Genomic DNA, 65,365 nt, shown 5'->3' on the forward strand with positions numbered 1-65,365 from the left:
TATTTAAACCCTTTCTATGATCTATATGATATAAACAATAATAATTCCCTACTTGTGCAAACACCTTGGTGTACAACTCGGTCAGTAAGACCCTGTTTCTTTTGTTGATGACATTTCGGTAACCACCGATGGACGAGAACTTTGCCTATTGGTCCGCCTCGTTCAACGAGCAGGAAAATGGTTCTCTTCGTCCCTCGCCCCTGGTATCGACGTTGTTGCCAACATAATCGACAGGCTATCCTCTGACATGCCTTTCTTGCATGATCACGCAAGACGTCTCCGCCCTTCCTACTTTTAACCCACATGGTGGGCCCATAACCCATAGATCCATAGGATCGAAACCTGACTCTCCTGTACACCCTGTTGTCAAAGTTATCCCTGTGCTTGACTTTCTATGTAATTCACGGGCCACCCGCCTGTTGATCTATTCTGTATCGGACACAATACTTATTCCTGTTGCTCTAAACCCCATTCACACTCTGTTTCAGGCAATGAACGATTGCCTATCCGCTTGAAACTTCTTATTGCACCGTCTTACTTTGCTCTCGATGTGTTTCGTTTGTTCAGCTCGAGAGATACTCATATGTTCATACTTGGGAAACCCCCAGAAGATTTTCCCTTATAAAATCCTATCGTTGTAGAAGCTGCCCCTTACCTATTCATAAGTATGATGGAGGTCCCGAAGAAAGGATGACAATTGATCATGGTGACTAGAAGCAGTGAAATGAAGACATCAACGAAGTGGATCAACCTCTTAGAAAGGGCAGCCAACACCGAGAAGACTCGTTAGGTTTTTCGCTACCAACACCTTCGCCCCTTACTCCACCGCTTAAATCTCGGGACGAGATTTCTTGTAGTGGAGGAGAATTGTGACGCCCGGGTAATTAAGCTACAGTGAACCTCTGCTAATGATGCCACGTCACCTCGATTACTGTTCCTAATCACGTGTTAGTTCGAAACCGATTCAAATTCAAATTGAAAATTTGGTAAATAATAAAAGTTTTCAAACATTAAAATAAAATTGTTCGGTTTGTACTAGATATTACATAGATAATTATGGTGTAGAAGACACAGTTTTATAAGATGCATAAATATTTTAAATTGAATTAAAACAGAGGAGAAAATAAATAAAAGAAAACAAACAAAACAAAGGAAAAAAAACAGAAGACCAGAACCCCCCCCCCCCCCCCCCCGCTGGGCCATGAGGCCCAGCTAGCTAGCCAGCCAACCGGCCCACCCCGGCCGTGGCCTATATGGCCTACCTCTCCATTCCCCGAACCCTAGACCCCCAACCCCATTCCTCTCCTCCCTCGCTCCCCACGCGCCGCCACACACTAGCGCGCGCGCAGGGCAGCGCCCAAGCCCGTGCTCCTCCTACCTCCTGCCCCGTCGCCCGTTGCCGCCCCGGCGCGCCTCCGTCCTCCCCCGCGACGCCACCTCGCCGGAGCCGCCCCACCGTCTTCACCGGCGTCGCCACGCCCTGCCCCGCGTCGGACGCCACCTCGACCCCCCTCCTCGCCGGACCTCGCGTCCTCGGCCTGTTCCCCGCCGGCCGCCAGCAAGCCTCGGCGCCCCCTCTCCCCATCAACGCTGGTGAGGCCCTGGGCCTCTCCCCTTCTGTGCTTCCCGTCTTGCTCGCGGTCACCGCACGGTAGACGCCCCCACACGCGCGCCCGCGGTGAGCACGCTCTCACCGTGCCCCGCACGCCCTTTGCGCCGAGCCCCCCCCCCCCGGTGCCTGAGTCATCCTTGCCATGCGCTGCCTCCCTGCACCGATCACGACGGCCGTCGCGCCTCGCCCGTCCGCCCGTGCTCGCCTTCCCGTGCACACTCGCCGATGCCCCGTGCTGAGGCTCCGCGCGCGCCGTGCTCGCCCACCGCCGCCCGTGTCGTCCGGGCTTGCCGTGCCCGTGGCCGGCGCCTCCCCCTGTCGATCTGGGCGCTCGCCTAGTCGGGCGCCGACGCCCAGCGCCCGCACCCGCGGCAACCGCATGCCCGTTAGCCCCCAGGGCCCTATGACAAAGGGGGCCCGCCCCCAAAACGTTAAAAAAAGTATATAAAAATAAATAAAACAATAATTAAAATAAAAATAAATTTAATTAATTAATTAAATTAATTAAATTAATTAAGTTAATTAACCTTAATTAATTAATCTATTTAACCTGTTAGCTTAATTAAACAGTAATTAGTTTAACTAAATCCTAATTAACCTAACAGAGTATGACAGGTGGGTCCCATTGGACCCACGCGTCAGTTTGACCCAGTCAACCCCTGTTGACTGCTGATGTCAGCATGATGTCATGCTGACGTCATAAATCCATTTTCCGAATTAATTAAATAATTAAATAAATTCCAGAAATTAATAAAATCTTTAGAAAATCATATCTTTTAATCCGTAACTCGGATTAAAATATTTTCAACATGAAAGTTGCTCAGAACGACGAGGCGAATCCGGATACGCAGTCCGTTCGTTCGCCACACACCCCTAACCTATCGAACTCGCAACTTTCCCCCTCCGGCTCCTCTGCCCGAAAACGCGAAACACCGGGAATACTTTCCCGGATGTTTCCCCCCTTAACCGGTAGCACCTCATACCACGTTAGGGCACACCTAGCACCGCTCATTGTCACGTCACGCATCGTCGTGTTTATGTTTGCATTGTATTCATTGTTTCTTCCCCCTCTTATCTCCGGTAGACTACGAGACCGACGCTGATGCCACCGAGTACGACTACGTCACCGACGACCCCTCCTTGTCTGAGCAACCAGGCAAGCCCCCCCTTTGATCACCAGATATCGCCTACTCTTCTCTATACTGCTTGCATTAGAGTAGTGTAGCATGTTACTGCTTTCCGTTAATCCTATTCTGATGCATAGCCTGTCATTGCTGCTACAGTCATTGTTACCTTACCCGCAATCCTAAATGCTTAGTATAGGATGCTAGTGTTCCATCAGTGGCCCTACACTCTTGTCCGTCTGCCATGCTATACTACTGGGCTGTGATCACTTTGGGAGGTGATCACGGGCGTATACTATATACTTTACACAGTTACATTACCTGTGATACTGTTCGGAGATGGGGGCTGAAGGGGCAGGTGGCTCCATCCCGGTAGAGGTGGGCCTGGGTTCCCGACGGCCCCCGACTATTACTTTGTGGCGGAGCGGAAGGGCAGGTTGAGACCACCTAGGAGACAGGTGGGCCTGGCCCTGTTCGGCGTTCGCGGATACTTAACACGCTTAACGAGATCTTGGTATTTGATCTGAGTCGGCTACGAGCCTATACGCACTAACCATCTACGCGGGAGTAGTTATGGGTATCCCGGCGTCGTGGTATCAGCCGAAGCCTTCTTGACGTCAGCGACTGAGTGGCGCACGCCGGGTTGGACTGTGTTAACGCAACTTCCTTTGTAATGGAGGTTGCTAGGTCTGCTCACCGGCCGCGTACGCAACGTGCATGTGCAATGGGCGATGGGCCCAGACCCCTGCGCGCATAGGATTTAGACCGGCGTGCTGACCTCTCTGTTGTGCCTAGGTGGGGCTGCGACGTGTTGATCTTCCGAGGCCGGGCATGACCCAGGAAAGTGTGTCCGGCCAAATGGGATCGAGCGTGTTGGGTTATGTGGTGCACCCCTGCAGGGAAGTTAATCTATTCGAATAGCCGTGATCTTCGGTAACAGGACGACTTGGAGTTGTACCTTGACCTTATGACAACTAGAACCAGATACTTAATAAAACACACCCTTCCAAGTTCCACAGACAACCCGGTGATCGCTTTTCTACAGGGCGACGAGAGGAGGATCGCCGGGTAGGGTTATGCTATGCGATGCTACTTGGAGATGCTACTTGAAGATGCTACTTGGAGGACTTCAATCTACTCTCTCCTACATGCTGCAAGACGGAGGCTGCCAGAAGCATAGTCTTCGACAGGATTAGCTATCCCCCTCTTATTCTGGCATTCTGCAGTTCAGTCCACTGATATGGCCTCCTTACACATATACCCATGCATATGTAGTGTAGTTCCTTGCTTGCGAGTACTTTGGATGAGTACTCACGGTTGCTTTCTCCCCCCTTTTTCCCCTTTTCCTTTCTTTCTGGTTGTCGCAACCAGATGCTGGAGTTCAGGAGCCAGACGCCACTGTCGACGACGACCCCTACTACACCGGAGGTGCCCCTACTACGTGCAGCCCGCTGACGACGACCAGGAGTAGTTAGGAGGATCCCAGGCAGGAGGTCTGCGCCTCTTTCGGTCTGTAGGCCAGTTTGTGCTAGCCTTCTTAAGGCAAACTTGTTTAACTTATGTCTGTACTCAGATATTGTTGCTTCCGCTGACTCGTCTATGATCGAGCACTTGTATTCGAGCCCTCGAGGCCCCTGGCTTGTATTATGATGCTTGTATGACTTATTTTATTTGTAGAGTTGTGTTGTGATATCTTCCCATGAGTCCCTGATCTTGATCGTACACATTTGCGTGCATGATTAGTGTACGATTGAATCGGGGGCGTCACAATACCCTTGCGAAGATGAGCGCGGTTATGATGATGTCGAACCGTATCTATATAGCCGAAACACAATAGGACACGGGAGCCACACTCAAAATCTCAAAGACCAAAACGTGTCAAAATTGTCATAGGAGGTATTGGGTAGGATGGTGGTGTATGTGGGTTTGGAAGATGTGGCGGAAGGTGGGGATGTGGTGGTGGCCGAACTAAAAAAAATCAGTTTCGTCAGAGTTTCACGGACGTCCGGGTGGTCACGGTCGTCAAGTCGTGGACGTCCGGCAGGGTTCGGTCGTCAAGTGCCTGGGCGAAAATCGGGCATGGGATGAACTACGCGATTTCGGGGAGGAAGAAGATGGTGATGTCGAAATCGAGCGGTGATAGAGGCAAAGGTGTCCCGATGTTTCGATGAGATAGCAATCATTTTCTGTGGGAGTCGACTTTGACAATCCGACTACGAACGTGCGAAGACATCGCGCCTTAGCAATCGCTAAACCAACTTCCGAGGGGTTATTGACCACGTCGGAGCACGATCAACCTGACCACGAGGGTCTATTTCCTATGAGCAAACGAAGAACAAGCAAGAAACTGAGATTGCAATCTGGATATTGCGAATAAAAGAGGAAAGCTTTATTAATGAAGGTGGGGTTCTGTGACGCCTTTGTCTGGTCATTGAACACAAACAAGGTACGCGAAGTTGCAGCTATGGCGAACTTTAATCTAAACAAAACCCAAAGTCTAAACGATGCCCTAAGGGCTGTATATATGGAGGAAGAGGGGGGAATTTTGTGGCCCTTGGTGGAGGGGTCCGAAATCAACCCTATCTCTTGTTTCCCCACACATACGGACTCTTAAAATAACCTATACTTATGTATTTCGAAATTACATGGGCCTGGCCCAATAATAAGGTGACGCAGCACCTATAATAGCCTCGGGACGAAATTTATGAAGTGGCATCTTATATATTTCGTCCAAGGCTTCATGCACCCATTATGGTGGCTTCAAAGTCCTGAAATCATCACTTGTAACTCCATTCTTGTTCCCCTTGCGCATGCCATCATCTCCATGCTTGTTCTTGCTCCAATGTTCATCCTTCTCCAAGCTAGGCCCTTCATTTGTAAGCAAAACAAATGTATCCAATTTAGGCAGCATCATATTCTCATGAACATTAGAATCAGTACCAAGAAACGAAAGTACGTGGTAATTTAGTTGGCGTGCGCGAGCTCTAGTAATTGGTCCAGTATGTATAGCAGCAGGGGCTGTGGGTGTAACAATGGTATTGATGTCCTCATCAAGCGGATTTGTGGATAGAAAAGGGTGGGGAGGGTGGGGAAAGCTAGATCCACACGTGGCAACACAAATCCATGGACCAAATCCAACAAAATATCAACTCACCAACAAATCACAAAAAAAATTGGGGCTATTTTTGGTGGGGAATTTTTGGATTTAGGACGAAAACAACAAAATCAAGCTAGAAAAAGAGGGGTAGGGACTCCAAAAACGTGATCAACATGGCTCATGATACCAAGATGATGTAGGGCGGAACCCTATGGGGCCGATCTTTCACGTTTGGAGTTGATCCTACGGGGAAACACGAAGAATGCGCGGAAGAACACAAGGGAAATCACAGGGAGAAACGAGAGAAACACTCAACCGACAAGTAATTGATCACACAAGGGCTAGATCACTGAAAACATAAGGTAACACATGATTCAAAGTCAACATGGGAAGATACAAGAGTGACCGTTCTTCTCCATGAGGAGGTCTTGTTTGTCTTCTCCGGATGGAGACCTTGAATCCGAATGCATCTTCTCCGAAGAGGCATGGTCCCTCACATGGAGTAGATCCGGTACAGATGAGCAATGCTCTATCTCAAATGAGCTATCACAATGTTAACCCTAGCTAGGAGGTGGGAGAGACCTATTTATAGCCGTAGTGCAAATGGGGTCAAAGTGAAGGGGTACAAGGGCATCGACCCATGGCTGCGGTCACTCAGGTGTCGGACGTCCGGAAGACGTCGGTCGTCCGGAGCTTCGGGACGGTCCGGACGTCCGTAGATGTCGAACTTCCATAGTTTCGGCTCGGGTGCTGGTCGTCCGGTTGTCCGGTGGCTTCGGTCTTCCGCTAATTTCCTCTCGGGTGCCCAGCTGCCGGACGTCCGGAGGGCGTCGGTCGTCCATGGCTTGGGAGTCGTCGGACGTCCGGGCTGGGCCGGTTGTCCATGGCCTGTAGCTCTGTCCTGCCTTCCTTCTCTCGGTTGTAGCATCTCCCAGGGGTCGGACGTCCGGGCCCGACCGGTCGTCCGGTGCCTGTAGCTTCCGAAATGGCTCTTCCTCTTGATGTCCATGCTTGGTGTCCTTGCCACCTTCGCCATTGGGTGTAGCTGTCCCGTGGCTCTCCTCCAAGTACCTGATCACACACAAAGTATCCGTATGAGGTAGTAGCCAAGTCTTGTGAGTAGAGAGAGGGAGTTCGGAGAGGAGCGAGTTCACCTTATCTTCGATAGCCTTTGCTCTAGCTCTTGTCATGGGTCCAAGTGGTGTTGAGGGAGATGTAGGTACGTCCATGGGGATGAGCAAGGGATGCTCCGCATAAGTTTTCCTGCTTGGCAAGCACTGCAAAGTCTATCCTTGTCAAATATGTCATCTTTAACACCAAGGATATGATCACCTTTAATAAGCTTGTCAAAGATTTCGCATGCCCACATGACCTAACCGTCTATGCCACAACCAACCTTTAGAGGATTTAGCAATTAAGAAAGTTCTAGGTTGAGCCTTTTTAGTGAAATCAACAATGTATAGATCACCTCTATGTATGCCGGTAAAGACCATTTTATGATTATCTCTTCGAAACACTTGTCAATCTACTTCAGTAAATAGGACATTGAAACCGAAATCGGCTAGTCTAGATAATTGTAGCCAAGGGATTAAACGAGCATAACATTTTGTATGGAGCTGTCATGTGAGATGGCCACCTTACCAAGGCCAACCACCTTACCCTTTGAGTTATCGCCAAAAGTAACATACTTTCGAGGGCCATCGTTTTTAGCAAGCTCACAAAACATATCCATGTCTCCGGTAATGTGATCGGTACATCCACTATCAAGAATCCATTCCTTTCCTCCAGCCATGTAGCCGCGAAGGTTAGCCATAAGACCAAAATGTCTCATAGACTCTTCAAGATCAAAGTCACTATCATCATCCTCATCATAGTATCCATGTTCAACATCATCTTGCAAATGATAATTTCCTAGAGAGAGTGATTCATTAGATATATGATTTTGACAATGTTCATCTCTATGAATTCTAATGGCTTCAGAAATGATATTGCTAATGATTCCAACATCTCCTTTGGCACGCATAAGGTCACGAAGCTCAAATAAACAATCTCCAAACCTAGGATCATTGGGATTCATCTTATTCAAAGCAATAGACTAATGGAGAATCTTGTCTAAGTTTTTCAAGGAATAGTCTGAAATCGTTCCTCAAGAAATCTCCATATAGTATAAGCACAATCAAGAGTTGGCAAGTGGCTAATCAAATTTCTAGGCAAATCTCTAGTGATAAGATTGATAGTTCTAAGATTGCGAATCATGTCAAGAGACTCGTCCGGGGTAGGATGCAAGGTATCAACAAGGGGTTCACAAGAAGTAGTAATGTGCTTGTTCAAGTGATATTCATGAAAAATTCCAAACATCTCATTTTTCCACTCACTATAGAACTTTCCATCAAGCATAGGCACTCTACGTCTAATACTCCCAATCGTAGACTCATCCATCTTCATTAAACCAAAGCAATGAAGACCAATGCTCTGATACCAATTGAAAGGATCGAGAAGAGGTGTCTAGAGAGGGGGTGATTAGACCCTCAACAAGTAAGGATAGCAGTTTTTAAGTTTTTCAAGTTGAGGTTGCTCAAGGGTCTCTCTTGAGCATCGCGCCTAAGGAGCTCTTATCGGATCTCGAGCTCCTCACCTTGAAAGGATCGAGAAGAGGTGTCTAGAGGGGGGTGATTAGACCCTCAACAAGTAAAGATAGCGGTTTTTAAGTTTTTCAAGTTGAGGTTGGAAATTAGCACAATTTCAAACATTCACAATATAATTCAAGCAAGTATGCAAAGAGTATATGAGCAGCGGAAAGTAAAGCATGCAACTTGCAAGAAAGTAACGGGATGGGATTGAAGTGTGCAAACGCAATTGGAGACACGGAGATTTTTGGAGTGGTTCCAATAGGTGGTGCTATCGTACATCCACGTTGGTGGAGACTTCAACCCACGAAGGGTAACGGTTCGTGAGTCCATGGAGGGCTCCACCCAGGAAGGGTCCACGGAGAAGCAACTTTGTCTATCCCACCATGGCCATCACCCACCAAGGACTTGCCTCACTTGGGTAGATCTTCATGAAGTAGGCGATCTCCTTGCCCTTACAAACTCCTTGGTTCAACTCCACAATTTGACGGAGGCTCCCAAGTGACACCTAACCAATCTAGGAGACACCACTCTACAAAAGGTAATATATGGTGTGTTGATGATGAACTCCTTGCTCTTGTGCTTCAAATGATAGTCTCCCCAACACTCAACTCTCTCACACAGATTTGGCTATGGTGGAAAGATGATTTGAGTGGAAAGCAACTTGGGGAAGGCTACAGATCAAGATTCTTTTTGTTGGAATGGACTGTCTTGGTCTCGACACATGAGTAGGTGGTTCTCTCTCAGCAAATGAATGTTGGAAGTGTAGGCACGTTCTGATGTCTCTCTCCACGAATGAAGAGTGGGTGGAGGGATACAAATAGCCTCCACACAAAATCTAGCCATTACACACAGATTCCCAAGCTCGGTGAGACCGAATGGTGAAACTCAGTTAGACCGATTCAGGTCAAAATGTGAACGTAGAGTTTTTGGTGGGACCGACAAGGTCAATTCGGTGGGACCAAAGTGCAAGGGTTAGGGTAAAACCTCAACTCGGTTTGACCGATTACACAAACTCGGTGAGACCGATTTTGGCAATGTTGAGGATATCGCTTATCGTTATCATCTCGATCGGCTAGGGATTAGAGATTAATCAGTAATCGGCCGATTAATCGATTTTATTGGTCGACTATTAATTAGATATTCTTTGCAAATCCCTGTTGGAAATATGCCCTAGAGGCAATAATAAATTAGTTATTATTACTATATTTCCTTGTTCATGATAATCGTTTATTATCCATGCTATAATTGTATTGATAGGAAACTCAGATACATATGTGGATACATAGACAACACCATGTCCCTAGTAAGCCTCTAATTGACTAGCTCATTGATCAATAGATGGTTACGGTTTCCTGACCATGGACATTGGATGTCGTTGATAACGGGATCACATCATTAGGAGAATGATGTGATGGACAAGACCCAATCCTAAGCCTAGCACAAAGATCGTAGTTCGTATGCTAAAGCTTTTCTAATGTCAAGTATCATTTCCTTAGACCATGAGATTGTGCAACTCCCGGATACCGTAGGAATGCTTTGGGTGTACCAAACGTCACAACGTAACTGGGTGGCTATAAAGGTGCACTACAGGTATCTCCGAAAGTGTCTGTTGGGTTGGCACGAATCGAGACTGGGATTTGTCACTCCGGTAAACGGAGAGGTATCTCTGGGCCCACTCGGTAGGACATCATCATAATGTGCACAAAGTGACCAAGGGGTTGATCACGGGATGATGTGTTACGGAACGAGTAAAGAGACTTGCCGGTAACGAGATTGAACAAGGTATCGGTATACCGACGATCGAATCTTGGGCAAGTACTATACCGCTAGACAAAGGGAATTGTATACGGGATCGATTGAGTCCTTGACGTCGTGGTTCATCCGATGAGATCATCGTGGAACATGTGGGAGCCAACATGGGTATCCAGATCCCACTGTTGGTTATTGGCCGGAGAATGTCTCGGTCATGTCTGCATGGTTCCCGAATCCGTAGGGTCTACACACTTAAGGTTCGATGAAGCTAGGGTTATAAAGGAAGTTTGTATGTGGTTACCGAATGTTGTTCGGAGTCCTGGATGAGATCCCGGACGTCACGAGGAGTTCCGGAATGGTCCGGAGGTAAAGATTTATATATGGGAAGTCCTGTTTTGGTCACCAGAAAAGTTTCGGGTTTTATCGGTAACGTACCGGTACCACCGGGAGGGTCCCGGGGGTCCACCAAGTGGGGCCACCATCCCCGGAGGGCTGCATGGGCCAAGTGTGGGAGGGGACCAGCCCCAGGTGGGCTGGTGCACCCCCCACAAGGGCCCAAGGCACCTAGGGTTTGGGGGAGGGGGCTCACCCACCTAACTTGGGGGGCAAGTTTCCCCTCTCCCCCCCTTGGTCGCACCCTAGATGGGTTTGGGCTGGCCGCCGCCCCTATGGGTGGAACCCTAGGTTGGGGCGCAGCCCTCCCTCTCCCCCTATATATACTTGAGGGTTTTGGGGCTGCCAACACATGAGTTTCACCTCTCCCTGGTGCAGCCCTACCTCTCTCCCTCCTCCTCTCCCGCGGTGCTTGGCGAAGCCCTGCAGGATTGCCACGCTCCTCCATCACCACCAAGCCGTTGTGCTGCTGCTGGACGAAGTCTTCCTCAACCTCTCCCTCTCTCCTTGCTGGATCAAGGCATGGGAGACATCATCGGGTTGTACGTGTGTTGAACGCGGAGGTGCCGTCCGTTCGGCACTAGGATCTCCGGTGATTTGGATCACGACGAGTACGACTCCTTCAACCCCGTTCTCTTGAACGCTTCCGCTTAGCGATCTACAAGGGTATGTAGATGCACTCTCCTTCCCCTCATTGCTGGTTTCTCCATAGGTAGATCTTGGTGACACGTAGGAAAATTTTGAATTTCTGCTACGTTCCCCAACAGTGGCATCATGAGCTAGGTCTATTTCGTAGATTCTTTGCACGAGTAGAACACAAAGTAGTTGTGGGCGTTGATGTTGTTCAATATGCTTACCGTTACTAGTCCAATCTTGATTCGGCGGCATCGTGGGATGAAGCGGCCCGGACCGACCTTACACGTACTCTTACGTGAGACAGGTTCCACCGACTGACATGCACTTGTTGCATAAGGTGGCTAGCGGGTGCCAGTCTCTCCCACTTTAGTCGGATCGGATTCGATGAAAAGGGTCCTTATGAAGGGTAAATAGCAATTGACATATCACGTTGTGGTTTTTGCGTAGGTAAGAAACGTTCTTGCTAGAAACCCATAGCAGCCACGTAAAACATGCAAACAACAATTAGAGGACGTCTAACTTGTTTTTGCAGGGTATGCTATGTGATGTGATATGGCCAAGAAGAATGTGATGAATGATATGTGATGTATGAGATTGATCATGTTCTTGTAATAGGAATCACGACTTGCATGTCGATGAGTATGACAACCGGCAGGAGCCATAGGAGTTGTCTTTATTTATTGTATGACCTGCGTGTCATTGAACAACGCCATGTAATTACTTTACTTTATTGCTAACCGGTAGCCATAGTAGTAGAAGTAATAAGTTGGCGAGACAACTTCATGGAGACACGATGATGGAGATCATGATGATGGAGATCATGGTGTCATGCCGGTGACGATGATGATCATGGAGCCCCGAAGATGGAGATCAAAAGGAGCAATATGATATTGGCCATATCATGTCACTTTTTGATTGCATGTGATGTTTATCATGTTTATGCATCTTATTTGCTTAGAACGACGGTAGTAAATAAGATGATCCCTCATTAAAATTTCAAGAAAGTGTTCCCCCTAACTGTGCACCGTTGCGAAAGTTCGTCGTTTCGAAGCACCACGTGATGATCGGGTGTGATAGATTCTTACGTTCACATACAACGGGTGTAAGCCAGATTTACACACGCGAAACACTTAGGTTGACTTGACGAGCCTAGCATGTACAGACATGGCCTCGGAACACAAGAGACCGAAAGGTCGAGCATGAGTCGTATAGTAGATACGATCAACATGAAGATGTTCACCGATGATGACTAGTCCGTCTCACGTGATGATCGGACACGGCCTAGTTGACTCGGATCATGTAATCACTTAGATGACTAGAGGGATGTCTATCTGAGTGGGAGTTCATAAGATGAACTTAATTATCCTGAACATAGTCAAAAGATCTTTGCAAATTATGTCGTAAGCTCGCGCTTTAGTTCCACTGTTTAGATATGTTCCTAGAGAAAATATAGTTGAAAGTTGACAGTAGCGATTATGCGGACAGTAGAAAGCTTATGTCCTTAATGCACCGCTCAGTGTGCTGAACCCCAAACGTCGTTTGTGGATGTTGCGAACATCGGACATACACGTTTTGATAACTACGTGATAGTTCAGTTAAACGGTTTAGAGTTGAGGCACCAAAGACGTTTTCGAAACATCGCGGAACATATGAGATGTTTTCGAGGGCTGAAATTGGGATTTCAGGCTCGTGCCCACGTCAAGAGGTATAAGACCTCCGACAATTTTCTTAGCCTGCAAACTAAGGGAGAAAAGCTCAACCGTTGAGCTTGTGCTCAGATTGTCTGAGTGCAACAATCACTAGAATCGAGTGGGAGTTGATCTTCCAGATGAGATAGTGATGTTTCTCCAAAGTCATTGCCACCAAGCTGCTAGAGCTTCGTGATGAACTATAACATATCAAGGATAGATATGATGATCCTTGAGGTATTCACGATGTTTGACACCGCGAAAGTAGAAATCAAGAAGGAGCATCAATTGTTGATGGTTGGTGAAACCACTAGTTTCAAGAAGGGCAAGGGCAAGAAGGGATACTTCATGAAACGGCAAATCAGCTGCTGCTCCAGTGAAGAAACCCAAGGTTGAACCCAAACCCGAGACTAAGTGCTTCTGTGATAAGGGGAATAGTCACTAGAGCGGAATTACCCTAGATACTTGGTAGATGAGAAGGCTGGCAAGGTCGATAGAAGTATATTGGATATACATTATGTTAATGTGTACTTTACTAGTACTCCTAGTAGCACCAGGGTATTAGATACCGGTTCGGTTGCTAAGTGTTAGTAACTCGAAATAAAAGAGCTACGGAATAAACGGAGACTAGCTAAAGGTGAGCTGACGATATGTGTTGGAAGTATTTCCAAGTTTGATGTGATCAAACATCGCACGCTCCCTCTACCATCAAGATTAGTATTAAACCTGAATAATTGTCATTTGGTGTTTGCGTTGAGCATAGACATGATTGGATTATGTCTATCGCAATACGGTTATTCATTTAAGGAGAATAATGGTTACTCTGTTTATTTGAATAATACCTTCAATGGTCTTGCACCTGAAACGAATGGTTTATTGAATCTCGATCGTAGTGATACACATTTTCATGCCAAAAGATATAAGATAGTAATGATAGTACCACTTACTTGTGGCACTGCCATGTAAGTCATATTGGTATAAAACGCATGAAGAAGCTCCATGTTGATGGATCTTTGGACTCGCTCGTTTTTGAAAAGGTTGAGACATGCGAACCATGTCTATTGGTGTATACGCATGAAGAAACTCCATGCAGATGGATCGTTTGGACTCACTTGATTTTGAATCACTTGAGATATGCAAATCATACCACATGGGCAAGATGACTGAAAAGCCTCGGTTTCAGTAAGATGGAACAAGATAGCAACTTGTTGGAAGTAACACATTTTGATGTGTGCAGTCCAATGAGTGCTGAGGCATGCAGTGAATATCGTTATGTTCTTACTTCACAGATGATTCGAGTAGATGTTGAGTATATTTACTTGATGAAACAAAAGTCTGAATTATTGAATGGTTCAAGTAATTTCAGAGTGAAGTTGAAGATCATCGTGATAAGAGGATAAAATGTCTATGATATGATCATAGAGATGAGTATCTGAGTTACGAGCTTTGGCACGCAATTAAGACATTGTGGAAATTGTTTCACAATTAATACCGCCTGGAACACCATAGTGTGATGGTGTGTCCGAACATCATAGTTGCACCCTATTGGATATGGTGCGTACCATGATATCTCTTATCGAATTACCACTATCGTTCATGGGTTAGGCATTAGAGACAACCGCACTCACTTTAATGGGGCACCACGTAATTCCGTTGAGATGACACCGTTTGAACTGTGGTTTGGAGAAACCTAAGTTGTCGTTTCTTAAAAGTTTGGGGCTGCAACGCTTATGTGAAAAAGTTTCAGGTTTATAAGCTCGAACCCAAAGCGGATAAAATGCATCTTCATAGGACACCCAAAACAGTTGGGTATACCTCCTAATTCAGATCCGAAAGCAATAGGGATTGTTTCTTGAATCGGGTCCTTTCTCGAGGAAAAGTTTGTCTCGGAAAGTTGAGTGGGAGCATGGTGGAGACTTGATGAGGTTATTGAACCGTCACTTCAATTAGTGTGTAGCAAGGCACAGGAAGTTGTTCCTGTGGCGCCCACACCAATTGAAGTAGAAGCTTATGATAGTGATCATGAAGTTTCGGATCAAGTCACTACCGTACCTCGTAGGGTGACAAGGATGCGTACTACTTCAGAGTGGTACAGTAATCCTGTCTTGAAGGTCATGTTGCTAGACAACAATGAACCTACGAGCTATGGAGAAGCGATGGTGGGCCCATATTCCGACAAATGGTTAGAAGCCATGAAATCCGAGATAGGATCCATGTATCAGAACAAAGCATGGACTTTGGTGGACTTGCCCAATGATCGGCAAGCCATTGAGATAAATGGATCTTTAAGAAGAAGACGGACGTGGATGGTAATGTCACCATCTATGAAGCTCGACTTGTGGCGAAGAGTTTTTCACAAGTTCAAGGAGTTGACTACGATGAGATTTTCTCATCCGTAGCGATGCTTAAAGTCCGTCGGAATCATGTTAGCATTAGCTGCATTTATGAAATCTGGCAGATGGATGTCAAAACGAGTTTCCTTACCAGTTTTCGTAAGGAAAGGTTGTATGTGATACAATCAGAAAGGTTTTGTCGATCCTAAGGATGCTAAAAGGTATGCTAGCTCCAGCGATCCTTCCATGGACTGGAGTAAGCATCTCGGAGTTGGAATATGCACTTTGATAAGATGATCAAAGATTTTTGGTTTATACAAAGTTTATGAGAAACTTGTATTTCCAAAGAAGTGAGTGGGAGCACTATAGAATTTCTGATAAGTATATGTTGTAAACATATTGTTGATCAGAAATGATGTAGAATTTCTAGAAAGCATATAGGGTTATTTGAAAAGTGTTTTTCAATGGAAAACCTGGATTAGGCTACTTGAACAATAAGCATCAAGATCTATAAGATAGATCAAAATGCTTAATAGTACTTTCAAATGAGCACATACCTTGACATGATCTTGAAGGTGTTCAAGATGGATCAGTCAAAGAAGGAGTTCTTGCCTGAGTTGTAAGGTATGATGTTAAGACTTAAAGCTCGACCACGGCAGAAGAAAGAGGAAGGACGAAGGTCGTCCCCTATGCTTTTGTCATAGGCTCTATACTGTATGCCATGCTGAGTACCGCACCTGATGTGTGCCTTGCCACATGTCTGGCAAGAGGGTACAAAGGTGATCAAGGAGTGGATCACTAGATGGCGGTCAAAATTATCCTTAGAGGAATAAGGATATGTTTCTCGGTTATGGAGGTGATAAAGAGTTCGACGTAAAGAGTTACGTCGATGCAAGCTTTAACACCTATCCGAATGACTCTAAGTAGCAAACCGGATAAATATAGTGGAGCAACCATTTGGAATAGCTCCAAGTGGAGCGTGGAAGCAGCATTTACAATATGACCTAGAGATTTGCGAAGTACATACGGATCTGAATGTTGCAGACCCGTTGACTAAAACCTCTCTTACAAGCAAAACATGATCAAACCCCAAAACTCATTGAGTCTTAATCACATGATGATGTGAACTAGTTTAGTGACACTAGTAAACTCTTGGGTGTTGGTCACATGACGATGTGACCTGTGAGTGTTAATCACATGGCGATGTGAACTAGATTATTGACTCTAGTGCAAGTGGGAGACTGTTGGAAATATGCCCTAGAGGCAATAATAAATTAGTTATTATTACTATATTTCCTTGTTCATGATAATCGTTTATTATCCATGCTATAATTGTATTGATAGGAAACTCAGATACATGTGTGGATACATAGACAACACCATGTCCCTAGTAAGCCTCTAATTGACTAGCTCGTTGATCAATAGATGGTTACGGTTTCCTGACCATGGACATTGGATGTCGTTGATAACGGGATCACATCATTAGGAGAATGATGTGATGGACAAGACCCAATCCTAAGCCTAGCACAAAGATCGTAGTTCGTATGCTAAAGCTTTTCTAATGTCAAGTATCATTTCCTTAGACCATGAGATTGTGCAACTCCCGGATACCGTAGGAATGCTTTGGGTGTACCAAACGTCACAACGTAACTGGGTGGCTATAAAGGTGCACTACAGGTATCTCCGAAAGTGTCTGTTGGGTTGGCACGAATCGAGACTGGGATTTGTCACTCCGGTAAACGATGAGGTATCTCTGGGCCCACTCGGTAGGACATCATCATAATGTGCACAAAGTGACCAAGGGGTTGATCACGGGATGATGTGTTACAGAACGAGTAAAGAGAATTGCCGGTAACGAGATTGAACAAGGTATCGGTATACCGATGATCGAATCTTGGGCAAGTACTATACCGCTAGACAAAGGGAATTGTATACGGGATCGATTGAGTCCTTGACATCATGGTTCATCCGATGAGATCATCGTGGAACATGTGGGAGCCAACATGGGTATCCAGATCCCGCTGTTGGTTATTGGCCGGAGAACGTCTCGGTCATGTCTGCATGGTTCCCGAACCCGTAGGGTCTACACACTTAAGGTTCGATGACGCTAGGGTTATAAAGGAAGTTTGTATGTGGTTACCGAATGTTGTTCGGAGTCCCGGATGATATCTCGGACGTCACGAGGAGTTCCGGAATAGTCCGGCGGTAAAGATTTATATATGGGAAGTCCTGTTTTGGTCACTGGAAAAGTTTCGGGTTTTATCGGTAATGTACCGGGACCACCGGGAGGGTCCCGGGGGTCCACCAAGTGGGGCCACCATCCCCGGAGGGCTGCATGGGCCAAGTGTGGGAGGGGACCAGCCCCATGTGGGCTGGTGCGCCCCCCCCCACAAGGGCCCAAGGCGCCTAGGGTTTGGGGGAGGGGGCGCACCCACCTAACTTGGGGGGCAAGTTTCCCCTCTCCCCCCCTTGGCCGCACCCTAGATGGGTTTGGGCTGGCCGCCGCCCCTAGGGGTGGAACCCTAGGTGGGGGCGCAGCCCTCCCTCTCCCCCTATATATACTTGAGGGTTTTGGGGCTGCCAACACATGAGTTTCACCTCTCCCTGGCGCAGCCCTACCTCTCTCCCTCCTCCTCTCCCGTGGTGCTTGGCGAAGCCCTGCAGGATTGCCACGCTCCTCCATCACCACCACGCCGTTGTGCTGCTGCTGGAAGGAGTCTTCCTCAACCTCTCCCTCTCTCCTTGCTAGATCAAGGCATGGGAGACATCACCGAGCTGCACGTGTGTTGAACGCGGAGGTGCCGTCCGTTCGGCACTAGGATCTCCGGTGATTTGGATCACGACGAGTACGACTCCTTCAATCCCGTTCTCTTGAACGCTTCCGCTTAGCGATCTACAAGGGTATGTAGATGCACTCTCCTTCCCCTCATTGCTGGTTTCTCCATAGATAGATCTTGGTGACACGTAGGAAAATTTTGAATTTCTACTACGTTCCCCAACAATCCCAGGTTCCCAACACTAAAATACACTATATTCAACACCAAAACAATATTGGACAGATATGTTACCTTGATTGCTCGCCTTTGAATCCTCGTATAATGACAAAAGAAATAGGGCAACAAGACAAATTGTGTAACAAGGTCCACAAAACACAAATAAGCATAGTTTTTGCAAACATAGTGCTATGTATAGGTCCGATTTATCGGTAGATTCCCGATAAATCGCTTGTCAGAGCCATAAATTGGGCCAAAAGATAAAGAGTGAAGATAAGGCATAATCTTATCGATCAACCCCCGAGTAGCGATAAATCGGAAGATTAATCGCTGAATCGGAAGATTTTTTGAACAGTGGATTTTGGTAATAAGCAAACAGAGAATTGGTCAAACAAACTCGGTGGGACCGATTGCGTATTCCGGTGGGACCGAAATTTTTGCAACAAGCAACAGGTAGTTTGCAAGCCCATCTCAGTGAGACCGAGATCCCATCGGTGAGACCGAACTGATTATGGTTTGGCTATGGCTATGTCAAATGAACTCGGTGGCGCCGGATAGATCAAATCGGTGGATTCGAGTTTGACTTTTAGGTTTAGGACATATGTCGAAATGAGAAAGTGGCTGAGGGTTTTGGAGCATATCATTAAGCACTTTGAGCAAGCAAGTCATTAGGCAACACCTCGTCCCCTTTTAATAGTATTGGCTTTCCTATGGACTCAATGTTATCTTGGATCACTTAAATGAAAATGTAGAGTCTTGAGCTTATGCCAAATTTTGTACTTAGCATCTTGAAGGGGTTCCACATCCTCTTGTCCATACCACTCCAATGTTGAACTTGTATGAAATATACTAGGTGAAAATATTAGTCTGGCATTAATTACCAAAATCACCCAGGGAGCACTTGTGCTTTCAATCTCCCCCTTTTTGGTAATTGATGACAACATACATCAAAGCTTTAGATAAAGATATGAAGAAAATAGCAAGTAAAACTTTGGAAGGACATGCAACATGCATTGACTCCCCCTACATGTATACTATCATGTGATGATAGATCATAAGAGTATGGGAATGCATAAGCATGACAGAGCAAGCAATGAGTTACATGTTTCTTGGCTATATGCATCAGAGCAAATGGTGTAGATACTGGAAGTATACCTTCATGTTCATGAGTCTCTTTTGCAAACAAATATATACCACAGCAAGAGATCTTCATGCACAGGAGTGTGATGCATATCCTTACCTTGTGGTCTTGAGCTAGCTTTGGAAGAGATGAACCTAAGTAAACAAGGTTAGATAACACAAGAACATCTACTAGACAGAGCAAGAACAAGAGATCACAAGAATACCAAGATTGAGATGACATGTAGAGAGTGAGTACTAGGTACTCTAGTTGGTGATAGACATGTTCCCAAGAGTAAAGATATGCCATGAATTCGAAAGATTTTCTTCCCTTAGGTGTCTTTCTCCCCCTAAATCTGACAATGGATACTGGGAGAAGATAGGGTAATAGAAAATCAGAGCAAACAAGAAATAAAACAGAGCAAAATAATTATAACATATACTAACATGTCTTTCCCCTCTTGAAGACATGAGACAACTTTCCTCTCAAGAATAACAAGCATTAGGAGAAGCTTTAGGTGTGCATTCTCTCTTATGTGATAAGCTTTGATGTGCTCTCTCTCCCCCTTTGACATCAATTTCTGAGAAGGGATCTTCTGGAGCATGAGTCAAGTTGGTTTGGTCCTTGAGTCACATTACAAAGCAACATGTAACATAGGATGCTGGTAGAGGACAAGTATCATTGGGTGGAGCTGGGACAAATGTGCAGGATGCAAGTGTCATAGTATTTAGCTCAGCATTAATATCGGTAACACCGAGTTGTTATTTTCGATGGCACCGAGATGGTTCGTTTAGCCGAAGAAAACAAATCGGTGAGGCCGAGTTCAATCCAGAGAGAAAACACTTGTCACCTCAGCTCACCTAGACCAATAACATCTCACAAAGATTTGCAAGAAATTAACTAAAGGATTTGCAATGAATTGGATGGAGGAACTGCAGAGCAAAACAAAGAAAGGAAAAGAAAAGAAATCTAGATGAAGTTTTCTTTAAAGGGGAACTAGCATGCAAAAGACAAATGCAAGAACACAAAGAACATCATCTAGAATTGGTCGGAGACAAAGTCACCTATGTTAGAGTATATTGACATAGGAGTCAAGTGAAGACACTTGATCATAGGTCATACTCATCGTTTAAGCTCAAAATGGGGTTGCCATTTTTCATTTAAGCATTTGATGTACTCTGATCTTGTTGAGTTGCTTTGACCCATGTCTTGGGGTAAAGCTTCTCTAAGATGGAATGACATACCTTGGTGGTGGTGTTGATCTTAATCATGTAGTTGAATTTGTGTTGGGTGCTCAAAGTTGATGTAGTTCATCAAGAGTTGGGAGCACCACTTGTAGTTGGAGTTCATCTACCTACATGGGTTAGTCTTGCAAGGAAGAGCACTTGTGTATCCAAAATGACAATCATGAAATTTGATATAACAAAATTGTCAAAGGATATATTGAAAGGATTCGTGCTTCCTTGTCTTCAACCACCATATTGTAGAGACTTGGAGATGTAGAGATTGCTTAGAATGTGATTGAGTTGCAATCTCATAGAGTTAGGCTCATCCAAGTACCTACAAGGGTTAGATAGCATGCAAGAGTACAAGAATATCCAAGACATATGATCATCATCATAAGAGACATGTCAAGGATTAGTCATAGAAAGGCGCATGCCTTGCACGCATTCAAATGGAGTTTCTACTCCAAGTTTGAGGGATCAATGATGTTCAATTCACCTCTCAACCGGCAAAATTCTTTCTCATCAAGTGGTTTGGTGAATATATCCGCCAATTGATTATCGGTACGAACATGCTTAAGTTTGATATCTCCCTTATCAACATGATCTCGAATGAAATAATGACGAACTTCAATATGCTTAGTTCAAGAATGTTGCACGGGATTATGAGCAATCTTAATAGCACTCTCATTGTCACAAAGCAATTGAACATGTTTCACATATATCCCATAATCTTTAAGAGTTTGGCTCATCCAAAGTAATTGAGCACAACATGAACCAGCGACAATGTATTCTTCTTTGGCGGTGGATAAGGATACCGAGTTTTGTTTCTTGGAGGACCAAGACACAAGAGATCTACTAAGAAATTAAAAAGTACCCAAAGTGGAATTTCTATCAACCTTGTCATCGGCATAGTCTGAATTTGAGTAGCCAACAATATCAAAAGAAGACCTCTTAGGATACCAAATGCCAAAATTTGGTGTATGAATTAAGTATCTCACTATCCTTTTCACAGCCTTAAGATGACATTCTTTGGGGGGCGCTTGATATCATGCACATGCACACACTTAGCATGATATTGGGACGGGAGGCACATAGATATAACAATGAACCAATCATAGAGCGGTAAACCTTTTGGTCAACCGGTTTGCCATCCTTTGTCAAGTCAAGATGTCCAGTAGTAGGCTTGGGGTACTCATACCTTTGCATTCTTGCATGTTGAACTTCTTGAATAAGTCCTTGGTGTACTTTGTTATAGAGATAAAGGTTCCCTCCTTAGTTTGCTTGATTTCCAAACCAAGAAATAACTTGAGTTCACTCATCATAGAAAGCTCAAACTTCTCTGACATTAGCTTTCCAAACTTTTCACTAAAATGAGGGTTAGTTGAACCAAATATGATATAATCAACATAATTTTGGCACACAAATAATTCTCCATTAACCCTTTTAGTAAAGAGTGTAGAATCAATTTTACCAATCTCATAGTCTTTTTGAATAAGAAATTTAGTCAAGCATTTATACCAAGCTCTAAGAGCTTGTTTAAGACCATATAGAGCTTTGTGGAGTTTGTAAACATGGTCGGGTTTGTTAGGATTAACAAAGTCGGGAGGTTGTTTAACATAAACTTCCTCCTCAATTTCATCATTAAGAAAAGCACTTTTGTTGTCCATTTGATATAAGGTAATGTCATGATGATTGGCATAAGCAAGTAAGATGCGAATGGACTCAAGTCTAGCAATGGGGGCATATGTCTCACTGTAGTCCATACCTTCGACTTGAGTGTAGCCTTGAGCAATGAGATGAGCCTTGTTGCGTACAACTTGTCCATCTTCATCTTGCTTGTTCTGAAACACCCATTTGGTTCCAATGACATTGTGCTTCTCATCGGGCTTTTCAGCCAACGTCCACACTTGGTTCCTCTCAAAGTTGTGTAGCTCTTTGTGCATGGCATTTATCCAATCCGCATCTTCCAATGCTTCTTCAACCTTCATAGGTTCAATGCTCGAAATGAATGAGTAATGTTCACAAAAGTTAGCCAAATGAGTTTTAGAGCGAGTAATTCTCCCAGCTTGAATATCATCAAAGATTTTTTCGACGGGATGATCTCTTGAGACTCTTGCTCGAACTCGTGAGAGCTGTTGTTTGGGTCGGGGTGGAACATCCTCTTCATTGTCTTGTTCTTCCTCTTGTCTTTCTTCGTTGTTGTTGGCGTTATTGTTCTTCCGTGGGGTGGAGAAGGGGGTCATCAAGGTTCATCTTGTTGTACATCCTCGTTCTCATCGTCTTGATGTGTCCCACTCGTGGATGCCTCCAAGTCAACTTATGGTTTACCTTGTCATGAAGTTGAGGCTTCCACTTGGACGGACGAGGTACTCTCCTTCACCTCCGTTGGGCGAATCTTGCCAATAAACAAGTCTTGGATTGCTTTCGAAGGATCTTTGTCACCTACATCAATTGGCAATTGCTCTACTTGCGAGCCGTTAGATTCATCAAACTTCACATCTACCGTCTATTCAACCTTTCGGGTGAAATTGTTGTAGACACGGTAAGTGTGAGAGCTTGAGCCATAACCTAGTAGGAAACCTTCATGAGTTTTAGGAGCAAATTTCGAACGATGATGCTTATCAAGAATATAACACTTTGAGCCGAATACTCGAAAGTATCCAACTTGGGGTTTGTTACTGAAGAGAAGCTCGTATTCCGTCTTGTGAAGTAGCTTGTGAAGATATAGACGATTCGTTGCATGACAAGCTGTCTCAACCGCTTCAGCCCAAAAGTGTTTTGGCGTCTTGTACTCATCAAGCATTGTTCTCGCCATTTCTATGAGCTCCGGTTCTTCCTCTCAACATCTCTGTTTTGTTGAGGTGTGTACGTAGCCCAGAACTCATGTGAAATCCCTTCTTCATCAAGAAAGATGTCCACATTGACGTTCTTGAACTCTGTTCCATTGTCGCGGCGAACGTTCTTGATCTTCACTTCAAATTGGTTTTGGGCCTTCCTAGCGAAGTGTTTGAGGATATTTTGGACCTGCAATTTATCATCAAGAAAGAACACCCACGTAAATCTTGAAAAATCATCAACAATGACCAATCAAAACGAGTTACCACCGAGACTCTTGTAGGCATTGGGACCGAAAAGATCACTGTGAAGTAGCTCAAGCAGTCTCCTTGTGGTCAAGATGTTCTTCACGGGGTGATTTCCTCCAACCTGTTTTCCTGCTTGGCAAGCACTGCAAAGTCTATCCTTGTCAAATATGACATCTTTAACACCAAGGATATGATCACCTTTAATAAGCTTGTCAAGATTTCGCATGCCCACATGACCTAACCGTCTATGCCACAACCAGCCTTTAGAGGATTTAGTAATTAAGCAAGTTCTAGGTTGAGCCTTTTTAGTGAAATCAACAATGTATAGATCACCTCAACGTATGCCGGTAAAGACCACTTTATGATTATCTCTTCAAAACACTTGGCAATCTACTTCAGTAAATAGGACATTGAAACCGAAATCGGCTAGTATAGATACAGAAAGTAAATTGTAGCCAAGGGATTCAACGAGCATAAAAAATTTTATGAAGCTGTCATGTGAGATGGCCACCTTACCAAGGCCAACCACCTTGCCCTTTGAGTTATCACCAAAAGTTACATACTTTCGAGGGTCGTCGTTTTCAGTAAGCTCATGAACATATCCTTGTCTCTGGTCATGTGCTCGGTACATCCACTATCAAGAATCCATTCCTTTCCTCCAGCCATGTAGCCGTGAAGGTTAGCCATAAGACTAAACTGTCTCATAGACTCTTCAAGATCAAAGTCACTATCATCATCCTCATCATAGTATCCATGTTCAACATCGTCTTGCAAATGATCATTTCCTAGAGAGAGTGATTCATTAGATATATCATTTTGACAATGTTCATCTCTATGAATTCTAATGGCTTCAGAAATGATATTGCTAATGATTCCAACATCTCCTTTGGCACGCATAAGGTCACGAAGCTCAAACAAACAGTCTCCAAACTTAGGATCATTGGGATTCATCTTATTCAAAGCAATAGACTTATGAAGTATCTCGTCTAAGTTTTTCAAGGAATAGTCTGGAAATCGTTCCTCAAGAAATCCCATATAGTATAAGCACAATCAAGAGTTGGCAAGTGACTAATCAAATTTCTAGGCAAACCTCTAGTGATAAGATTGATAGTTCTAAGATTGTGAATCATGTCAAGAGACTCATCAGGGGTAGGATGCAAGGGATCAACAAGGGGTTCACAAGAAGTAGTAATGTGCTTGTTCAAATGATATTCATGAAAAATTCCAAACATCTCATTTTTCCACTCACTATAGAACTTTCCATCAAGCATAGGCACTCTACGTCTAATACTCCCAATCGTAGACTCATCCATCTTCCTCCAATGGTGATTAAACCAAAGCAATGAAGACCAATGCTCTAATACCAATTGAAAGGATCGAGAAGAGGTTTCTAGAGAGGGGGGGTGATTATACCCTCAACAAGTAAAGATAACAATTTTTAAGTTTTTCAAGCTGAGGTTGGAAATTAGCACAATAACATTCACAATACAATTCAAGCAAGCATGCAAAGAGTATATGAGCAGCGGAAAGTAAAGCATGCAACTTGCAAGAAAGTAACGGGGTGGGATTGGAGTGTGCAAACGCAATTGGAGACACGAAGATTTTTGGCGTGGTTCCAATAGGTGGTGCTATCGTACATCCACGTTGGTGGAGACTTCAACCCATGAAGGGTAATGGTTGCGCGAGTCCACGGAGGGCTTCACCAACGAAGGGTCCACAAAGAAGCAACCTTGTCTATCCCACCATGGCCATCACCCACGAAGGACCTGCCTCATTTGGATAGATCTTCATGAAGTAGGCGATCTCCTTGCCCTTACAAACTCCTTGGTTCAACTCCACAATTTTAGGGAGGCTCCCAAGTGACACCTAACCAATCTAGGAGACACCACTCTCCAAAAGGTAATAGATGGTGTGTTGATGATGAACTTCTTACTCTTGTGCTTCAAATGATAGTCCCCCCAACACTCAACTATCACAGATTTGGCTACGGTGTAAAGATGATTTGAGTGGAAAGCAACTTGGGGAAGGTTAGAGATCAAGATTCTTGTGGTTGGAATGGAATGTCTTGGTCTCAACACATGAGTAGGTGGTTCTATCTCAGAAAATGAATGCTGGAAGTGTAGGCACGTTATGATGGCTCTCTCCACGAATGAAGAGTGGGTGGAGGGGTATATATAGCCTCCACACAAAATCTAGCTGTTACACACAAATTCCCAAACTCAGTCAGACCGAATGGTGAAACTTGGTCAGACCGATTCATGTCAAAATGTGAATGTTAGAGTTTTTGGTGGGTCCGACAAGGTCAATTCGGTGGGACCGAAGTGCAAGGGTTAGGGTAAAACCTCAACTCGGTTTGGCCGATTACACAAACTCAGTGAGACCGATTTTGATAATAAGCAAACAGAGAATTGGTCAAACAAACTCGGTAGGACCGAAATTTTTGCAACAAGCAACAGGGAGTTTGCAAGCCCATCCCGGTGAGACCGAGATCCCATCGGTGAGACCGATCTGATTAGGGTTTGGCAGTGGCTATGTCAAATGAACTCAGTGGGGCCGGATAGATCAAATCGGTGGGGCCGAGTTTGACTTTTAGGTTTAGGACATATGTGGAAATGAGAAAGTGGCTAAGGGTTTTGGAGCATATCATTAAGCACTTTGAGCAAGAAAGTCATTAAGCAACACCTCATCCCCTTTTAATAGTATTGGCTTTCCTATGGACTTAATGTGATCTTGGATCACTTAAATGAAATTGTAGAATCTTGAGCTTTTACCAATTTTTGTCCTTAGCATCTTGAAGGAGTTCCACATCCTCTTGTCCATGCCACTCTAATGTTGAACTTATCGGAAATATACTAGGTGAAAATATTAGTCCAACAAGAGATATGTTGACATTAATTAACAAAATCACCCAGGGAGCAGTTGTGCTTTCACACCTCCTGGCCTTGCCCAAAGTATTGTGACCTGACATACCAATGTCGGCTGAGGCTTGCTTGGGGACTACGTCCCAGCGACGCGGAGCATTAAGTGATCGTGAAGAAAAGGCTGAGGCCCAAAGAGAAGCGCCACGATACCTTGAACATGGGATAGAAGCATTTAAAATAAAGGCGCGAGCGACATAGTTCTTACATGCCCCCACAGGGCCCATGACATTTTTGGTGCAGGAAATGAAAGAAAACAAAAGAAATCCCCTCAGGCGGCCGCCGCTCCCGTGGCCTGGGCACCAGCGTCGCCAGCGCCTAGTCGGAGTCCTCCTCCGTCTTGACGTGGTGGCGTGGGGGCTCGTCGGAGTCGTCATCTCCCCTGCTTCCCCTGAAGGAAGCGCTACAGCCGTCGCTGCTGTCGTCGCCGGAGGAGTGGCTGCTTCTGCTGCTGTTGCTCTCCATGCAACACTCCAGGCGGCCGTTGGCCTCCCTGAAGATCTTCACGAAGAGCGTTGGGGCCCCGTCGAACTTGAAGTGAAGGGTGTGTCCCTCCTTCAGGCCGCGGGTGCGGGCGAACGACTTCCACCCCTGTGTCAAGCACATGTAGCCGGATGGAGTGAACTCCGCCGCCACCCAGGAGGACTTCTTGCAGTAGCCATAGTCCTAAGGGTGCGTCAGCCACCAGCTCCTTCGCAAAGGAGTTCGGGAGCTGCAGCCAGGTGCGAGGCAGGTTGTCCATCCACACGACGAACTCGCAGGCTGAATCGGCAAAGTGGGCCCCAACCAAGGCGGCCTGGCGGCTTTGCCCCTCCTCCCTTGTCGGTCGCGCCGCCTCGACCTCCACGGCCGTGCACGCCGGTGTGGTTCGTCCTACGGCTGCCATAGCCGGTGCGGGCCACCAAAGGAGGATGCTCACGTCTCCGGACCGGGCGCGGCAGCGGACTTGCGAGGGCGGCCCCGCCCTCTCGCAGGCCGCGACGGCTTCGATCCCTCCTTCGCCTTGCCCTTCTCAGCGGCGAAAAACCTTCTCAAGGGTGCCATGGCTGTAGCATTAGTGGTGGTTGAAGATGGAGAGGCGAGGAGACAGTGATGGGCCAAAGGTTCCGATCCCTCACCCTTTTATAGCAATCGAAAGAGGCTAGTTCGCGCCCCTTCACCTTCAAAGCAATGATGGCCCCCCGCAGAGCGCGCCAGGCTTTATGTCAGCCTGGGCGGTTGCCGAAGCATCATGGGGAAGTGGGGGCGTCCCATGCCCCGTCGTGCACCACACGTCTAGCATGGCCCGCAGGCGGTTGGGGTCCGCGTCACTTCGCTCTCTCCTCTTAGCCTCCACCTCCAAGCAAATTCATGCGCACCGCGGGCCCGGGGGCTACTGTCGGGGCTCTGGGACTGGGGGTACCCAGGCCCGTCTGCCTGTGGCCCAACGCGTGGCATCGTCAAAAGGGCCCGGCGCGGCCCAGCGTCAAGACTTAACGAGCAAGCCCTCGCGAGGCGAGCATCAGCAAGCGTCGTCAGGCGCCCCGGGGGCTTCATGAGGGGCGGCCTCCCGAGGCCCCTCGCGGGGCGAACCTCTCTAGGCTCGCCACGCGCCTTGCCCCACATGTGGGTGATGCGAGCCACGACAATCGGAGCCAGAAAGGCGCCAGCAGGCTCAGACTAGGACGGTTTCCTCTTTGGTGCTAAAGGAACAAGGATAGCACATGGGTTCCCGAGGCAAACCGCAAAGGGTTACTTCTTCGGTGCAACAAGACTAGGATGCGGGCTCGCCAGGACGGAGGTCATCGCCGTAGGGATGGAACCCGTAGGGTTTGGGTATGTGTGGAGCCACCCCATACCCTTACCCATCACCCTTACCCATACCCATCAATGGGTATAATTTTTTCTCATACCCGTTACCCGACAGGGTACATGGGTACCCATGGGTAAAATTAGCCATGTTTGCAAATCATCAGTTTGAACTGCTCATAGTCATAAAAACAACATATAATTATAATCTATAAACACCAATAGATTATAACAATAACAACACACTTTTAAACAACAACAAATATCATAAACAACATCATACTCCCTCCGTCCCAAAATTCTTGTCTTAGATTCGTCTAGGTACAGATGTATCTAATACTAAAACATGACTTAATACATCCGTATTTAGACAAATCTAAGACAAGAATTTTGGGACGGAGCGAGCATTTAATAAACAACATCACCTTCTCGTAAACAACAACACATCAAAACATCATCACACAGTCGTATATTTTGAGTTCATGTAGATTTTATATGGGTACATGGGTATGTGGGTATGGGTTACATGATCTGATACGCGTACCCACTCTACCCGATGAGTTTAACATTTTCCTATTCATATACCCATGGATAATTTTTTGTCCCATACCCTTACCCAAATAGGGTTTTTATCCGCAGGGTACGTGGGTATGTGGTAGAGGCAAAGGTGTCCCATCTTTCGATGAGATGATGAATATTGCTTTGGTGGAAGTCGACTTTGATGATCCGACTACGAACTTGCGAGGACGTCGCGCCTTAGCAATCGCTAAACCAACTCCAAGAGGTTATTGACCACGCCGGAGCACGATCAACCTGACCACGAGGGTCTGTTTCCTGCGAGCAAACAAAGAACAAGCAAGAAACTGAGATTACAATCTGGATATTGCGAATATAAGATGAAAGCTTTATTGATCAAGGTGGGGTTCTAAGACGTCTTTGTCTGGTCGTTGAACACATACCAAGTACGCGAAGTTGCAGCTATGGCGAACTTTAATCTAAACAAAACTCCAAAGTCTAAACGACGCCCTAAGGGCTGTATATATGGAGGAAGAGGGGGGAAATTTCGTGGCCCTTGGGGAAGGGGTCCGAAACCAACCCTATCTCTTGTTTCCCCACATATACGGACTCTAAAAACAGCCTATACTCAAGTATGTCGAAAATACATGGGTCTGGCCCAATAATAAGGTGACGCATCACCTAGAATAGTCTCTGGACGAAAGTTATAAAGTAGCATCTTGTATATTTCGTCCAAGGATTCATGCACTCATTATGGTGGCTTCAACGTCCTGAAATCGTCATTTGTAACTCCGTTCTTGTTCCCCTTGCGCATGCCATCATCTCCATGCTTGTTCTTGCTCCAATGTTCATCCTTCTCCAAGCTAGGCCCTTCATTTGTAAGCAAAACAAATGTATCCAATTTAGGCAGCATCATATTCTCATGAACATTAGAATCATTACCAAGAAACGAAAATACCTGGTAATTTAATTGGCGTGCGCAATCTCTAGTAATTGGTCCAATATGTATAGCAGCAGGGGCTGTGGGTGTAACAATGGTATTGATGTCCTCATCAGTATGTGTACCCATTGCCATCCCTACATCGCCGAGCCCACCTACGCGTCACGACCAGAGGCTTTGCAGGCAAAGACCACCTTTAGTTAGGATAGGGTTTACTCTTGTCCCTCTTCGAATTTGGCCGCTATGACATCCCTTCCCGCTTAGAGTTTTCGGGGAAGAGGATCAAGGCTACTATAAGTATAGGTTAGTCTCCACCTTAGAGAGGGATCAGATCGAGTGGTCAAACCCTGAGCCTCACGAGGCAGTTCATCCTTGTACTAGTTCATACTCATCCTCTCCGCCAGGAAATCCACCACAAAGCAAGAGTAGCGTCTTACACCGCAAGGTGGCTCGAACCTAGGTAAATCGTCACGTTCCTTCCTTCTTCCCTCTTCCTTGAGCACGTCGGAGCAAGGCCGTGAGGCAGCGAGCAGGGTGTTGTAGCCTAGCGAAGTTCTTCGCGCACACCTCAGAGTTCGAACCTTTCGTTGGATCCCCGGAGCCCCGATTCCGACATTCATCCATTCGTCTTACGAAACCTCAACCAAGTAGGGGTCCAATGATGGCGCCACCCACCAAGGATAGGGTCATGGACCTGACATGTAGGGCCTGCCTAGGGCCCCACACAATCATTGGAAGGTCTCCGGACCATGGGCACATTCGGATGCGCACTCCATGGCATCCACTCGGATACAACCTATCCATTTGGATGTTTTCCCACCAGTCGGCCTCACCAACACCACTCGGAGCGACGTGGGAGCTGCAACGGTCGAAAGGCGTAACGTTGGGCTTCAAGTGTAGTTATAGCGGTAGTTTTCAGTAACGCCTATAGTTACTCCCCCTCTTATCTCCCCTTATGACGTAGCAGTAATGAGGGCAGGCACACTCTATGTAACCCCTCTCTGGCACCATGACAAGGGTTCGCAACCTATTGTAATAAGACGCCTTCAAAGAAAACAAAACTTTAGAGCTCGAGACGTAAGGTTATTATCTCTTTGAGAGGAGACTGAACTCGTAAATTCAAGTGTCACATCTGTATAGCAGGTTCTGCCCCCTGTTTGTACCCCTGCTATCACGATCAGATTCGTTGCCTCTACGGGTACTCGCCACGACTGCCCCCGGAGCACAGGCTGAGAGCAGCCAAGCCTTGTCCGCCCAGCTCCGCCCGCGCTTCCGGAAATCGGCAGGCAGACGATCTCCGGTCGGCCACCACGATGCTCACCTTTCCTTGGGCACCCAACAACCGCCCCCAGCACTCAACCAGGGTCGTCGTTCCACGTCAGCGCCTCGTCCTCATCTCATCCCAATTCCCAACCACACCAACCCCCCACGTGCTGCTGCTGCTGCACACCGGCCGCACCCGGTAACCCAAAACCACCTCTCACATCACCCACCCACCCACCATCACGCACCGCGGGTCCCTCGGGCGAGATGGTCCCACTCGACATGGACAAAAGGTCACGGGTTTATCGCGCGCGTCCCCGTCGGCGCCCAGGCTCCGCTCCGCTATAAGTACGCGCCCCTCCCGCTACTGCTGTTTTTTTTCCCATTTACCTCCGCGGAACCACCTCGCCTCGAGATTCGCGCGGCCGTGTCTGCCTCTGGGTCCTCGCTTCCGTTGTCTAGCGTCCTGAGCTAGATCTCTCAGCTCGCTCTTCGCCGGCGCTTTAGGCTTAGATCTGGCTGGGGCGAGTAGGCGGAGGCCGGCCGCGAATTCGTGACGAGGGAGGGGAACCATGGAGCTGGGGGCGGCCGGGATGCGGCGGTCGGCGTCGCACAACTCGCTGTCCGGGTCCGATGACTTCGACCTCACACACCTGCTCAACAAGCCGCGGATCAACGTCGAGCGCCAGCGCTCCTTCGATGACCGTTCGCTCAGCGACGTCTCCTACTCCGGTGGCCACGCCAGAGGAGGCGGAGGCTTTGACGGCATGTACTCCCCGGGCGGCGGTCTACGCTCTCTGGTCGGCACGCCGGCCTCCTCGGCGCTCCACTCTTTCGAGCCCCACCCCATAGTCGGCGACGCCTGGGAGGCCCTCCGCCGCTCCCTCGTCTTTTTCCGCGGCCAGCCGCTTGGTACCATCGCCGCTTTCGACCATGCATCCGAGGAAGTCCTAAACTATGATCAGGTAGTACAAGCAATGTACTTTTTTTTCTTTCTCAATGTTATAATGAATCGAAATTTCAAATCAGAATTAAATTTATGAAAGAGTAGCATGTTATCGACATATGCTTATCTGACTTAGGGGGGGTTTCTCTGCAGGTGTTTGTGAGAGATTTCGTGCCCAGCGCCATGGCATTTCTGATGAATGGCGAGCCGGAGATTGTCAAGAACTTCCTGCTCAAGACCGTGTTGCTGCAGGGTTGGGAGAAGAAGGTTGATCGGTTTAAGCTTGGCGAGGGGGCCATGCCTGCAAGCTTTAAAGTGCTTCATGACGATAAGAAGGGTGTTGATACCCTGCACGCGGATTTTGGTGAGAGCGCAATTGGGCGGGTTGCACCAGTGGATTCGGGCTTCTGGTGGATCATACTATTGCGGGCCTACACAAAGTCCACGGGGGATTTGACTCTGGCAGAGAGGCCGGAATGCCAGAAGGCGATGAGGCTCATTCTGAGCCTGTGCTTGTCTGAGGGATTTGATACCTTCCCGACATTGCTATGTGCTGATGGTTGCTGCATGATAGATCGTAGGATGGTAAGTTATGGACTGGCACTTCCAATATGTTCAAGTCTAATAAGAGTACATTTCACAGGACTGCAAATTTCCTATTCTATTAATCAATGAATTACCACATCTGTGACTACTGACATACATACCATTCTTTTGGGCTAACATTTCATAGAATTACCGATGTGTGGATATTTCTTTAAACTTTCAAAATTATTGAACAATTGATTGTACTTTGCTGAAACAAGGGTGATTAGTGAAAGTTCTATCAAATTTACGCAATCATTTAACAACTGAATATGAGATAGGAATTCAACAAGTTTCTTGTCATATAGACAAATACATGTCTTTTCATCAAGTCCCAGAGAAGCTCAAACAAGTCTCATGTCTGTTTCAGCAAATGTCAGTACTTTCATATTTTTTTATATAATTGAAGATCTATCAAACAAATTGTAGCATTGTGGTATCTTTAGCCCAAGGTAATGGTAGGTCTGTATAATTGTTGAATTGGCCATAGAAGTCCTATAAGTAAGAAAAAAATAGTGCTAGTTCTGTAAAATTTATTCATATAAATTTATACACCTAATATTATGGAACGGAGGGAGTATTGTCCTAATTAAAGATCAAATATCATGGTCGAAGTTATCTTGGTCTGAAATTAACGCTAAATCTTTTCGAGATGTATCTCCAAAACAATATACTCCCTCCTTCCCAAATTATAAGGCACGGTTTGACTTTTCTGGTCTTCGTTGCACAACTTTGACTATATTTTTTATGTATTATATGTCTATAAAATTATTATACATACATATGAAATAAAATTGCTTTGCAAGACAAATACAGCGATGTCATTTATACATGTTCAATCCATATACTTTGATATATATTAATGGTCAAAGTTGTGCATCAAAGACCGTAAAAAGTCAATCGCGCCTTATATTTTGGGAAGGAGGGAGTATTTCAGTTTGACATTTACTGCTGTAACGTTGTCATCTTTACTTTGTGAGGTTTTAATGGTTTGTTTGCTTTTGTTGTTCTCTGTTCAAGTACATAATATATGACGAACAATGTGCTCATAGCTTTGTTACGGTTTCACTTATTGTGTATCTTCATATAAATAAATGCGGTGCCCCCTTTTCATACTTATTGGACTTGCAAAATTGTTTCCTTTTGTTCTGGTGAGTTCACGGCGATTTGGACTTGTATGCCTTCGGTCATTTTTCTCCATCAATCAAATATCTAATTGTTTTAGTTTGACGGTGTGCTGATTTTCATACCACGACGGTGCTTCCAAATTTTCATGTCTGATATACTAGAGTGCAATATCCTTGGCCCAAAAGTAATCCGAATGCCCGTGTTTTGTTTGACGAGGTCCAGTTAGATACACAAATCATACTATATCCACGACGCTGCAACACTCGATATGCCCCCATCGATACGGGCTTCCCAAGTCCACTACCTCCTTCAGTTGGTCCACCTGAACCTGTTGTTACATCTGCATGTGAGCAACCTTGCACTATCATTGAATTCGGCAACGTTTCGCCTTTTGTGATATGTTTTTCTGAAGGAGGATATCCCCCAACCTCTGCATCATGTTGTGCACACAACTACCCTTCTGTGATGTGTAAATTCACAAGTATTCCTTTCATTCTGTAGAACTGCAGATTAGGAATATGACTAATATTAAAACATCCATTATTTAATTTGTTAGCTAATAACCATTTCTTGGATGATGCATGTTGCTCATTTTTGCGTATGCATGTGCCCTCTATGAGCTATGAATTCTATTTAATTAAGTGAAATGCCCTCTATGAGCTATGAATTCTCTTTAATTAAGGGAAATGCTATCATGTTCTCTGCTTGTGCTTCTTTTCCCCATTCTCACTCCAATCTTTTTTTTTGTAGGGTGTGTATGGCTACCCCATTGAAATTCAATCCCTTTTCTTCATGGCACTAAGGTGTGCTCTTCTAATGCTTAAACATGACGCTGAAGGGAAAGATTTTGTGGAGCGGATTGCAACTCGTCTTCATGCTTTAAGTTATCACATGCGGAGTTATTTTTGGCTAGATTTCCAGCAGCTAAATGATATTTATCGTTACAAGACGGAAGAATATTCTCATACAGCTGTCAACAAATTTAATGTTATTCCAGATTCTATTCCGGACTGGCTATTTGATTTCATGCCTTGCGAGGGTGGTTTTTTTGTTGGTAATGTTAGTCCTGCAAGGATGGACTTCCGTTGGTTTGCACTTGGAAACATGATTGCCATAGTGTCATCTCTTGCTACACCTGAGCAATCCATGGCCATAATGGATCTCATTGAGGAGCGCTGGGAAGAGTTAATTGGTGAGATGCCTCTGAAGATATGCTATCCTGCTATTGAGAACCATGAATGGCGTATCGTGACGGGATGTGATCCAAAAAATACGAGATGGAGTTACCACAATGGAGGATCTTGGCCAGGTTATTGCACTTTGTGTTACTTGGATCTCTGTATGTAATATATGTGAAAATTATCGTGCTTTTGTTATGTTCGTGTATGAATTAGGCTTAGTTTGTGGTTGCTGAATCATGTTGTGTTCTTAATTTTTAATCCATTGTAGGAAATTAGCCACTAAAATAGGCAAAAAAGACCAAACAAACACTAAACTAGGGGAAAGTGGATTGATCAAACGAGATTACCATAATCCACCATAATGCCTAGCACTGCCTTAGATTTTAAATTAAATTCAATGATAACCATCATAACTTTATATTTTAGCATGTAGAGGAAGGTAAACTTATGCTAAGCATGTCAACAAGATGAACTGTGATTTACACCTTCCATAAGTTTTTTAATGAGCCGCTTTTTCTGTTGATAAGAGAAATACCTGCATGATCTCTCCTTTTGTGCTCCATTTTTTGGTTTGTTTTAGTTTTCTCATATTTCTAGTATAAATCTGAAACATGACATTGAGTTAAGCTGCAACAACCATTGCATACGACTTCGTTTTTCATGCATCAAACGTTCTCCCTGCAGTACTTCTCTGGCTGCTCACGGCAGCAAGCATCAAAACTGGACGGCCGCAAATTGCAAGAAGAGCAATTGACCTAGCTGAGAGGAGGCTGTTGAAGGATGGCTGGCCTGAGTATTACGATGGTAAGCTTGGAAAATATGTTGGTAAGCAGGCAAGGAAATTTCAGACTTGGTCCATTGCCGGGTATTTGGTCGCCAAGATGCTGCTGGAGGATCCTTCGCATCTTGGTATGATAGCCTTGGAAGAGGACAAGGCAATGAAGCCAGTTTTGAGAAGGTCCGCCTCATGGACAAACTGATATATCGACAAGAGCTTTAGGGGGTCAACGTCTGGATTGAAAACACGAATTATTCGGGTAGCATTTCTCTGCTCATCCCTTGTTTTGACTTTCCCAACGGAAAGTTTTATTTTCTTCTGGATTCCTCGGCTGTACAATATCTCAGCTCATTTATTGAGTTGGAAAAGAAGCAATTGTGGAAATGAGTATTCTCTTTTCTTTTCTTTTCAATCCATCGTTGTAAGAAGATACTATTGATTCTTGCTTGGTCATTCCGTAGTAACGGGATCTTTGACTCAAAACTTTGTTGTTTGGGTTGACTATATAGACGAGTCTGCTGATCCAGCTTCCTATGATGAACATAAGTGTTTATCTAACGAATAAAGAGTGCTCCATTCTGCTAGTGCATATCAGTTCCGTTCTTCTTATGACTTCTCAAAGCGAGGCATAAATAGTGTGGTTCTTATGACTTCTCAAAGCGAGGCATAAATAGTGTGGTTCTTATGACTTCTCAAAGCGAGGCAGGGTGGCGTGTTACTTTCTACGTAGAATTTTTTTAAAGTAAAATGCATCATAAGTCCTACAACTATGCGATGTGTGTCAATCTAGTCCTAAAACTTCAAAAGTGCAGATTTGGGTTCCAAATGTTTTGAAGGCGTACAACCCTGGTCCCAAACTCGCTGCAGCTGCATTGACCGGTGGACGTGGCGTTTGGACCGTTGCCACCTGGACCTGATGGACCCATCCAGTAACCGTCACAGCATACATTTACAGCAAAGCCCTTGGGAACGTGTTTCATCTGATTTGTTTCATCTGATTCTCACACTCCGGCTCTCTTCCACGCACAAAGCTTTGGGGAGGCGGCAACATGGAGGCGACCGACGACGTGTGTGCTTGATGCCTGGCGACGAGAGGTGTAGAGCCTGATCTGGTGTGTGCTCATACGACGGCTCTGGTCTGATGGCGCCATTGCGGCGGCTGCCCAACGACCCTCCTCCTGAGTACTGTAAGAACCCTAATCCTAATCTCCTACCCCAAACTTTAGCTTAGAAATTTCAATCGAATAGTGTGATTTGGGCATTAAGGCATTCATATTGCGCCGTTTAGTCCAAATTTTGTTTATTAATTTGGTGATTGAGATGTAGCCCCCATGTCCAAATCTGTATGTGTTATATATTGTGCGGATTCAGCTGTCATGTGTGGATTAATTTGTTGATTGCACAGTTTAGTGGATTAATTCTGCCCAACTCCGCCTATGTTATCTCAACATAGCCGGTCCCAAGCCCGGGTAAAGGAGGAGGGTTTTGATAGGCTTGGCGAGCCAACGTAAAAACTCAGCCACTCTTATGGAGATGAAACCCAAAAGATTTTCGTTGGGGCGTAACCCTCTCAGCGACGCGCCACATCGGAACCCGGGTGTGGTGGAAAATGGGCAAGGGCCGGGTCGTCACCCCTCAAGTGGCGCGCCGTATCTTGATCCGGATATGGTGGCAAGTGAGCGAGGATCGGGTCGTCGCATCCTTAGTGGCGCGCTACATCGGCGCCCGGATGTAGTGGAAAATGAGCAAGGGTCTTCGAATTTGACTCGACGAGTGCGAAGGGTAAGGAAGCTAGCCGAGCCTAGGAGGATTCACTTAGGTAGCTGGAACGTAGGGTCTCTGACAGGGAAGCTTCGGGAGCTAGTTGATGCAGCGGTGAGGAGAGGTGTTGATATCCTTTGAGTCCAAGAAACCAAATGGAGAGGACAGAAGGCGAAGGAGGTGGAGGATACCGGCTTCAAGCTGTGGTACACGGGGACGGCTGCAAACAGAAATGGCGTAGGCATCTTGATGTAGGGTGGAACCCTATAGCGTCGATCTTTCACATTTGGAGTGGATCCTACGGGGAATCACGAAGGACACGCGGAAGCACAAAGGGGAATCACGGGGAGGAACGAGGAAAAACACTCAACCAACAAGGAATCGGTCACACAAGTGCTAGATCGAAGAACACAAAGAGATACACGAGATCCAAAGTCAACAAAGGTAAGGATACAAAGGTAACCAATCTTCTCCGTGAGGAGGCCTTGAATCCACAAGGGGATCTTCCCACGAGGGGGTCTTGAATCCGATAGGATCTGCTCCGAAGAGGCCGCGGTCTCTCACGAGGAGGAGATCTGATGGATGAGCGAAGCTCTATCTCTAACTTGAGCTAAATCAATGCTAACCCTAACTAGGAGGAGGGGGAGGAGTATATATAGTCTTAGCCACGAAGGGGTAAGTGGGGAAGGGATACATGGGCCTTTGGCCCAACTCTGCGCGCAGGCAGGCGCCGGATGTCCGGGCTGGGGGCCGGATGTCCGGGCTCTTGTGAGACGCCGGATGTCCGGGGCGGTTGGCCGGATGTCCGGGCTGAAGTGGCCAAGCTACTGGATAGGGGCGCCGAATTTTCGGGCAGAGCGCCGGATGTCCGGGGGTTGCCGAGGCGCCGAATGTCCGGCCGCTGATGCTTCGGCCGTTTGTTGGTGCAGTTCATGGGCGACTGCACAGGCGCCGGATGTCCGGCCTCTGGCCCGGATGTCCTGCCGCTGTAGCTTCAGCAGCTCCGTCTTCTTCCGTCGTCGCTTCCAGGCTTCCCTCGCGGATGGTGTAGTTGTTCCTTGGTGCTTGCACTCCTCCTCGACATCCGTGAAGCTCCGACAATACCTATGCATGCACACGGGAGAAGTGTCAAGTAGTATACCATCCTCGAAGGGGTCAAGTGAGCACGTGTAAAGGAGAAGATTCACCTTTATGTATAAGAAGTAGAGGTCACACGTGTCACTTGCCAAACAGACTCTTGACATGGTGATGACCGTAGGATGCTCCGCATCATCCCCTCCCCCTTGGAAAAGATCCGACCTCGGATCGAAAATCAAATCACCATGGAAAAGAGATGGCGGTGCCGTGTCGAAGTGGTCAGTCACCAAGCACTCATCATCTTGAAACTCGAAATGGGCACTCTCCAATATCGCACCGTCTAGTGATTCCTTCAAAAGAAGCAAGAACAACAAACACTTGGAAAAACAAATGTGGTTAGCGTTAGTGCAAAACCAAACATTCAAGAGGTGATTCACCAAACAAGTGTATGCATCATGCTCATCATAACAAAGGACAAGGGAGCATTTCATAGTATGGAGGCATATGATGCGAGAACAACCAAATGCAATAGGCTCAATCAAACAAGCATGCATCACAAGTATAGTGTCAAAGTCTTCAAGATCAATAAGCATAGTATGGTTGCACTCAATACAAGTGGAGGTGAGAGAGGCAACTAATTGAGACAAGAGACATTGATCAAGATATATCATGTGAGAGGCATGAGCATATATGTCATCAACCCAAGAAAGCAAGTAATAGTGGAACATGGGTGATGCAACATAGCAAGCAATCATAGCGATCAAGTCAAGCAAGCTAGTAGTGCGAAGATGCAACATACTAGAAGGAATCATGGCAAGCATGTCATGTGTGCAAATAGTGGGCATGAATAATTCACATGTCATAGCACAAGCATGAAAGCAAGATATGAGTAAAATGTCATCAATGTATTGGCGAGAGACCATATGTAAATAGCAATGGGGCATCATGACTCTCCCAACACTACAAGCATCAATAGCATGGGGCACATGATAAACATGGCAATAGCAACAAGGATCTCCACCAAGCATGCAAATACACATAGGAGTATCATAATGGTGAATCATGGGTAGATGCAAGCAAGGGTCACAATTGCATGGCAAAGGCATAGGAGCAAGCATAGCATGCAATGTGAACACGGTAAAATGAGCATAAGGTGACAAGTGATATATAGCCCATAGCCATGTGAGAGCCAAGTAGAAGAGATGCGCGTAGTCCTTGCACAAAGGGAACGGTGGTAAGGATAGTCCACGGGATCCCAAGTCATCGGTGCTCTCAAGAGCTTGTTTCATCAACTCTTGGGATTGAGAGGTTGTCACGACCGGTCTTTCCGGGTATCAATTTTCAGAAAGAGACCGTCGTGCTCATCAGCCCCAGGATTACTGTTAGCTGATGAGTTTCCAACTTGATACAGAAATTCCAAGCAAATACAAAATATGTGGTACCGGACCATTCTGGTCTGTAAGTACAACAAATGGTTTCTAGTGGTTGATGGCGGAAGCGGGTTGTGAAACACCAGTGTCCATGGAACTCCATTTCCCACGGGAACAGCTGACCAGGTTAACTCCTATCTTCGCGAGGCTGCTGATGGGGTCATGTACCTAGGGTAGGGTCACAGACCTGATCTAAGTACCCTGCCCAAGGACACCCTTAGAAGAGGTCACCTTCCAGTCGACCAACGAGGGACTCACTCGACTGACTTGAAGGACTCGACCACGAAGACTCACTCGACTACCAGGAGGTCAAAAGGCACTCTGCACAGCAACGGCCTGTAGTTAAGTAGACTTTATGGTAGTTAAGACACTTTATGTGGGACGTTACCAGTAACGCCCCACACTAAATACACCTTAAACCCTTCATTACGTGGGCTGGCTGGGGTCCTGGCGCACTCTATATAAGCCACCCCCTCCACAGGCAGAAGGGTTCGGCATCCTGTAACTCATATACACATAATCCACTCGACCGCCTTCGGGCTCCGAGAAGTAGGGCTTTTACTTCCTCCGAGAAGGGCCTGAACTCGTACATCTCTTGTGTTTACAACCTCTCCATAGCCAGGACCTTGCCTCTCCATACCTACCCCCCACTCTACTGTCAGACTTAGAACCACGACAGTTGGCGCCCACCGTGGGGCAGGTGTTTTAGCGATTTTGTGGAGAAGTTGCAGTTCTTCCGAGTACTTTCATCATGGTGACTGCTGGAGTTTTGGTTGAGGGTCGAGAGATCCGTCTCGCTGCTCTCACCTTCGTCGACGACGACTCCGCCTGGCTCCAGGAGGCTCCACTCGACGTCGATGCGCTCCCCGTCCGCGGTGCGACGCATTTTCGCGCATGTGTCCGTGGCATTCTGCTGCGGCAACCGTCGACCCCGTATCGGTCGACTTCCCCATCGGCCACCCTCCCGGTCTCCCGCCAGCGCAAGCGCTCGGGCCGGTCGAGGCTTCAGCGGTGGGTGAGGCACGCGGTGGCTCGCCAGACGGCCACCACCCAAGTTGCGGCAATCGAGCCCGACGAATCTCTCTACGGCCTGTTCGATCTGTCGACTGGCTCCGTAGAGACTGCATCCGAGTGCGATAGCAGTGATCCAGCGGCGGAAATCCTGATGGTCGACGGGCCCCGCAGTCCCCTTGGCTTCGCCCGTGATGGTGGAGCAGGCGACGGAGGCGACCCCGCACGAGACCACGAAGAGTACCAGCCCGAGCCACTCGACTCTCTGCAAAGAGAGGAACTTCGCCGAAGGAACGTGGATGCCCTGCGTACTCCCATCACAGGAGAAACCCCCGAGGCTCGCGCCTTGGAGGAGGCACGTTTGGCCAATTTGGCCGAACGCACTCGACTGGAGAATCTTCAGCGAGCACTCGACGAGCGCGCGCGGCAACGAGTTCCCGACACCAGTCGACGTCAACTCTTCCCGCCGACTCAGGTATATCGAACCCCAATCCAGAATTTAGCAGCTGCGACCCGTATAGCAGAGTCCATCCAGCCCTCTCAGTCGGAAGCTGGCAGAGGCTTGATGCAGATCAGGGATCTGCTCCGGGCGGCAGGAGATCAGAATTCTGCCGTGTCGCAGTCGCGCAACAGAATTCACAGTCGATCCGTCGCTGCGAATACGGTTCAGTCGGCTCACAGCCCCAGATCGCCTCCGCGGCGTGAAGGGCGTGAGAATCGGCGAGACCAATATGGAGACCGACTCGACCGAGATGATAGGCGTCGAGTGCCCAATTCCCCTCCGAGGGGTGGGTCTTACGCTCCTCGGCAGCAAGATGACATGCGTCAGCTCAGTGCGGGGCGAAGAGTTCCAGTCGACCCCCGAGAACCAGGCTTCGACGCGCGATCCATTATCGTGCAAGGTTTGGTCGATCGGAACAGAGCCCATCGAGGTGGACTCGACAGAGATGCGCCCACAAGCAGTCGAGTGCATGTTTCTGGTCCTGAATGTTTCAGCAGAGCTATCAGAGCCGCAGTTATCCCTTCCAATTTCAGGTTGGCAACAGAAGTCAGCAAGTTCACTAGTGAGTCTAAGCCTGAAACTTGGCTTGAGGACTACCGAGTGGTGGTTCAGATTGGTGGTGGGAACGACGAGGTGGCCATGAAGCATTTGCCCCTCATGCTGGAAGGATCTGCCAGGGCATGGTTGACTCAATTACCTCCCAGCAGCATTTACACTTGGGAAGATCTGTCCCGAGTGTTCATTAGAACGTTTGAAGGAACTTGCAAGCGACCGGCTGGATTGACGGAGCTGCAAGTCTGCGTGCAGAAGACCAATGAGACTCTCAGAGAGTATATTTAGAGATGGATCACTTTGCACCATACTGTGGAGAATGTGTCTGATCATCAGGCAGTCTGCGCCTTTAAGGATGGTGTCAAGAACAGAGAATTGAGTTTGAAATTTGGTCGAACCGGTGACATGACCTTGAGTGGGATGATGGAGATTGCTACCAAGTACGCTAACGGCGAAGAAGAAGACCGACTCTGAAGCGGCAAGCACAAGCCAAGTCAGTCGGAAAAGGGAAACACCAGTCGGAAACATAAGCGGAAGGCTGAACCGGCAGCTCCTGGAGAGGCTCTGGCCGTGACTCAAGGAAAGTTTAAAGGGAAACCAAAAGGATCCTGGAACCCTAAGAAGGTAAAGGATAAAGAAGGGAACAACGTGATGGATATGCCGTGTCACATCCACACGAAGAAAGACGAAGAGGGGAATATCATCTACCCGAAGCATACCACTCGCCAATGTCGACTCTTGATCCAGCAGTTTCAGGGAAAACAGTCTAAGGACAAGGAGAAGGAGTCGGACAAGGCCGCAGACAAGGAGGACAGTGAGGAAGGATATCCGCATATCAACTCCACTCTGATGATCTTTGCAGATGTGGAAAGCAAGAGTCGATTGAAAGTCATTAACCGAGAGGTGAACATGGTCGCCCCAGCAAAAGCAAATTATCTGAGATGGTCCCAAACACCCATCACATTCGACCAATCTGATCACCCGACTCATATTGCCACCCCTGGGAGGCAAGCTTTGGTGGTCGATCTAGTTGTCGAAGGCACTCGACTGACAAAAGTGCCGATGGACGGTGGTAGTGGGCTGAATTTGTTGTATGCAGACACGCTGAAAGGAATGGGCATTCTGATGTCCCGACTGAGCACCAGTAACATGAGCTTTCATGGAGTTATACCAGGGAAGAAAGCCGAGTCACTCGGCCAAATAGCTCTGGACGTGGTGTTTGGTGATTCGAAACATTTTCGCAAAGAGAAGTTGACGTTTGAGGTTGTGGATTTTCAGAGTGCATATCATGCCATTTTGGGGAGACCAGCTTATGCACGGTTCATGGCTCGACCATGTTACGTGTACCTCAAATTGAAGATGCCCGGCCCCAAAGGAGTGATCACTGTCACCGGTGATCGGAAAAAGGCAGAAGAGTGCTTTCAGAAGGGCTCAAAGATTGCCGATTCCCAGGTGACAGCGGTCGAGTTCGAAGAATACAAGCAAAACGCAGATCCGAGTGATTTGCTGCGATCCAAGAAACCCGCCACAGAATCTGCATTTCAGTCGTTTGGTGAGACAAAGCCTGTTCACATTCACCCGACCGACCCCGATGCAGCTCCGACCCACATCTCCACAACACTCGACCCGAAATAGGAAGAAGCGCTCATCCAGTTCCTCCGTGAGAACTGGGACATTTTTGCATGGAAGCCTGCTGACATGCCAGGTGTTCCCAGGGGACTGGCCGAGCATCGCCTAAGAGTCGACTCATCTGCAAAACCAGTCAAAGAGCATCTTCGGCGGTCCGCCGTCCAGAAGAGAAAAGCCATTGGTGAGGAAGTGGCTCGACTGTTGGCGGCAGGATTTATCCGAGAGATATACCACTCCGAGTGGCTCGCTAATGTCGTCATGGTTCCTAAGAAGGACAAATCACTCCGAATGTGCATTGATTTCAAGCACATCAACCGGGCCTGCCCGAAAGATCATTTCCTCTCCCTCGCATAGATCAAATTGTTGACTCGACCGCGGGATGCGAGAGACTGTCTTTTCTAGACGCCTACTCCGGGTACCACCAGATCCGTCTGTACGGACCCGACGAGGTAAAAACAGCTTTCATCACTCCATTCGAGTGCTTCTGCTATATCACCATGCCATTCAGCCTCAAGAATGCCGGAGCCACATTTATGCGAATGATTTAGAAGTGTCTACTCACTCAAATCAGTCGGAATGTGGAAGCGTATATGGATGATATCGTCGTCAAGTCACGAAAAGGTTCCGACCTGCTTACTAACCTCGCCGAAACATTTGCCAACCTCAAAAGGTATGATATCAAGCTCAATCCATCAAAGTGCACATTTGGAGTTCTTGGTGGCAAGTTACTCGGTTTTCTCGTTTCCGAGCGAGGAATCGACGCTAATCCAGAGAAGATTGGCACTATTCTCCGAATGAAACGCCCTGTGCGAGTGCACGATGTACATAAGCTTACTGGATGCTTGGCCGCATTAAGTCGATTCATCTCACGACTCGGTGAAAAGGCATTGCCTCTTTACCGACTGATGAAGAAGGCAGACAAGTTCGAGTGGACTCCAGAAGCTGATGCAACGTTTGCCGAGCTAAAAGCTCTGCTCTCCACCCAGCCGGTGCTTGCTGCTCCAATCAGCAAAGAGCCTCTGTTGCTCTATATCGCAGCCACAGGACAAGTCGTCAGTACCGTGCTTACGGTCTAGCGGGAAGAAGAAGGAAAAGCTCTCAAAGTTCAGCGCCCAGTGTATTATTTGTCTGAAGTCTTGACTCCATCCAAGTAGAGATATCCTCATTATCAGAAGCTCATGTATGGAATATACATGACCACAAAGAAGGTTGCTCATTATTTCTCTGATCATTCCATCACAGTCGTCAACGACGCTCCACTATCAGAGATTTTGCACAACAGAGATGCAACTGGTCGAGTGGCTAAATGGGCGATTGAACTTCTTCCCCTTGATATCAAGTTTGAAGCAAAGAAGGCCATTAAGTCCCAGGCAATAGCAGATTTCCTCGCCGAGTGGATTGAACAGCAACAGCCGACTGAAGTTCACTCGGAGCATTGGACCATGTTCTTTGATGGCTCTAAGATGTTGAATGGTTCCGGTGCTGGGGTTGTCCTGGTTTCCCCCAGAGGAGATAAGCTCAGATATGTGCTTCAGATTCACTTTGATTCCTCCAACAATGAGGCAGAATATGAGGCCCTCTTATACGGATTGCGCATGGCCATTTCACTCGGCGTCCGTCGCCTGATGGTCTATGGCGACTCGGATTTAGTGGTCAACCAAGTGATGAAGGAGTGGGACGTGAGAAGCCCAGCCATGACTGGATACTGCAGTGCAGTGAGGAAGCTGGAAAAGAAGTTCGAGGGGTTGGAGCTCCATCATATACCCCGACTGAAAAATCAAGCAGCTGATGATCTAGCAAAGATAGGTTCCAAGAGAGAAGCCATTCCGAGTGGTGTGTTCTTGGAGCATATACACACTCCGTCAGTCAAAGAAGATCCTTTCACCGAAGAAGCTCCACAGCCCAAGAGTGCCACAGATCCGACTGAGGTTGAAGTCCCAGCAGTGGTCGACTTGGTCATGGAGGTCTTGGTGGTCATTCCCGACTGGACAGTTCCATATATCGCGTATATCCTGAGAAAAGAGCTCCCGGAGGATGAGGAAGAGGCTCGACAGATCGTCCGTCGATCTAAGGCCTTTACCGTAATCAAAGGACAATTATACAGAGAAAGCGCGACTGGAGTTGGTCAGAAGTGCATAACACCAGAAGAAGGTCGAATCATCCTCAATGATATCCACTCGGGAACCTATGGTCATCATGCGTCCTCTCGGACCATCGTGGCCAAAGCATACCGAGCCGGATTTTACTGGCCAAAGGCGAATGAGATGGCAAAGGAAATAGTGGATAAGTGCGAGGGATGTCAGTTCTACTCGAATATGTCGCACAAGCCTGCATCGGCTCTGAAGACCATCCCACTCGTCTGGCCTTTCGCAGTATGGGGGTTGGACATGGTCGGTCCTTTGAGAACAGGGCGAAGTGGCTTCACGCATGTACTGGTGGCAGTCGACAAATTCACCAAGTGGATTGAGGCTAAACCAATCAAGAACCTTGACGCCGGTGCTGCTGTTAGCTTCATGAGGGAACTAATATTCAGATATGGAGTCCCGCACAGCATCATTACGGATAATGGGTCGAACTTTGATTCGGAGGAATTCAGAGATTTCTGTAACTCTCAAGGCACACGAGTCGACTACGCTTCAGTCGCTCATCCGCAGTCGAATGGACAAGCAGAGCGAGCCAATGGCCTGATTCTCAAGGGATTGAAACCCCGACTGATGCGTGATCTCAAGCATGCATCTAGAGCTTGGGTCGACGAACTTCCCTCAGTGCTTTGGGGACTACGGACCACACCTAATCGGTCAACCGGAAGAACTCCATTCTTCTTGGTCTACGGAGCTGAAGCAGTGTTGCCGAGTGATCTTCTCCACAATGCTCCTCGAGTTGAAATCTACAACGAAGCAGAAGCTGAACAAGCGCGGCAGGACGCAGTCGACCTTTTAGAGGAAGAAAGGGAGATGGCTCTGATCCGGTCGACCATCTACCAACAAGATTTGCATCGTTTCCACGCCAGAAATGTGAGGGGTCGAGCCTTCCAGGAAGGAGATTTAGTTCTCCGAGTGGTTCAGAAGAAACAACACAAGCTTGCTCCTTCTTGGGAAGGACCCTTCATCGTCACCAAAGTTCTCCACAACGGGGCGTACCGTCTTTACAACGTCGAGCATAATATCGACGAGCCTCGAGCTTGGAACGCGAAACTACTCCGCCCATTTTACACTTAAGCTTTATCACTCGGATGAGTTGCAATAAAGTACTTCTGTAGTTCATGGACCTCAAAATAATAGTGTCATAGTTCCTCCATAACTTTTGTCACTTTTTATTTTGTCCAATAAAATTTCCCCTCAGTGGGTGACTTAGCCGCGAATCCGTTTCGCCTAAGTTTGTAAAAATCCTCCGGGTGGTGAGCCAGGATCCCACTCGGAGGCTTAGTTGCGAATCCGCTTCGCCTAAGATTAAATAAAATCCTACCGAGTGGTGAGCCAGACTCCCACTCGGAGGCTTAGTTGCGAATCCGCTTCGCCTAAGATTAAATAAAATCCTACCGAGTGGTGAGCCAGACTCCCACTCGGAGGCTTAGCTGCAAATCCGTTTCGCCTAAGATTAAATAAAATCGTACCGAGTGGTAAGCCAGACTTCCACTCGGGGGCTTAGCTGCAGTCCAAGTACTCGCCTAAGTTATTAAAAATCCTACCGAGTGAAGAGCAAACCTCTCACTCGGGGGCTTAGCTGCAGTCCAAGTACTCGCCTAAGTTATCAGAAATCCTACCGAGTGAAGAGCAAACCTCTCACTCGGGGGCTTAGCTGCAGTCCAAGTACTCGCCTAAGTTATCAGAAATCCTACCGAGTGAAGAGCAAACCTCTCACTCGGGGGCTTAGCTGCAGTCCAAGTACTCGCCTAAGATATAAAAATCCTACCGAGTGAAGAGCAAACCTCTCACTCGGGGGCTTAGCTGCAGTCCAAGTACTCGCCTAAGTTATTAGAAATCCTACCGAGTGAAGAGCAAACCTCTCACTCGGGGGCTTAGCTGCAGTCCAAGTACTCGCCTAAGTTATCAGAAATCCTACCGAGTGAAGAGCAAACCTCTCACTCGGGGGCTTAGCTGCAGTCCAAGTACTCGCCTAAGATATAAAAATCCTACCGAGTGAAGAGCAAACCTCTCACTCGGGGGCTTAGCTGCAGCCCAGCGCTTGCCCAAGTTATCAAAATCCTACCGAGTGGTAAGCCAGACTTCCACTCGGAGGCTTAGCTGCAGCCCAATGCTCGCCTAAGTTATCAGAAATCCTACCGAGTGAAGAGCAAACCTCTCACTCGGGGGCTTAGCTGCAGTCCAAGTACTCGCCTAAGTTATCAGAAATCCTACCGAGTGAAGAGCAAACCTCTCACTCGGGGGCTTAGCTGCAGTCCAAGTACTCGCCTAAGATATAAAAATCCTACCGAGTGAAGAGCAAACCTCTCACTCGGGGGCTTAGCTGCAGCCCAGCGCTCGCCTAAGTTATCAAAATCCTACCGAGTGGTAAGCCAGACTTCCACTCGGAGGCTTAGCTGCAGCCCAATGCTCGCCTAAGTTATCAGAAATCCTACCGAGTGAAGAGCAAACCTCTCACTCGGGGGCTTAGCTGCAGTCCAAGTACTCGCCTAAGTTATCAAAAATCCTACCGAGTGAAGAGCAAACCTCTCACTCGGGGGCTTAGCTGCAGCCCAGTGCTCGCCTAAGTTATCAGAAATCCTACCGAGTGAAGAGCAAACCTCTCACTCGGGGGGCTTAGCTGCAGCCCAGTGCTCGCCTAAGTTATCAAAAATCCTACCGAGTGAAGAGCAAACCTCTCACTCGGGGGCTTAGCTGCAGCCCAGTGCTCGCCTAAGATATAGAAATCCTACCGAGTGAAAAGCAAACTTCTCACTCGGGAGGCTTAGCTGCAGCCCGACGCTCACCTAAGTGGACTAAGGAATAAGTCGATTGCAGTAAGTGCCCTGCTTTGAACCTGCAAAAGACATTTCGAGCCAAAAGCAATCATATTCAAACACCAAATTCAAGTTCAGATTGATACCTAAAGGAACCGAAAGTGCTCAGGCGCTAAGCCCGTTAAGGTTTATCGGTTACAACTCCACTCGGCATACCGAGGCAAATTTAAAGCGTCGAGCTTAGAAGAAGTTTTCTACCCCTCCTGTGGAGGGCTGGAAGGTGCAACAAACTCATCAAGATCAATTCCATCTGCGATCCGAGTGGCAGCCGCAAGGAAAGTTTCCATAAAGGACCTGAAGTCGTGTTTCTTGGTGTTGGCCACCCGGAGGGCCGCCAGCTTGTCTTCTCGCGCATCTTTGCAGTGGACTCGGGCCAGAACAGAGCAACATCTGCACCGCACCGAGCCGAGGACTTTTTCCACTCCTGCACTCGACCAGGGATCATGTTCAAGCGAGCCATCAGCGACTCGAGGTCGTTCTGAAGTGTCTCCCCGGGCCAGAGCGTCGAGTCGATGCGAGATGTGGCGACCTTCAGCCTTGCAAGATAGTCCACGACAGCTGCAACATGGGACTCCAGTCGGAAAACATTCATGGCAACTTCGTCGTCCATCGGAGAATTGACGGGGTCAAGGTTTGGTTCCAGCCGGCTAGTTTCTTCTTCAAAGTTTTGACAAAATTCTGCAAGGACGATCACCGAGTCAAGGCGATGGTCGAATGGAAAAACCACGGTTGGAAATGATCGCCGAGCATAGAAATTTACCTTCAAGCATAAGAAACAACTTCTTGGCAAGACCATTCAGGAAGGCCTCCAGATCTTTTTTCTTCCCAAGAGCAGCTTTCAGATTGGCATTTTCTTGCTCAAGCTTGGCGACTGAAGCTAACTTCTCGTCAACAAGCTTGATCTTCTCAGCTAGTTCAAGGTCCTTCTTCCGTTGGGCCTCCCTCACCTTACCTGCAAGTTACAGCAAGATCAGATTTTGAAACAAATGGAGGGAAAAAGCAGTCGTCAAGGTCTCACCAAACATACCTTCGGTCTCCTCCTTTGCCTTCGTCAGTTTCTCCTGAACCAGCTTCAAATTCAGCTCGAGCTGAACGTGCTTGTTTTCCAGCTCAGAGTAGCGAGCCACAAGATCACAGGAGTTCTGCGAAGAACCAATCGACTAAAATGTCAAATATAATTCACTTCCGAGTGAAAAAGGAAAAATCACGCGTTTCTAAGACTACAGCCGAATACAAGCATTCGACCGTAGTCTCGGGGACTACACCCAGTGGGTGCACTCAGCGTGCCCCCACTAATCCTACTGAAGATAGAGTCGACCAGTCGACCTCAAAAAAAAGAGAGATATATTCTTTAAGACTGTAATCGACTGCAAGCAGTCGACCACAGTCTCGGGGCCTACACCTAGTGGGTGCACTCAGCGTGCCCCCACCGGTTTGCGAAATTCATTCGACATAGTCGAATGACGGAAAGACTGAAATTATAAAGCCTAAGGCCGACTGCCAGCAGTCGACCTTAGCCTTGGGGACTACACCCAGTGGGTGCACTCAGCGTGCCCCCACTAATCCTATTGAAGACAGAGTCGACCAGTCGACCAGTTTGCGAAATCCAGTCGCCATAGTCGAATGACGGAAAGACTGAAATTATAAAGCCTAAGGCCGACTGCCAGCAGTCGACCTTAGCCTTGGGGACTACACCCAGCGGGTGCACTCAGCGTGCCCCCGCTAACACGGAGTTTAATCGACACACCCACTGGGTGACTACTATAAATTCTGGAAAGGAAAAGTTTTTGGTAGCATATCCTAACAGAACAAATGGTGGTCGACTGAGCTGAACATTGCGTTGGAGGGCGGAACTGGCGTCGTAAGCTGCCTGGCTCGCATCCCGGATGGTCTTCAACTGCTCCATCACGATCCCTGCCTGGCGTATTGCCTCCTTCGCTGCGCCAGCTTGGTCCTCTGGGACGTGGTGCATCGTGAAGAGGGAGGGCTGCGGAGCACTCGTCAGTGGATCTGCGAAGGACACGGTGTGTCGAGTGGTGTTCTCCTCCTCCGCGACCAGAGCCTCAGGCACCGCCACATCCTGGGTCACCCTGCTGGCAGACGCTTTCCTACTCCTTCTGTACTTCAGCGGTTCCTCATCTTCATCATCATCAGGGAGAGTGATTACAACATTGGATGGAGCTACAGAAAAGAATCAGGATTAGATCATGAGTCAGTCGACTAAAGACAGTGTTAAGAGTATAGTACCAGGTTTTGAGGTTGCTGCGTCCTCCATCTCATGGTCATCAGCCCGGGCTAAGGTCTCAGAAGTAGCAGCACTGCAACTCCAAAGAATCAGTCGACTAACTCCAGTGCCAACCAGAGACAAAGTTCACACAAAACAAGAAGACTTAAGCAACATGATTACCCTGATATGGTGGGGATGGACACCTTCATCTTCGGCAGGTGCTTGGTCGGCTTCGACGGGGCCGCCCTGGGCTGCTTCGACGCCTTTTCAGTCAGCGCCGGAGAGGTGGTCCGAGGGCGCTTGGTCGACTGTGTAGCAGTCGCAACCCCCTCGCCGCGTTCGGTTGCAGGATCATGGACAAGTTTCGACCGCCTTTCCGAGCGCGGTGGTACGACCTCCTCCTCCTCCTCCTCTTCCTCGTCCTCATCGTCATCATCATCATCGTCATCGTCATCATCATCTGCCTCGGCGGCGTCCGAGTCCCACTCCTCCTCCTGGCTCTCGCCCCCGCTCGCTTCTCCCTCCTCAGTCGGAGCCTGCGCTCCGTTGGGCATCGAGTACAGTTCAGTGAGGGCCTGAGGGACAACAAGACAAAGATCAGTCGACCGATCGGCAGAGAAAGCAGAAATAAATATGATGAGAATACAATGGGAAGTGGAGCAGACATACCTTGTTTGGGTCACTGTGGCAGTCGAGTGGAGGAATCCTTCTGGCCCCGCGAGGGTTGTCCTTGTTCCCAGTAACAGCGGCCATCCACCTTTCCAGAGTGGCATCGTCGACTGTTTCTGGATTGACCCGAGTCACATCCTCAGTCCCACAGTAGAACCACATGCAATGGCTCCGGAGCTGAAGAGGCTGGATTCGGCGCCTAAGGAAAACTTCCAGGAGATCCATGCCCGTCACTCCCTCCCGAACCAACTGAACTACGCGCTCCATCAGCATCTTCACGTCAGCTTTCTTCTCCAGAATCAACTTAAGAGAGGAGGGCTTGTTCACTCGGTCCATGGTAAATTGAGGGAGTCCACTCGACTGCCCCGGCGTCGACTCGTCCTGGCAGTAGAACCAGGTCGACTGCCAGCCTCTGACTGACTCGGGAAATGTCATGGCTGGGAAGGTGCTCTTGTTCCTCACCTGGATCCCCAGACCTCCACACATTTGGACCACTCGGGTTCTTTCGTCGCCTGGACTCGCCTTCTTCACAGTTTGAGAGCGACATGTGAATATGTGCTTGAACAAGCCCCAATGCGGTCGACAGCCCAGAAAACTCTCACACATGGACACAAACGCGGCAAGATAGGCGATAGAATTCGGGATGAAGTGGTGGAGTTGCGCTCCAAAAAAGTTCAAGAAACCACGGAAGAAAATGCTCGGCGGCAAAGAGAATCCGCGGTCAACATGGGTAGCCAGAAGCACGCACTCACCCTCTTCCGGCTAGGGCTGCCACTCTTTCCCCGGAAGCCTCGCAGCTCCATGAGGGATCAGGCCCTCGTTGGCCATGTCGAGGAGATCCTTCTCCGTGATGGTCGACTGGATCCAATCTCCCTGGACCCAGCCTTTCGGCAGGCGAGATCTAGACGAAGACCCACCGCGGCTGGTGGATCTCCCCTTCGCCTTCTCCGTCGCCGACGCCTTCTTCGCGCGCTCCAGCGCCGCCGTCTTCTCCTTGACCATGGCTACCGGCGGGGCGCGTGAGGAGAAGTGGTGCGGAGGCGAGAGCGAGCACGTTGGGCGGAGACGAAGGGGGCAGAGAGAGAATGCTGAGGCACTGTTCAAAAAACCCTCGCCGGGCGCATTTATAAGATCCCTTCCGAGTGGATGACAGGTGGGCCCGGTCGATCTAATCATATCCTGGAACTGTTACGCGGGCGGGATACATGGCGAAGAAAGCGGCGCGGGGATCAAGGCGTCTATGTCCCGTCCCATCCGAACGCCGCGGTCCGCTCCGCTTCGCGCGTTTCCCCAAATCTCGCATCCCGCGGAATCCGCGAACGGCAGATCGGTCTGTCAGGCGCGGGATTTCCTGCGATCCGTCGCTCGGAAATCGACGAAGCCCGAAAGATCACTCGACGAAAGAAAAGTGATGAGGACATGACTACCTTGGATATGACCAAAAATATTGCATATATGCATATTTGTCAGGTGATTTCTAGTGTAAACTATTCAATAATCTATTTATGTTATCCAGAACAAAAATACTTCACACACTTTTGTGTTTTGTCTAATTGCAGGTGTATGGGACATTTGTACAATCCACATATAAAGATAAGGAAGAAAGAGATGTTTATTTGCTGTCCAAAAAGTTCTCTCACGTCACTTTTGGCCCAAGAGAAGATAGAGTCCAAGTCTCTCACGTTCTGGATTCAGATTCGGACTGCACAGACACACCTGACTCAAAACGCACACAAGTTTTCATACGGACTCCGAATTGGGTGATTCTTTTTTTGTTGGAAACTAGATTTCGTGAACTTTCCAACCCAATTGGAATCACCTTCAAATTCGTCCGGAGCGTTGAGTTGTGGACGAAACAATCTGATGCTGCAGCAGAATCCGAGTCAAACTACAAGTCCAAAGGTGTTACATCACCTCCACTTGGGCCCATTGGCCTTGTACGACCTAGATTTAGTTTTAGGATGCCTTGGGACGTCCTCCCACCTCCTTGGCCGCCACCCCTTGCTCTTATATAAGTAGATCCATCTAGTAGCTTTTCCTTCGGATTTGTTTAGTTAAAAGTTAGCCAACGCAACTTCGTGTACTTCGTTTGTGTCCAACGACCAGACCAAGACCGCTTACGGATCCCCACCATTATCAATACCTCATATATATTTGCGATATTCAGATTGCTTTATCATATTCTTGCTCGTTCTTCGATTGCTTGCAGGAATAGACCTTCGTGGTCAGGCTGACCGTGCTTCCGGCATCGTCAGTAACCTCAGAAGATTGGTTTAGCGATTGCTAAGGCGCAACGTCGTGCACGTTTGTAGTCGGATCGTCAAAGTCGTCTCCACCAAATCGATAGTTATCATCTCATCGAAAGATCGGGACACCCCCGCCTCTATCAAGTGGTATCAGATTTCCAGGTTGCTCGGTGAGATTTCCAGTTTTTCTTAGATTAGATTTATTTTCTTACCTATTGTCCAAGAAAAAGCCACAAAAAAAGTTAGATCTGTTCATCCTTTATCCAAGCCAGTCTGAGCCTTTGCAATTTTCTATTCATTGCTCGCATAGTTGAATTATCGGTTGCATCGTCGTGTCAGTTGCTGGTCTTAGTGTCTAGTTCCTTTAGAGTTTCGAGTTCTGTTCACATTAGTCACGCCGCCGCTGCATCATTATCCGTTCCGCTGTCCACCATCCCATCTATTAATTTCCACCGTTCATTGTCATAATCATAGTTGAGATCGTTCCCATCTTCGCTTGATCCAATCTACATCTTATCTAATTTGTTTTGGAAAGAGGGAGAGAGAAAAAAAAAAGATAGAGAAAAAAACGAGAGAAAAAAAAGTAAAAAAAAAGTCAGAAAATAAAGAAAGGAAAAGAAAAAAAAGTGTGAGAAAAAAAAGAGAGGAGAAAAAAAACAAAATTCGGATCTATTTAGACTCAATCTCGTAGTTGAATTCGGATTGGAATCTGTTTTCTGCACTGTTCAGTAAAACAGGCATAACTTCCTCATATGAAGTCTGTTTTGGCTCCGCGAGTACTCAAATGAAAGCTAGCGACGAGCCGCATCTAAATAGTTACAGAAGCTAGTTCAGTATTTGGCACCTCAACAGCAGCTTCTAAATAGGTCTACTGCTATTGTGATCTTCACTTATATCTTGCTGTCCAGAGCTACTTCATATCCTTTATTGATGCTAGTTGTGCTACGACGTGACCTCATTAGTGTTCTAGGCTCGCGTCTCTAGTTTGGTCTAGCCTAGGACCAGCACAGTACCGTCGTTGAGCGTTTATTCAACATTGCATCTTTGAATTGATTATTGCTAATCTTTTGCTACCATATATAGCCAACCCAGCTCCACATATTTCTACACCGTGTATACGTACGCTCCCCTGGCAATCGCTTTACTCAATATTCGGAGTTACTTGACACCGCTGGTTGCCGATCACCGCCTGCTGCATGGTAAGAACTTGTAAGACATTGATATTTGCTTTACTGTGAGCGTTTTACCACCACATCCTAGTAGTTACAGGAACATTATTTTTGGGTTTTGTTTCTTGTTCTACTAATCATGACAGGATCCAGAGTCAGTTCATGGGCTTTGTCGATCGCGGGAGACGTGCCACCACCTTTGCAAATACCACAACCGTCACGAGAGGTGCACAAACATCCAAATGCACATGATCAGGTTAATGTATCTATACCACCATTTAATGGCCGTTTTAAACCTGCTTTATATATTGAATGGGAGTTCGACATAAAAAATATATTTGCTTCCCATAATTTTGATGAACATAAAAAGGTTAAGGTTGCGGTTGGTTCTTTCACTGGTTATGCTTTGGTTTGGTGGAGTGAATATTGTCGGTTACACCCTGATTATATACCTACTATTTGGAATGATTTGAAACTTGTCATGCGACATACTTTCGTCCCTGCTTATTATACTCGTGACATGATTAAGAAGTTGCAACACTTAAAACAAGGTAGTGAAACTGTAACAAAATATTATGATGATTTACAAACTACCTTGTTGCATTCCTCTTTAGAAGAAAGTGAAGATGATTTTATGGATAGATTTTGGGGAGGATTAAACCGTGATATTCAAGAGATACTAATTCATGAAGAGTGTTATCCTATGGACCATTTGTTTCATCTTGCTTGCAAAGCTGAACAGGAAATAAAACGACGTGTTGGCCACGAGGAGAACAAGCGCACGGTGCACATTCCAAGAGTTGATATGATTGTTCCTTCAACTACTAGGCATACTATGACAACCACATCCGTTGTTGTCAGGACTACATCACCTCCACCATGTGACACATCGCCCCCGAGAGTGGCTACATCATCTGAGTTGATCATAAGAGGTAATGACAAAGGTACTGATCTTCCATCTCTACATGAGAATGATGAATGCCTTGTCAATTTGAATACACCATCTGATGAGCTACCCACTACTTTGATCACACCACCTATTTTAGAGGACTACGTTGATAATTTGACTTTGCCATGTGATCAAACAACTGAAATACCAACAATTTTGAGTGCACCCATTGAATTAACTATTGATGCAAAAGAACCAATGTATAATCATTTTGATATGACCTCTAATCTTGGTGATGATTCTGTGTTGAATGACTTATTGCATGTTTGCTTATTTAAGCATGTTGTAGCATGTAAATTTGATGCAAGTAAGGTTTATTCACCAATGTTGGGATGGTTTAATGATGAACATTGTCAATCTTTTGAAATAAATAAGAGCTTCACTTATATGTGCAAACTGAGTTGCAATATTTTCATGCCTTCTACTTCTTGTGCTATTTTTTTGGCTTTAGATTTTATGAACTATGCAAGTTACTCATCTATTCATGTGTCATATATGCAAAAATCAAGGGAAGTAAAAATGGATGACATATACATATACAACATGTACACCTTGTCTCTTTTGTTAGCCACATTTCAGATTAAGCAACGCCGAGGACGGCTTTATTTTCAAGAAGGGGAGGATGATGAGGACATGACTACCTTGGATATGACCAAAAATATTGCATATATGCATATTTGTCAGGTGATTTCTAGTGTAAACTATTCAATAATCTATTTATGTTATCCAGAACAAAAATACTTCACACACTTTTGTGTTTTGTCTAATTGCAGGTGTATGGGACATTTGTACAATCCACATATAAAGATAAGGAAGAAAGAGATGTTTATTTGCTGTCCAAAAAGTTCTCTCACGTCACTTTTGGCCCAAGAGAAGATAGAGTCCAAGTCTCTCACGTTCTGGATTCAGATTCGGACTGCACAGACACACCTGACTCAAAATGCACACAAGTTTTTCATACGGACTCCGAATTGGGTGATTCTTTTTTGTTGGAAACTAGATTTCGTGCACTTTCCAACCCAATTGGAATCACCTTCAAATTCGTCCGGAGCGTTGAGTTGTGGACGAAACAATCTGATGCTGCAGCAGAATCCGAGTCAAACTACAAGTCCAAAGGTGTTACATCACCTCCACTTGGGCCCATTGGCCTTGTACGACCTAGATTTAGTTTTAGGATGCCTTGGGACGTCCTCCCACCTCCTTGGCCGCCACCCCTTGCTCTTATATAAGTAGATCCATCTAGTAGCTTTTCCTTGGGATTTGTTTAGTTAAAAGTTAGCCAACGCAACTTCGTGTACTTCGTTTGTGTCCAACGACCAGACCAAGACCGCTTACGGATCCCCACCATTATCAATACCTCATATATATTTGCAATATTCAGATTGCTTTATCATATTCTTGCTCGTTCTTCGATTGCTTGCAGGAATAGACCTTCGTGGTCAGGCTGACCGTGCTTCCGGCATCGTCAGTAACCTCGGAAGATTGGTTTAGCGATTGCTAAGGTGCAACGTCGTGCACGTTTGTAGTCGGATCGTCAAAGTCGTCTCCACCAAATCGATAGTTATCATCTCATCGAAAGATCGGGACACCCTCGCCTCTATCAAAAAGAATGGATCGAGTCGACTGAAGACAAGTTGCTCACTATCAACGAAGAGATTCTCTGGTTCAGAACAATGCACGACCAGTGTGCAAAGGTTAATCGGAAATAACATCAATTCCTCCGTCACTCAAAGCCTCAATCCATTCGGGGGCTAATGATGGGGTCATGTACCTAGGGTAGGGTCACAGACCTGATCTAAGTACCCTGCCCAAGGACACCCTTAGAGGAGGTCACCTTCCAGTCGACCAATGAGGGACTCACTCGACTGACTTGAAGGACTCGACCACGAAGACTCACTCGACTACCAGGAGGTCAAAAGGCACTCTGCACAGCAACGCCCTGTAGTTAAGTAGACTTTATGGTAGTTAAGACACTTTATGTGGGACGTTACCAGTAACGCCCCACACTAAATACACCTTAAACCCTTCATTACGTGGGCTGGCTGGGGTCCTGGCGCACTCTATATAAGCCACCCCCCTCCACAGGCAGAAGGGTTCGGCATCCTGTAACTCATATACACATAATCCACTCGACCGCCTCCGGGCTCCGAGACGTAGGGCTTTTACTTCCTCCGAGAAGGGCCTGAACTCGTACATCTCTTGTGTTTACAACCTCTCCATAGCTAGGACCTTGCCTCTCCATACCTACCCCCACTCTACTGTCAGACTTAGAACCACGACAGCTGCTATCACCGTTGCATAGGTTCTGGGCTGTCGTCACGGTCGCTCCTCTCCGCGCAAGAAATCTGGCCAAGACAATAGCCAAGGACAAGCCAGTGAGTACTTTGAATGTACTCGCAAACATTAAGAACACAGGAATAATATAATGATGTGCTGAAAATATTTTATACTCATGATGTTAGTCACAAAATATAAATATAACTCGGATGCGTGTAAGCATGTTAATTATGAATATGAAATAACTTAGCAATATTAAAATTATGAAACAAACAACAATGAAATGCCACAGTCGGGCGTCTGAGCGACACCACCTAAGGGGCTTTAAAAGAAATGCCACAGTCGGGCGTCTGAGCGACACCACATACAGGGCTTTAAAAGAAATGCCACAGTCGGGCGTCTGAGCGACACCACATAAAGGGCTTTAAAAGAAATGCCACAGTCGGGCGTCTGAGCGACACCACATACAGGGCTTTAAAAGAAATGCCACAGTCGGGCGTCTGAGCGACACCACATAAAGGGCTTTAAAAGAAATGCCACAGTCGGGCGTCTGAGCGACACCACATAAAGGGCTTTAAAAGAAATGCCACAGTCGGGCGTCTGAGCGACACCACATACAGGGCTTGCCACAGTTGGGCGTCTGAGCGACACCACATAAAGGGCTTTAAAAGAAACAATCATAGTGAATATCCCGGAGGTAGAACCATCCCAGGTGTATTCGATAATACCAAAAATATCATGGGTTAGTCCACAACAAAATGATAATCATCATTATCAAATGTCACAAGTTGTAATATCAGTCCTCATTTAACAGTTTCACCTCCGAAGACCGACACTAAGACCGACACTTGACCCATCCCAGACTGTAATCCTTAACCATGGACACGGCTATTCGAATAGATTTAATCTCTGCAGAGGGTGTACTCTTTACCCATGAGTAACGGATTCCATTAGTCCATCGGGACTAATTCCGTCTACGGTCTTTTAAATGAAAACGCACCTGACTTGCACACAGCAGCTCAACTCACACGTGTCTGGAATCACCCACGACACCTGTCAAGCAAACTCTAAGTGGGGAGGCTACAACCTCGATTAGCATGGGATCACAAGATTTATACCGCGCGCAAAACTGGGGAAGCTACCCCCTCGGCTACAACCGAAAACACCCATGCCCCCTGACCGGATGACTGGCTTTAATCCATGGCCGTGGTACCCTCATCCCGGCCCCTCTGTACGGTGTGTGCTAGAAAGGGGTTGACAAATTACTGAACCGTACTCTACTTGTTGTAGAGACGAGTGGTAGTATGGAACAAGTATGGGGGTTACTGGAAGAAGACTCGATCTACGGTCGACTCAGGAGGTTTAAGTATTCTCTACATGATTAGCATAACGAATATATTTCAACCCACATAGTCACCGCTCATATTACCTTGCCATGCCATACCAGACATAACCGTCCCGACGGAGACCGGCGACAAACTCATGCCTACCCAAGGCAGAGGTTTTCCCAGGTTCCTGCCGGTATGCATGCAAGGCACATGAGGATGATCATCATCACAAGTGTGTTCATTTCCAACAGCATGGAAATCAATAACATGCATCCATGCATATGATCATATCACATGAAATAACAAGTTTCTCCAAAGTGAGGTGATGCTATGAACGTGTCATCGAACACATAAAGAATATTATGCCGGGGTTTAGAATGCTTGCCTTCAGGTCATGGGAAGGCAGGGTGCATTTCAAACTCTTGAAATACTTCTCCTCTCTTCAAAAATCCTATTTTTAAAAATATAAATGAATTAACACACAAAATAAAAACAGCACAAAAAGTTGTTTGAAAAATTTCCAAATAAATCTTAAAATAAACTAGACAGAATTTGAGAGATGTAGGAAAAAGAATCAATTCATTTGGAGTTATATTTAAAAAGTTATAGCCAGTCAAACATTTGGTCAAAATCTGTTTTAAAAAAAAACAGAAAAGAAAAGAAAAATGCTTCGAACCGGTACACGTCGAAGACGTACACTTAACCCACGTGGACTGGCGTGGGGTCACTGACAGTGGGCCCTCCTGGCCCACTGGTCAGGTTTGACTAGTCCGCCTTCCTTCTTCTCCCTCTGTCCCGAGCGGAGGCGGAACTCCGGCGACCGTCGCCGGCGAACGGCGGGTCCTTGAGGGAAGCTGAGGGCGGGGATGGATCCGCGGGTCAAGGGTGATCCTACTGGTAGTCGCTGGGTCGGTGGGGACGGCGTGGGCTGCCGGCGGCGAGCTTCGCGGCGGAGGAAAGCTTCGGGGTGAAGTGGTTTCAGGGCCGCGGTGGTTCCCGACCGAAATGGAGTAGGGGGATGTGATCACGGGAGGAAGTGAAAGTTCCTGGTGGAGAGAATGGAGAGGGGGATGCCTTCGTTGCGCCGGAATGGCCTGGTTAGTGGCGGCGGCTGGAGTCGCCGGAGAGGTTGAAGATGGCCTGCTCCCCTCCAATTGGCGGCTAGGGGGGCACTAGCGAGACGGTGCGAAGCTGCCCCCGAGCGGGCTTGAGCTTGGGTCTCCTTATATAGTGTGGCTAGGGTGGTCCGAGGCGGCCGGTGATAAGAACAACGGCGAACCGACGTTTTGTAGCAGCAGGGGGGTCGTGGCGACGACGGGAGCTAGGGAACACGGTTGCGGATGAGCACGTACTGCTCACAAGGGCAGGTGGCGAGCCGGGGTGGCTTGGGCGGCGCTGGCCTGAGTCAGGGCTGTCGGGCGGCCGTGGCGGCTAGCCCTTGGCTTGCCGGGGACGCGGCAAGGCTCTGCTCGGCGCGTTGCGGTGAGTGGGGAGCATGCTGCGCGCAAGGGGACACGGCGTGCCGGCTGCGGTCGGTCACTGGCTGGGGTGAGTGACGCGGCGGCTCGGGCGCCGCTCGTGCAATACGCGCGCTCTGGGCGCGTCCAGAGCACGCCCGGGATTTGCTCGACGAAATGCCAGTGTGGCCCAGAGGTCATGGTTGAGGCTGGAAAGAACCAGGGCTAGTCTAGGTTTAGTAAGGGTAACAAGGGACATGGTGGTTTGGTCAGGAGACCAAGTTCACAATGCCAACGACAATACATGTCAAAACTAATCATGCACTCCAGGTGTTTGACAAAATGCCACAGGCACTTAGGCTATTCTTGGAGGAGCCAAATCTTCCAGATCAGTGTCTCCTTGGATGCACAAGAGGGTGGTGAGGTTAGTTTGCAAAAAGGAGAAACTTGCTAGTGCAAGTTTTGAAAAACTTCAAATCTGGACAGGATGTGAATGGTATTATTTCATGAACCAAAAATATGCCAATGGTTGCATGCTCCTGGACTTAGGGGTTTAGCATGGAGGACTACAAGTAGGAGAAAGAATCAAGGGCCAAAGAGCAAGCAATAATATGGTTGCTGTACAAACCATCATGATGAACCAGAATGGAGATGAGGTTGATACACTCAAAATTTTCAAAGAACATCATTGGGTCTATGCATATAATGGAATCATATGCTGCTACTAACATCCCATAATTTTGGTGGAAGCTAGAAACAAATATTTAAAAGGGTTGCAGTGCAAAAATGCCTACTAGACCAGAGAAGAAAAACATGTGTAGCCCTCAAAATATGCAATGAATGAACTATATTTTTGCATAAAAGTGATTTAGAGGCATCACATGACAACTCCAAATTTTGGTGGAATTTTTAGTTAAATTTATCAAATGGTTGTAGTACAAAAAGAGCTCCAAACTTAAAACAAGTCATTTTAATGATTTAAGCTCAGGGTGAAATAATTTAATAAATAAACCTACTGATTAGGAAAAGTTTTAATGAGATGGCATAGAAGTTCAATATGCTTGGAAGGATCCACTTGGGAAAAAAAATAAATCCTTAATATTAAAAGAAAGGTTTTGAAATCAACAGAATTATTCTTGCATGCAAAAATTTTAAACTCTTGGCAAAATTTTAATAACTAAAACCTGGTTAAATTTTTGGGGTGTTACAGTTACTACCCCCCTTAAGAAAAATCTCGTCCTCGAGATTTGCTAAGAGCCGTTGTGAAAAATTAAATACTCCTTACGTGCTCGAGTGGTTGTGAGTCTGCTGCCGTGGTGCTGCGCGAATAAAAATAATCAATGTAGTGAGGGATAACCGATGTAGTAACTCAGGGAAAAGAAATCTCAGTCTAGGATTTTTGCGATTACACAAGTTAGTCACGAAGAAAACTAGTCATACCAGTAGAAACTGAATACACGACTCGTCGCACAAATTCGAGGTACCATGCACAAGTTACAACGTAGTAGTAAATGCTACAATAACCAACACAACAGTGACGTCTAAAATGAAAATGGTAACTGGACGGGGTCCTGATAAAATGTCTCTGGCAATGGAATACACTCCTCCTCTATCGGAGGAAGTGGATTGACCAGTCGATGTATGCATCTCTCCGGGTCGGGTCTCAATGGTCTGCCGATGGCAATCTGAGGGTTCAGATCAGTGAGATTCTGGAGATAATCCATCACTCGCTGGTTCAAATGCTCTTGAGCGATGATGTACTGGATAAGGTCGGCCAGTACTGGGTCTCTCTCAATTCGTCCATCGGGAAAAGATGTTACTCCTCCGGGTGCTGCACGGCTCGGAAAGTAATAATATCCTTGTTCGCGGGCATAGGGTACTGCGGATCGAAGGCGAGCAATCGCTTCTTTCGCAGCAGCTTCTATGGCCAGGTGTGGGGTTGGCATAGATTCACCCACGAAGGAAACTTCCGTTGGATCTTGATTGGAGTCTACGGGAGGAATGTGTACTGCTGCCCAATACTCCGAGGTGGAAAAAGTGATTCTTAATTTGAACAACTCGTACTGGGGTGGCTGGAAAGAACCCATGGTACTGCAGGTAAAGTCCCACAATATCTTGACAAAGCTACCTGGGGTTGCATCTGGGGTTCTCAGATGAATACTGGGGCTCGGCATGACAGGAAAAGGTTGTGAGGGTGGTGCACAAGATGTGGGGTGCTTGGTAAGATCACAAGGTGGCCTTTAAATAGCAAAGGGGCTGGGTCATTCCACCATGGTGAAAGGTAATAAATTTACCAGCTTAGCTCCAAAGGTCGGGTCAGTGTCAGAGATACACATATCTCAAAAAGAGACGTGTTACTGTGGTTGTCGTCGAGGTTGGTTTTGGTAGCTGTGCCCGGAAAATGTGCACTATGTGCTAACAAAATTATGAGTGGCTACCATTAAAACAGGGGCACAATGACAGGCTGCGTCAATACACAAGATTACGTGATTACAAAGCGGGGATACACTAAAACTCGATACTACTCGTACGGCTTAGTCTACCTCGTTTATGTCTAAGCGGGCGTGTCTGGTGGATGTCGAGGTTTCTCCACGGGTCTCACTGCCGGGATTAGTCGGAGATGGCGGAGGAACTGCAGGGTCGGGGTAGCGATGATGACCATCACGGGGATTGTTTGCCACAATCCCGTTGGAGTGTGCTCCCAAAAGGCGACGAAGCACTTCTGGGGTCATCACAGTATCTTGGATGAGGGCTGGGGCTGACCTCAGTGTCTCGATCGGGTGTCCAAACAGCACGACTGGGTTGTCGGTGTCGGACTCGGCTTCCCTGCTTGCCGGGGCTCAGCGAACCAGCTCTCCTCGAGCTGCGATCAGATCAATAGTGATCTGATCAAACAATGCCTCTAGTGCACTTACATAGCGCACTAGGTGCAACAACGCGGGATCCGTCTCGTGGTCTCTGCTGGCAACTTGGGGTAGTCTACCATACCCTTCACGCCTGGGGTAGTAGTAGAACAAGCGACAGTTAACTCTAGGCGACAACTGCCGGGGTTGAACTATAGCTTCTCGAGCAGCTAGCTGGATGGCTTGTGGCTCGAAGGAAGTTGTTCTTCCAGCGAACCTGTAGGGGCGTTCTGGAGATAGACTCCTACCGTAGATGTGCACAGTGGCCCAGAACTGACGGCTCTCACCGCTCATGGACCCTTGGTACACAACATATTCTGGAGGCTCTTCTAACGCATAGGCACGACGGGTGAGGTTTGCGAGTATGGTCACAAAACCTCCAAGGTTGGTTGCTGTGGTCTCATTGTGCACTACGGGACCAGGCATTGTGGCTAGGATTGGGAAGAGGCTGTGCCGTGCTGGGTTGGGGCTAGCGTTCCCTTTTTATAGAAAAAGGGAACGGAGTCTTCCTTCGCACGCTTGTGAAGTAGACATCTTGGGCGCTGGTTACTGGCGCGTGATCGACAGGCTAGGTTGATAGGTTGGGCACCGACTGCCAAAAGTGTCGGGTCACTGTGTGGTTATCTTGTATGAGAAGTTCGGCTGGGGTTTGGTTAAGGTCTGGTGGGTTGGTTTGCCTAAGCTTTTCGACCTGGCTAAGATAGGAGTAGCCAATTGTCAGCCTGGCTCTGATACCAAGTCTGTCACGACCGGTCTTTCCGGGTATCAATTTCCAGAAAGAGACCGTCGTGCTCATCAGCCCCAGGATTACTGTTAGCTGATGAGTTTCCAACTTGATAAAGAAATTACAAGCAAATACAAAATATGTGGTACCGGACCATTCTGGTCTGTGAGTACAACAAATGGTTTCTAGTGGTTGATGGCGGAAGCGGGTTGTGAAACACCAGTGTCCATGGAACTCTATTTCCCACGGGAACAGCTGACCAGGTTAACTCCTATCTTCGCGAGGCTGCTATCGCCGTTGCATAGGTTCTGGGCTGTCATCACGGTCGCTCCTCTCCGCGCAAGAAATCTGGCCAAGACAATAGCCAGGGACAAGCTAGTGAGTACTTTGAATGTACTCGCAAACATTAAGAACACAGGAATAATATGATGATGTGCTGAAAATATTTTATACTCATGACGTCAGTCACAAAATATAAATATAACTCGGATGCGTGTAAGCATGTTAATTATGAATATGCAATAACTTAGCAATATTAAAATTATGAAACAAACAACAACGAAATGCCACAGTCGGGCGTTTGAGCGACACCACATAAGGGGCTTTAAAAGAAATGCCACAGTCGGGCGTCTGAGCGACACCACATACAGGGCTTTAAAAGAAATTCCACAGTTGGGCGTCTGAGCGACACCACATAAAGGGCTTTAAAAGAAATGCCACAGTCGGGCGTCTGAGCGACACCACATACAGGGCTTTAAAAGAAA

General features: G+C 47.1%; 1 protein-coding gene across 1 annotated transcript; it reads left to right on the forward strand.

Annotated features, from left to right (window-relative positions):
• The first annotated feature begins 31,485 nt into the window (after positions 1-31,485).
• On the forward strand, positions 31,486-36,267 carry LOC123137094 (cytosolic invertase 1). Its single transcript, XM_044556678.1, has 4 exons — positions 31,486-32,077; positions 32,212-32,643; positions 34,522-35,080; positions 35,637-36,267. The coding sequence occupies exons 1-4, from the start codon at positions 31,685-31,687 to the stop codon at positions 35,930-35,932; spliced, it is 1,680 nt and encodes a 559-aa protein (XP_044412613.1). The 5' UTR covers positions 31,486-31,684; the 3' UTR covers positions 35,933-36,267.
• Positions 36,268-65,365: the final 29,098 nt, after the last annotated feature.

This window comes from Triticum aestivum, chromosome 6B (genome assembly GCF_018294505.1).
Source record: "Triticum aestivum cultivar Chinese Spring chromosome 6B, IWGSC CS RefSeq v2.1, whole genome shotgun sequence".
Classification (NCBI taxonomy): Eukaryota; Viridiplantae; Streptophyta; class Magnoliopsida; order Poales; family Poaceae; genus Triticum; species Triticum aestivum.

Excerpts from the sequence above, each read along its gene's own strand:
- LOC123137094 (XM_044556678.1), top strand. The coding sequence starts at position 31,685 with ATGGAGCTGGGGGCGGCCGGGATGCGGCGGTCGGCGTCGCACAACTCG. Across the intron at positions 32,078-32,211 it reads AAGTCCTAAACTATGATCAG|GTGTTTGTGAGAGATTTCGT; the intron begins GTAGTACAAGCA and ends GTTTCTCTGCAG. Across the intron at positions 35,081-35,636 it reads CAATGGAGGATCTTGGCCAG|TACTTCTCTGGCTGCTCACG; the intron begins GTTATTGCACTT and ends TTCTCCCTGCAG.